At 38.1% G+C, this 70,968-nt stretch overlaps 7 protein-coding genes and 1 long non-coding RNA gene across 10 annotated transcripts; 5 read left to right on the top strand and 3 right to left on the bottom strand.

Moving 5' to 3' along the window:
* Nucleotides 1-23,781: 23,781 nt before the first annotated feature.
* On the top strand, nt 23,782-25,753 carry LOC138868627 (uncharacterized). The gene is made up of 3 exons (XM_070146190.1): nt 23,782-24,356; nt 24,784-25,334; nt 25,692-25,753. Exons 1-3 carry the CDS (start codon nt 23,782-23,784, stop codon nt 25,751-25,753), a joined length of 1,188 nt encoding a protein of 395 aa, XP_070002291.1.
* A 42-nt stretch (nt 25,754-25,795) lies between these two features.
* Nucleotides 25,796-26,880, top strand: LOC138868626 (uncharacterized). The gene is made up of 2 exons (XM_070146189.1): nt 25,796-26,302; nt 26,452-26,880. The coding sequence occupies exons 1-2, from the start codon at nt 25,796-25,798 to the stop codon at nt 26,878-26,880; spliced, it is 936 nt and encodes a 311-aa protein (XP_070002290.1).
* Nucleotides 26,881-28,039: 1,159 nt separating this feature from the next.
* LOC138868625 (uncharacterized) lies at nt 28,040-30,989 on the bottom strand. The gene is made up of 10 exons (XM_070146188.1): nt 30,966-30,989; nt 30,402-30,701; nt 30,222-30,252; nt 29,914-30,123; nt 29,223-29,647; nt 29,014-29,073; nt 28,751-28,926; nt 28,406-28,597; nt 28,156-28,307; nt 28,040-28,047 (listed from the first exon to the last, which is right to left on the bottom strand). Exons 1-10 carry the CDS (start codon nt 30,987-30,989, stop codon nt 28,040-28,042), a joined length of 1,578 nt encoding a protein of 525 aa, XP_070002289.1.
* Nucleotides 30,990-39,197: 8,208 nt separating this feature from the next.
* LOC104227369 (probable serine/threonine-protein kinase WNK11) lies at nt 39,198-42,414 on the top strand. Of its 3 annotated transcripts, none has more exons than XM_009779608.2 (3): nt 39,198-39,355; nt 40,586-41,088; nt 41,786-42,414. In XM_009779608.2, exons 2-3 carry the CDS (start codon nt 40,594-40,596, stop codon nt 42,161-42,163), a joined length of 873 nt encoding a protein of 290 aa, XP_009777910.1. In that variant the 5' UTR covers nt 39,198-39,355; nt 40,586-40,593; the 3' UTR covers nt 42,164-42,414. The 3 variants fall into 3 exon arrangements, with proteins under 3 accessions (XP_009777910.1, XP_070030148.1, XP_070030147.1); XM_070174047.1 differs by lacking the exon at nt 39,198-39,355 and adding an exon at nt 39,420-39,587; XM_070174046.1 differs by lacking the exon at nt 39,198-39,355 and having other exon boundaries at nt 39,420-41,088.
* Nucleotides 42,415-42,987: 573 nt separating this feature from the next.
* Nucleotides 42,988-44,875, top strand: LOC138891066 (uncharacterized). Its single transcript, XR_011407379.1, has 3 exons — nt 42,988-43,338; nt 43,695-43,751; nt 44,601-44,875. It is a non-coding gene; the product is annotated as an uncharacterized lncRNA (long non-coding RNA).
* A 2,392-nt stretch (nt 44,876-47,267) lies between these two features.
* Nucleotides 47,268-50,391, top strand: LOC104227350 (uncharacterized). Its single transcript, XM_009779578.2, has 4 exons — nt 47,268-47,834; nt 48,948-49,029; nt 49,651-49,809; nt 50,006-50,391. The coding sequence occupies exons 1-4, from the start codon at nt 47,631-47,633 to the stop codon at nt 50,077-50,079; spliced, it is 519 nt and encodes a 172-aa protein (XP_009777880.1). The 5' UTR covers nt 47,268-47,630; the 3' UTR covers nt 50,080-50,391.
* Nucleotides 50,392-51,588: 1,197 nt separating this feature from the next.
* On the bottom strand, nt 51,589-55,708 carry LOC104227341 (thymidylate kinase-like). Its single transcript, XM_009779567.2, has 6 exons — nt 55,505-55,708; nt 54,159-54,497; nt 53,082-53,193; nt 52,951-53,010; nt 52,606-52,710; nt 51,589-52,195 (listed from the first exon to the last, which is right to left on the bottom strand). The coding sequence occupies exons 1-6, from the start codon at nt 55,540-55,542 to the stop codon at nt 52,079-52,081; spliced, it is 771 nt and encodes a 256-aa protein (XP_009777869.1). The 5' UTR covers nt 55,543-55,708; the 3' UTR covers nt 51,589-52,078.
* Nucleotides 55,709-69,455: 13,747 nt separating this feature from the next.
* On the bottom strand, nt 69,456-70,310 carry LOC104227377 (uncharacterized). Its single transcript, XM_009779617.2, has one exon. It carries the CDS (start codon nt 70,308-70,310, stop codon nt 69,456-69,458), a length of 855 nt encoding a protein of 284 aa, XP_009777919.2.
* Nucleotides 70,311-70,968: the final 658 nt, after the last annotated feature.

Here is a 70,968-nt window from a genome sequence, read left to right as displayed (position 1 = left end):
CCGGGCTTCAGGACCGTCCGATCAAGAAACCTCGTTGGTCCTGATCTGTTGCCCATGAAACGACATCGTTTGGTTTGGGGGGAAACCGACCGGGTCAAGGCGTGGGTTTGAGCCAGGTACTGGGTAATTTCGTTTGGGCTGGGACGATGAAATTGGGTTTTGGCCCAGATTTAGGTCTTCTTTCATTTCTTTCTTTTTCTTTTTTCAATTTCAAAATTCTTTTTCAAAAATTAAAATAAAACCTAAATTAATTAATAATAATTTTTTAAACTAAATTAACCTACCCAATTAGATTAATCACTCACCATGGTATTTACAATAATTAATTAAATCCTAAATTTAAAGAAAAATTACACAATTCAAAATTAAAAATTAAAAATGCAAAATGAATTGTTTTTTTTTTTTTTGTGATTTTCATTTTTTATAAAACAAAACTAATTTACTAATTAATCTAAAAATATAAAATTAAATCCTAAATGCATATGCAACATATTTTTTTGTATTTTTCACGACTTAAATAAAATAAACGTGCACAGACAAATGCAAATAATTAACAGAAAATGCCACAAAATCCAACAAAATTGCAAACAGTGAAAGAAATTATTTTGTTTTGAATTTGTTGGAGTAATTCATATAGGGCAAAAATCACGTGCTCACAGCTGCCCCTCTTTTCCCGGAAACACGAAGAGTTTTCGTGCAAAGATAAGTGAGTGGATACGAGCGATTTTTGCCCGTTTGAATGCTCTGTGGGAAGCATTTTTGAAAGATTTGACCGCACCCTGCTTCCGAGGTTGCCTATATATCCTTGGCTACAAAGGAATCAGGTCAGTGTAGTTCAGGAATGTCTGATAGCTGGGACTACCATGGAGCTGTGATTTCACTGTTGTTGCTGCTGCTCACTGAACCCCTTATTACACTGTGCCAAAAATAAAAGAAGCTAGACTAGACTATGATCTATGTTTTACAAAATCCTATCTAGATCTTCAAACTTGATCTTGTGTTTCTTGTTGCCTTGTATTCTCTCGGTAAAATTCCTTCGTTGCCGCCTTGAATTGTAGTATGAGCTGTTTTCCCTTCTTCAGGTGGGTGCCTGACTGCTGAACTTGATATGTAATCCCATGCTATCCAGGCGGGCTCCTGACTTCGAAACATGAATATATTCCCATGCTATCCAAGCGGGCTCCTGATTTCGAAACGTGAGTGTATTCCCATGCTATCCAGGCGGGCTCCTGACTTCAGCAAAATAGACAAAAACAAAGTGAATTTTCTTCCCCAATTTGGTGGCTGGGCCCATGTGTAAGTGTAAAACGAACCACATTACCGAATGTCATTAAGAATTTCGAAAAACCAAAACTTGAATTGTACTCCCTTGTTTTCCAGGCGGGCTCCTGACTACTGAACTTGAAAGTATTCCCTGCTTTCCAGGCGGGCTCCTGACTGCTGGCTTGAAATGTATTCCCTGCTTTCCAGGCGGGCTCCTGACTTCAAAATAGATAAAACAAAGAAAATTTTCCTGCCCCAGTTTGATGGCTGGGCACAGATGTGAGTATAAAACTAAATCGTATTACCACGTATTACTAAGAATTGAAGGCTAGGTCCCATTATCCAGGGGGTCCTGAAGTTCCTAATTAAATGACAATTAAAAATCTACGTTATATCTTCTAAAGTGTGACTTCTACTAAATCTCGTTATCTAAGAGGGTCTTCAAACTACTCCACATTATCCAGGAGGGTCCTGAAAATCAAAAGTCGAGTTTTATCTTAAGAGTGACAGCTTTTATGGACAAACTATACTACCCTACAGCAAAATTTATGTTAAATGTCGCTATCTAATCGAAATTTTACAGCTAAGTCCATTATTCAGGAGGGTCTTGGAAACTTCTAATTGAATCATATCTCGAACATGCAAACTTTTAAGCTAACTTATATTCTTTTGGGATACATTTATGCTAAATTATGCCATTTCTGAACCTTAAGCTAGGTCCCATTTTCCAGGAGGGTCCTGAAAGTTTACGGTCAAACCTGTTTTGATGCTTGCTCTTTCCCTTGCGAAGAGTTTCTCCGAAGCAAACGAATTTTCTGACCCTGTTTCAATCAAAGAAAAATTTTTCAGTTTAAAGTGGTGGTTAGTTGATGGCATTCTTGCTGAAGATCTCTCCACTGCATTGTTTTCTTCTGAATGGCTTTCCCGAACTGGCCCTGAACCGCTTTGACTTTCTGACTGACTGTCAAATCCCACGACCTTTGACGAACCGAGTGTTCTATACCCGTGTTGTTGTTTCACACCTCAGGCCCCTTTATCTGAACCTTTGCATCTCCCATGATATTACCAAATCATTCCACCGATGAAACTTCCGGTGATTTCTGGTACCCCACCTTACATCATGCTATCTTTAGTATGCTCTGACCACATTGTGATTTGCAATTTTGGGAGTTGGTAGTGAGCTTTGAAACTCTTTTCCACTTACTTGGGACAAGACTGACATTAAAACCTCTTAGACAAATAAACCCAAAATAAAATGAAATGTAATGACTTTGCGGGTTAAGGATAAGAAGAATCCAAAGCCAGATAACTGCTACAAAGGGAAAAAGAAAAATAAACTTATCTGAGTGGAACAGCTGGTACCAGTGATTATGACATGCATTTCGGATTAATTGGCCCAATCTGTCCAACCAATCAACTTTCAGTTGTCGTACTTTGTCGCCTCAGAATTTCCATGACCTGATTACTTTACCAAACCATGACCTTGTTCATTCTACGGTGCCTTGAAACAGTTTTCCACCAACAGGCCTTTCTCACTTGTTGACTTTTCAATCACTTTCGCCTCAAGGTGCCCATGAGGGTTTTCACCAATAAGACTCTCTCATTTTATTTCTCTCAACTCCCGTCGTCTTACGGTGCCTGTGAAGGTTTTCACCAATAAGACTCTCTCATTTTATTTTTCCTACTTGAACCAGAGTGTTGCCCCTGACATGAATTATCTTTACCTGCTTGACTTGGCATTTCTCAAAGACTGATCAGGAGGTCTTTCTTTGGACCGTAATGTGGGCTTTTGGATAGGGTTAAAAAGAAAGGATATCAAAGGCTCAAAAACAATTCTCATGGGTTCAAAATTACAACTTTCGGAATCAGATTTCTTACAACAACCACAACTTCTGCCCCAGTTTCTTGCTTGGGGACTTTTGAATTTTTATTTTGATGGGACCGAACCGTGAGGCTGCCTACGTATCCTTAAAAGGAATCAGGTCGAACGTAGTTCATGTCATAAAAATTATTTTGTTGTTGTGATTTTTCTTTTCTTTTTCTTCTTCTCTTCTTTTTTTTCTCTTGTGCTTTTCTCTTTTTTTTCTTTTTATTGTTTTTCTTCTTCTTTTCTCTTTGCCTCTTTTCTTTTCCTTTTTTTTTCTTTCTCTCTCCTTTCTTTCTCTTTTTCTTTTCTTCCTTTTCTTATCTTTCACGCTTGTATTTCTGATATTCACTACTGATTTTGAAAGAGGGGTAAGAAAGAAAATAAATAAGGCTCAAAAGGGGTGACGAGGGATCAAGTGTTTAGATAACAGAACAAAACGCCTTCGTCATTTCAATCTTCAAAATATGTCAAATACAAACAAGTACAATCAAACAAAGGAATCATACATAGTATCTCTTGACTGCATCGGAATTGATAGCCATTTCCACGCATTTCCCTTCCACATCTGTCAAATATAGCGCGCCATTGGACAACACCCTAGTTACGACAAATGGCCCCTGCCAGTTTGGGGCAAACTTTCCTTTTGCTTCAGCCTGATGAGGCAAGATACATCTCAACACTAACTTACCCACTTCGAACTTCCGTGGATGTACCTTCTTGTTATATGCTCTCGCCATTCTCTGTTGGTACAATTAGTCGTGACATACTGTTGCCAATCTTTTTTCATCAATCAGACTTAATTGCTCCAAGCGGGTTTTGACCCATTCAATGTCATCAATTTCTGCCTCAGCGACAATCCGAAGGGATGGGATTTCAATTTCTGCGGGTATTACTGCCTCCGTGCCATACACTAACAAATAAGGAGTGGCCCCTACTGAAGTGCGAACAGTAGTGCAATAACCCAATAATGCGAAAGGTAACTTCTCATGCCATTGTCTGGACCCTTCCACCATTTTCCAAAGTATCTTCTTTATGTTCTTATTGGCTGCCTCGACTGCTCCATTCGCTTTGTGGCGATATGGGGTGGAATTGCGATGTACAATCTTAAACTGCTGACAGGTCTCCGTCATCAGATGACTATTGAGATTAGCACCATTGTCCGTGATGATTATCTTCGGAATCCCAAATCGACAGATGATATTTGAATGCACAAAATCGACCACTACTTTCTTGGTCACAGATTTGAAAGTTTTCGCTTCAACCCACTTGGTAAAATAATCAATGGCTACCAGAATAAACCTGTGTCCGTTTGATGTTGCTGGCTCAATTGGCCCAATGACATCCATGCCCCAAGCAACAAAGGGCCATGGTGCCGACATTGTATGTTATTCAGATGGTGGGGAATGAATCCAATCTCCGTGCACCTAGCACTGATGACATTTGCGCACAAAACTGATGCAATCTCGCTCCATATTGAGCCAGTAATAACCTTCTCGGAGAATCTTCTTTTCTAGAACGTACCCACTCATATGCGGTCCACAAACTCCGGAGTGTACATCAGTCATGATAAATGTGGCCTGTCTGGCATCTATGCATCTTAGCAATCCAAGATCTGGAGTTCTTTTGTATAACACCCCTCCTTTGAAGAAAAATCCACTTGCCAATCATCGAATTGTTCTTTTCTGATCACCTGTGGCTTGTACCGGATATACCCCCATCCGGAGGTATTCTTTGATATCACGGAACCATGGCTCCCCATCAAGTTCTTCTTCTACCATATTACAGTAAGCATGCTGATCACGGACCTGAATCTGCAAAGGGTCCACATAAGCCTTATCTGGATGATGTAACATTGACGTCAGAGTAGCCAAAGCATCGGCGACTTCATTATGGATCCTTGGGATATGCCTGAATTCTATTAACTGAAATCGTTGATACATGCAAACATTGTCTGTACGGTATGAGTTTCAAATCCCGTGTTTCCCATTCTCCCTGAATTTGGTGCACTAGCAGGTCCGAGTCACTCAAGACTAAGACTTCCTAGACACCCATATCCACAGCTAACCTCAAACCCAGAATACATGCCTCGTACTCGTCCATGTTGTTGGTACAGTAAAAACAAAGTTGAGTCGTAACAGGGTAGTGCTGCCCTGTTTCAGAAATAAGTACTGCTCCTATCCCCCCGTCCTTCATGTTTGCGGCTCCATCAAAGAAAATTTTCCATCCAGGCTTCTCGACTTGTTCCAACTCATCAATGTGCATCACCTCTTCATCAGGGAAATAAGTTTTCAAAGGTTCATAATCTTCATCAACCGGGTTCTCGGCCAAATGGTCCGCCAAGGCCTGTGCTTTCATTGCAGTTCGAGTCACGTAGACAATGTCAAACTCTGTGAGCAGGATCTGCCACTTTGTAAGCCTCCTTGTGGGCATAGGCTTCTGAAAGATATACTTCAATGGATCCAAGCGAGATATGAGATAGGTAGTGTAAGATGACAAATAATGTTTCAGTTTCTGTGCCACCCAAGTTAGGGCACAACATGTCCTCTCAAGCTAAGTGTACTTGACCTCATACGGCGTGAATTTCTTGCTGAGATAATAGATGGTCTGCTCCTTCCTGCCAGTGATATCATGTTGACCCAATACACAGCCGAATGAATTGTCCAAAACTGTCAAATATAGGATCAAAGGTCGCCCTGGTTCTGGCCGGACCAACACGGGTGGATTTGACAAATACCCCTTTATCTTATCAAATGCCTCCTGACATTCATCTGTCCACTTGACCGCAGCGTCTTTCTTTAACAGTTTGAAGATAGGCTCGCAAGTTGTCGTGAGCTGAGCGATGAATCTGCTGATATAATTCAATCTTCCCAACAAACTCATCACCTCGGTCTTGTTCCTCGGAGGTGGCAATTCCTGGATGGTCTTGACTTTCAATTGATCCAGTTCAATGCCCCGGTGGCTGACTACGAACACCAACAACTTTCCAGACGGCACCCCAAAAGCGCACTTTGCAGGGTTAAGCTTGAGATTGTACTTGCGAAGCCTTCGGAAGAACTTCTTCAGATCCCTGACATGGTCAGACTGCTTTCTAGACTTCACGATCGCATCATCCACGTACACCTCGATTTCCTGGTGTATCATATCATGGAATATTGTTGTCATTGCCTCATGTAGTCTGCCCCAACATTCTTCAAGCCAAATGGCATGACCCGACAGCAGTACGTTCCTCACGGAGTGATGAATGCCGTCTTTTCTGCATCCTCCTCATCCATTAAGATCTGATGATAACCCGTGTAACAATCCACAAAAGAACCAATCTCATGTTTGGCACAATTATCGATCAAGATATGGATGTTTGGCAATGGGAAATTGTCTTTTGGACTTGCCTTGTTGAGATCCCGATAGTCAATACACACCCTGGTCTTGCCATCCTTCTTCGGTACAGGCACAACATTGGCTAACCAGGTGGGATACCGGGTGACCCGAATGACTTTGGCATCGAATTGCTTGGTGACCTCTTCCTTGATCTTTACACTCATATCCATTTTGAACTTTCTCAGCTTCTGTTTGACAGGAGGGAATATCGGGTCAGTGGGCAACTTATGAACCACTAAATCAGTGCTTAGACCTGGCATGTCATCATAGGACCATGCAAAAACATCTTTGTATTCGAACAGTGCTTTAATTATCTCCTCCCTGAGTTGACGTTCCAGATGTACACTTATTTTAGTCTCACAGACATTATCTTGGTCCCCTAGATTAACTGCTCCTGTATCGTTCAAATTAGGTTTGGGTTTTTCCTCAAATGACTTAGTTCCTTACTAATTTCTTTATAGGCCTTATCATCATCAAATTCCAACTCGTCATCACACTCAATTTCTTGTATTATTATTTCAGAGTGAGATTGGCTTTTAAAACTAGGCCGAAGATTCCTCATGCATGTCATGTCATTAATATAAGCATAAAAAGAACTGTACAAAAGAAGAAAACAAAAATAAATTAGAAGAAATGAAGGCAAAGGAACAATTGCATTTCATTGAATTTAAAGATAACAGGGTTTTGACACATCCAACTGGACGGAACACAATATCTGAATTACAGACCCTGGAATAATCCAGACAACAAAAGAAAATCAAAACCTACTACCAAGACTCCCTCCGGATAGGAAGAGGAGTAGCTTCCCAGTTGTTGACTTTTGCGCGTGGTCCTACGAATTGCACATCTGCCCTGCTGGACCTTTCCCCATCCTGAACCATGTTGACCTTGGCGAACCTTTCGAACCCCTTCTCCAAGTCTCCATCGGCACCAATCAGTGGTCCAGGGACCTTTGACAACAGTTGCTTTCTAATACCCGGCCTGACGAATGACCTAGACAGACGCAGGATTGGCTTTGGCAATGCCTATGCTTTTTGTTTCATTTTTCTAGCTCTTCTCACGTCTGCAACGGTGGTCTTGAACCCCAGACCAAAAGTATCCAGATTCTTTGGAAGTGAAACTAGCTGCACAATACCTTGCAGAGATGCACCCAAACCCTTGCTCGGTACGAAACCATTTTTCAACATTTCAACAGCTACCATAACTGATGTTGCAGCCATCTTTAGGGTTGGAACGCACTTTCCTTCCGAAACTTTCTCCACCGATACTGTGTCAAAAACCTGATAAACCCATGGTTCCTTGCCATCATCAACCTCTATGAACGGAACAATGGCACCATTGGGCACACACAAATTATCTTTGCCGTGTACAATAATTTCCTATCGATCCCATTCAAACTTGACCATTTGATGCAGAGTAGACGGGACTGCTTTGGCCGCATGGATCCAGGGTCGTCCCAACAATAGATTATACGATACAACCATATCGAGCACTTGGAATTCCATAGTAAATTCAACTGGCCCTATTGTGAGCTCAAGCACTATGTCCCCGACTGAATCCTTCCCTCCACCGTCAAATCCCCGAATGCAAATACTGTTCTTGTGAATTCTGTCATCCTCCACTTTCATCTTGGTCAATGTGGAGAGAGGGCAAATGTTCGCGCTAGACCCATTGTCAACCAGTACCCAAGTAACCACGGAATCTTCGCATTTCACCGTTAGATAAAGGGCTCTATTGTGCTCGGTACCCTCCACGGGCAACTCATCATCAGAAAAAGTGACTCTGTTTACCTTAAATATCTTATTAGCTATCTTTTCCAAGTGGTTTACTGATATTTTTTTAGTAACATGGGCTTCGTTCAAAATCTTCATCAAAGCACGATGATGCTCGTCTGAATGGATCAATAATGAAAAGAGCGAGATTTGAGCTTGTGTCTTCCTTAACTGTTCCACAATGGAATAGTCTTGCGTTTTCATCTTTCTCAGAAATTCTTCTGCTTCTTCCTCAGTCACTGCTTTCTTCACCAACACTGGATTATCTTTTGAGGTCTTAGCTTTTCTCAACTCTTCGAGGGCAAAGCATCTCCCCGATCGAGTTAAACTATGAGTCTCACACACTTCTTCTCTAACCTCTTTCCCCTTGTAAGTCACGGTCACTCGTTCATAATTCCATGGGACTGCCTTGCTATTGTCTATCGGTAATTGAGTTACTGGTTTGATAACGACAGGATCTGTGGGGGCGCCCTTCACAATTACCACAGGCTTATTCATCACTCCTGGAACAAACACTTTTGCTCTTTCATGTTTTCCTGCGACGTCATTGGAGGACCCTTTCTTGACCTCTAGAGATGGTTCGTTATTTGCCCTGTTCAACTTGATCACAGACCTCTCACTTGTTGACTTTTCAAATGGTCTGGCTTCACTAGCCCGAATCATCATGACGGTTTGTGAAGGCTTCTTAAGTTCCCCTCCCTTATGCACTATCTAAATCACATTTGTTTCATGATGGGCTGGCAAGGGATTCTGTATGGAGCTTGGACCTCAATCCGATTGGTGTCAATGAGTTCTTGAATGGTTGTTTTCAATTTCCAGCATTTCTCTGTGTCATGTCCTGGGGACACTGAACAATACTCACAACTCAATGAGCGGTCAAGATTTCTGGGAGGAGGATTCGGCAATTTAGCCTCGATCGGATTCAACATACCCAACTGTCTCAGTTTGTGGAATAGACTAGCATATGATTCTCCCAATAGAGTGAAAGTATTTTGCTTCTGCAACCTCTTATTCTTAAAGGCTTGGTTGGGTCGAAAACCCGTTCCAGGAGGATTTCTGTGGGCTTTTGAGGGTGGGTAGTTATTTTGTGGAGCTTGGTATGGGTTTTGTGGAGCTGGCGCATGCCATTGTGAGTGAGCAGGCGGCTAGGTATAGGTTTGTGCGTGATGGACAGAAAAATGGGGATCTGGCGGTGGGTAATAGATTTGTGGTGGGTTATATGGAGTGTGGGGGTAAGTTTGGAGATAGGGTCGCGGCTGGTTGTAGTAACGGGGAAGGTTCCTAGATCCATCCCAAGCTCCCGACTCAATTGTCGCAACGTCCTCCTTCTTCTTCTTCCCGAGCACACCCCCAGTACCGTTTTGAATGGCCTGAGTGGTTGCCTTGATTGCTGAATAACTCATGATCTTGTTGTACTTGAGTCCCTCTTCAACTATGCCTCCCATTTTCACTACTTCATTAAAGGACTTACCTACAGCTGACACCAAGTGACCGAAATAAGTGGGTTCCAAAGCCTGCAAGAAATAATCAACCATCTCACTTTCTTTCATCGGAGGGTCCACCCTCGCTGCTTTCTCTCTCCAACGGAATCCATATTCTCAGAAGCTCTCACCGGGATTCTTCTCAAGCTTTGTCAACAACAGACGGTCTGGGATAATTTCGAGGTTGTACTGAAAATGGCAGGCAAAGGCCTGGGCCAAATCGTCCTATGTGTACCACCTGTTGTGATCTTGTCTGGTGTACTATTCTAAGGCCGATCCACTTAAACTTTGGCTGAAATATGCCATCATAAATTCATCTCTTCCACCTGCTCCTCTCATTTTGCTACAAAATCCTCTTAAGTGTGCTACTGGGTCACCATGCCCATCGTACAGATCAAACTTGGGCATTTTGAACCCTGCTGGCAACTGAACATCTGGGAACAGACATAAATCCTTATAGGCCACACTCACTTGACCTCCCAGCCCCCTCATATCTTGGAACGATTGCTCTAAGCTTTTGACCTTTCTGATCATCTCTTCATGCTCGGGATTTTTCGGCGATTTCTCAGTCTCTATCGGGATATCAAGATGAGGGGTGTAAGGATATGGTTCTGGAACTTTGAAGGTGGGTTCAGGGGGATAATACTGGTTATCATGAGTTTGGAACAGGGTTTCACTGGAAGATCGGTGTAATGTAGCATGTGGAGGTGCCACAAAAACAGGTGTAATTGGTGGAGGAGGGTATGGGACTTGTTTGGGTGGTAGATCTTGAGAAGTATGGGAAGTGGCGCCATGGAATTGTTGGTAGAGGGGAAAGGCTAGAGATGAGTTCATAGTGGGAGGCTCCGAAGGTTGGGCTAATGGTGGGATATAAGCGGGGTTGGCGGGATAAACCGGTGGTGGATGCCCATTCGCCCAGGCTTGGTACATTTCAGCCATCTGTTGCTTTAGCTTATACATTTCTTCCCTCATTGCATTAACGTCCAATTCTTCCACTTCTTTCTATGGGTCGACAATACTTGTTTCCGATTCCTGGTTGGCCATATTCAGCCTGTCTTTCTATCGGGTGTTATATGAGTGAGTTGATAGAATGCCAGTCAACTAACCACCTGCCTGGACTTAATACATCAAACAACAACCTTGTTAGCGATTAGGCTTTAATAGATTGGTAACCGCACATTGGGCATGAATGCACCTAAACAGTTAACCGTCTCTATTATGTATTTGATCGGTTGCATGCGTCATCCCGGCCTTTTCTTTCTTTTAATTGCAAACTTCCCCTTTTTCTTTTTCGTTTCCTTCCTTTCACTCTTGCTTTTGTTCTCTCTTTGTTTTCACTCTCTCTTGATTTCTTATTTTCTCTCTTTTCTTTCTTATTTTTCCGCTCTTTTTTTTCTTTACTCTCTTGTTTTTCCTCTTATCTTCTTTCTCTATTTTTTTTATTTGGTTACAGTCGAATCCTATGGAGATTGCCTACATATCACGACCCCGCATGAATCAAACCAAGCGTAGTTCTTGTAGATAAGTGCGAAATAAAACATTTTGGGGATTTTCAGTTTTCATAAAATAAAATAAAAAACAACAAATGCTTCCATTACAAACTCAAAATTAATAAATTCCAAAAGACTAACAGATTTCGATGCAAAGATGAAATACAGACTCCGAAAATAGACATCATACTCCAACAGAAGAAAATACAGACTCAAAAACAATTTGCCAGACTCTAGCAGAAAGAAGATACAAACTTAACATGACTGACAGATGCTAACAAAAGGGAAATGCAGACTTAAACGGAAAAATCATGAATACATCAATGCTCCTGGTGCCCGCGGGACATCATTCGGTATCGCCGCGGGACTATATGCAAGCTCCCTTTGAAGTCGATCCAAGTCGCTCATTATCTGTTTAACAAATGTCATTACTGCTGCAAAGAAGGTAGTGCGAGTCATATCCTCACAGATCTGGCACTTCATAACTATGTAGTCAGCAATGTTCTAATTCTCTCTCTTATGACGCCTTTTTCTTGTAACAAACGCCCAATCTGTTGGGCCCTGGCTTCCAAAGTTTGCTCAGCCGCATGATTTTGCTCCTGAAGTTGTTGCAAATCTATTTCTAATTGCGCCAATGCTGTATAACAATGTTCCCTTTCAACTTTGAAGTCTTTTGCCTATTTGATCATTTTGTTTTCCGTGGCGATGATCCTTTTCTTTAACCTTGCGACCTCATCGTCGTACCTTTCTCTCAACTGCTTAACCAGGCGTACTCGTTCCTCTGCGTTTTTAGCCAATTGCTTTCGAGCCTTGGCTAGTTCACTTTCTGCTTTGTTCAAATCAAAACTATAGTCATTTACTTTCTGCCTCAGGCTAGCGATGAGTTTTTTGTCTCTGTCGCTTCGGGCTGGATTTTCTGTCGCTACTTTCATTTTCTGAATTTGAGCTCGAAGGGCCTCATTTTCTTTGGCTATCCTTTTCTTTTCTCCTTCATCCGCCGCGACCTGCAAGCTATTCTCGAATTGAAGTTCTCTGACTTGCTTTTCCAATTTGCTTATGGTAGCCCTGTACTCGTTTTCTTTGGTCAGCCAGTCTTATTGCACTTGTGCTTCGTCGGTGAATTGTTGGACATGGGGTCGCTTTGCGGGCCTGTCGGGTTCATATTGAACTCGAGATCTTTTACCATACTAAGCAGTGTAACTAGGCTCCACCTCGCCTCTGGATAGGTCTCGTACTTGAGTATGAGGCTCTAAGAATCTGCACTGATGCCAAATCCGGCACACTTTCTCTTCTGGGAAGGCAGCTTTTGGATCTAACTCAATGACTTGCTGACTCAAATCTTCATTGTGTGGGATGGTCTGGTATCGGCCCAACTGACGCAAGACTCTGTGCGGAGCATAAGGCTGGATACTCCGAAGACCCATCAATAGCAAAAAACACACTTCAGCTGACATGTAGATTACTTCGTTGACCGAGAGCCATCTGAATGTCCATTCGATCTTATTTGCGGTCAAAGATCTCAAATGAGCATGCCACGCTTCCGTACCATCCGAAAACTCATAACCCTCTACTCGCTTTTCATGTTTTTCAATGCATTCAAGGTCAGTCATACCGCAATTCAAGTAGCCGGGATGGTGGCAAAGGTGTTCCTCCATCCATATTTGTAACAGCATATTGCACCCTTCAAAAAACTTCGCTCCTTCTCGATAGAGAGTGATAGCTCAGTAAATTTCTGCCAAGATCAGCGGCACTATAGTCCCATTTGCCTTTTTCATCATAAAGTCGGCTATCCCTACTAGCCCCATCTCAATGTTCCCGTCTTTTCTCGGGAAAACCAAGATACTAAGAACGCCACTATGAAAGCTAATCCTTTTCGCGCTTCCCACTTGTCTTGATTTCCAGCATGAGTAAGACCGGTATCTGGTGTTTCGAAGCCACGAGGATTCCCGTAACGTCGATACAGAAAGTAGAAGGTACAAAATCCTTTGGCCAGATTTCCATCTCGGATGTCTTGGTTGATGCTTAACAAATCCAAAAATTTGTGGGGGGGTCATTGTCCTTGGTGCTACCGGGTATTGACTTCTGAGATTCCCTTCGAAACCGGTATAGCCTGCTATCTCTTCTAGTGTAGGGGTTAACTCGAAATCAGCGAAGTGGAACACATTATGTGATGGGTCCCAAAACGGTATCAAGGCCTTAATCACGTCTTTTCTGGGCTTGACCTTCAAAAGCCCAATAAGACCGCCCAGTGCTTTTGTCACAACTTTCCTGTTGTCGCCCCCCAAATCATGCCACCACATATGTAGCTCCAAAGGGATCTCTTCACGGACTGAGAAAGGTTCATTTTGATTTATGCTTATCCTGCACATTTATTAAGGTGATTTTAATTAAAAGAAAACCATGCCACATTTTGACTTAAGAGAAATGACCATCGTTCAGAATTTTTACAACATCCGGCCTTGCCAACACGGCCTTTCAGCACTTCGAAAACGAAGATTTTAAGGCTGTGTCAGCTAACCAGGCAAAACCTTTAAAAGTGGTTGTTCTTGCAAAAACAGCCTTCCGATGCCCTTTTAGGGACATTCGGCTATTTCTGACAAGAATGGCATCACCCTAATTATTTTCAAATTAAAGTAAATTTTTTGTTCTTTTGGCTACTTTCGCAAAAAAGGAAGTTGGACCCGATGGGGGTTGCCTACGTATCTCACACCCTGTGAGAATCAAACTAGTGTAGTTCGGGCAAAATAAAACAAACTATATTTTATTTGAAAACAAGACTGTTTTTTTTTTCATTTCATTGGCAAATAAAACTAATTTTGAAAACACCAACTTTTGCTTTTCCTCTTTTTTGTTTTTATTTTCTAAAAAATTTGGCAGGGTTTCAACACTATTTGGACATTGGTTTTTTAGAAGAGGCGATTAACTCTCTTCAGCCCTTATACTGCTATTTTTCTTTCCTCAACTTTTTCCAATATTCATAATCCGGTCAGCCTGCAAGTCCGAAGCAAATAAATGCACAAGTAGCGAGTAGGATGCATCAGGATGGTCTTTTGTTTCGGGTGCACCTGTCCTAGACGGACCCAACCCCTGTGTTGAGTCTCCAAAGTCAAATGCACGTGATGCAAGCAAACGCTCCTACTAGGGATCCGGCATGAGGTCTTGTTATACTAGGTTCAAAACCTGGGTTTATTGTTCTAGACCTGGCTTACCCGAGCGGACAGCTCGAGCCGGGGGGGCAGCGTACCGGGAATACAGAAGCTTCACCGGCTTTGCAACGTGTCTGAACCTCGTTGTAAATTTGGGATATGACTCTAACAGAAAAGAAGTCACACGAAGTGCACACTTTTTCATGATTTAGAAGACTCAGAGAGAGGAGGGGTTTCGCAACAGTTTATATACAGTTCACGGAATATCGAAGCGATAAAAGCAATCAATTAGCACATTAGGCCCAAATCATGTAACAAAATAAAATAATGGATAAAGCCAACTATAACAATTATTCTAAGCTCGAATTCTTGAACCCTGAACCAGAGATTCTGGGTTCGATCCCCAGCAGAGTCGCCAGAGCTGTCACACCTCCTTTTTACTACAACCCGTAAAGGGCATAAATATAAGGGAGTTTTTCCGATTAAAGGACAATCGAAACGGGATTTATTTATTAAAGATTCAGAGTCGCCACTTGGGATATTTATGGTGTCCCAAGTCACCGGTTGAATCCCAAATCGAGGAAATTATGACTCTGTTTAACAGTCTGCGAACCAGAAATCCGAGTAAGGAATTCTGTTAAACCGGGAGAAGGTATTAGGCATTCCCAAGTTCCGTGGTTCTAGCACGGTCACTCAACTGTTATAATCGGCTTAATTATCTGATTTTAGAACATTTATGAATCTATGTGCAGATTTAGTTTTTAACCGCTCTTATTCAATTTTAAAAAAGATTGAACGTCGTTTAAAACACGACTTTGGATCGCGCCACATGAAATGCACCCGCAATACTAAACATATTTTATTCAACGTTTTAAGATTTGATTTGGGTCACATTAAATGCACACCCGAGTTTAAGAAGGTAATATTATTAGAACACGTGCCTAAAGAAACTAACGCATTTTCAGCTTTGCGAGGGCAATGGAAAATTCGCTAAATGGCATGCCTCGAATTCTAAGGATGAACGAGATTAATTAAGTGAGGGCCATGCAATTTGAGGTTTTGTTCAGCATGGCACCCCTCGATTTTCTATTTTAAAAGGAAATTCAAACTAAATCTCTGAGGGCCATAAGCTATCTGCGTCATCTAATTTGGCTCACCTCACAACTTTACTAATTAAAAAAAATTTTAAAAAAAAAAAAGTTGCGTGATATAATTAATTGCAGAGATTGAAAATCGTGTTAAACTAAAGCTCAAAATCGATCCCGCAAACTAGCAATTTCAATATCCATGCACTCATCTGAGGCTTATGTCTAATGAGCAACCCAATGGCCCAATGCGGCTGCAAGATAATGGAATTATAGGCTTCACGTTAAATTCTACTCAGGCCCAAAAGGAGGGCCACGCCTTGATGAAACGTACACCAAATGGAAGCCAAAGGTGTGCATTTCGAACCCATTAAAAAAAATTAAAGGAAGACATTGACAATGGCCAGATTTTGCACATGATAAATTACCAATTATGCATGGAGAATCGTCATTCAAAATAACCGCAAATAGCTTCAATCAACAGGAATTGTACTGAGCTATCTAAATCTCCATCAATCTCGGCATATGTATTCTCAAGAACACATACTTCAACTTTTATTAAGTGAATTCAGAAGTCCAACTTGGTGTGATTACTATTCTTAATTCTAACTTCAGATCTCAATTGACCTTTTTAACATCAAATCCAATCATACTATACCCAAATGACAATGAAAAAAAAATCATAACACACTCAATTGTCATGGTCAAAGGCAGACTATGGCTCTTCTTTTAACTACAACTAACTATTCATGATGCTGATAATCAGAAGAAGGAATCAACCCATTTAAATTTCCCAATCTATACCATAACCCCTTGTTTATGATTCAGCATTCTATCAAAAGCATTTCTAAAGCTAGTTATTACAAACCATGCAAGAAATTGAAAGAGAGAAAGGGGATGAGACATAAAACAGATAACAGTAATTATTGTCATATTTCCAGATCCAAGCCTCGAATTACATTTAAGTGAAGTCCATGATGTTGGCAGAATACCTGGAGATGGAGGGAAACAAGATGTGAAGAATCAGTAGATAACAGCAGAACAAGATGCACAGCAGTATCAATGCAACAGTGACCCCACAGCAGCTTGAAACCCAGAACAACCAAAAATCAAACCATCTCCCAACCCAGGTGCAAGATGTGAAAATTTCAGAGATTTTAACTAATGAGGAAGGTCAAAAATCCCCAACTGACACAAAATTATATCAGTTTTTATAAAAGAAGTACGCTGGGAATTAGTGCAATTTCAGAATTCTCAGCTGTTTTTGTTCTCTCAGAATTTTTTATCTCTTTTCAGTCTCTTAGGTCTGCCTTGAAAGGCAAGAAATGATGCCTTTATAGGCAAGAAATAGGGCAGCCTTAAGGGTTCAGCTTTTTATTTTAGTCCTTTTCTAATTTTTGTTTTTGCTTAGGGAACCTTAGTTAACTCTCAGAATTTCGAAACAGTCCCCAACCCAGCTTCTTAGGAAGCTTCCTATTCTGTTACACCAAAGATTTCCTAAGCCAGTTTCCTAAACTACCCCCCCCCCCACAACCCCTGAAATTACCTTCAGCAAATTATATGGGTCAGATTAACCCAATTTGAAGTGTTGATGGATCAAGTTTGACCCAACACTTAACATGCCCCTATGAAGGATTCAAAAACGACCCCAAAGCCCAAACAATATCAAAAGCTCATTTTGAAATTAGGAGAACAAAATTACCTGAATAAACTAAGCTCTCCTTTTAGATTAAAACAACGAGTTACAATTAGAATTAACCAGAGCCAAATATACGATTAGGAACACAAACCAGAACTGAAACAGGCAATATGCACAAGTTACAACAGAATTCATGAGAACTTCTACAAGAAAAATTGTAAAGCTTACCAAAGGAACCAATATTCACTGTTTTAATACTTCACCCCATTAGAAATTAAAGTAAAGAAAACTTAGAAGGAAATGAAAGGGTCAGGTGAACAGAAAACGGACAGAAAAGAGAAAAAACAGAAGGGTGCGAGTATACGAATAAACAGAAGATGGAGATGAAAGGGCAAAAACAGAAATACCTAGGAAATCACATGGACAGAACTTGGGCAATCTCAGGCGACTTCGACTTGACCCGAAACTGGTATTACCCGTGTGTTCTCTTTGAGAACAGATGAATAATACTAGTCTCGAGCCGCATCGTTCATAGAAAACTTGACAGCTTTGCCAGATTGTCTCCTTCTTTGTTCTCAGATTTGATTTGGACCTGGTTTGGTAAGGATTTGGGGAGAAATGGTGGTGGATTGGCGTTAAAGGAATGGTGATGGTTGTATGGCTAGATTTTGGGTGGTGTTCGAGCTCCGCCGCCGGGCAGGGGTTGGGAATTCTAGGGCGGCGGTTACGGTTTGAGGTTTCAAATTGAGATTCGAACAGTTGGGGTTCGATTTGAGGGAAAGGGGTACGAATCTGGGATGTGGAGATGGATGAGGGTATTTGGTGTAAGTTTGGGGTCGATCGGAGCACCACCGCCGGCGGAGACGATTTCCGGTCGGCAGTTCCGACGGGGATGGTGAGAGGGGTAAAAGAGATGAGAGGGGGGTAGGGGCACATTTGGACATTTAAATACTAAGTCGTTCGGGCTTCAGGACCGTCCGATCAGGAAACCTCGACGGTCCTGATCTGTTGCCCATGAAACGACATCGTTTGGTTTAGGGGGAAACCGACCGGGTCAAGGCGTGGGTTTGGGCCGGGTACTGGGTAATTTCGTTTGGGCTGAGACAATTAAGTTGGTTTTGGCCCAGATTTAGGTCTTCTTTCATTTCTTTCTTTTTATTTTTTCAATTTCAAAATTCTTTTTCAAAAATTAAAATAAAACCTAAATTAATTAATAATAATTTTTTTAACTAAATTAACCTACCAATTAGATTAATCGCTCACCATGGTATTTACAATAATTAATTAAATCTTAAATTTAAAGAAAAATTACACAATTCAAAATTAAAAAGTAAAAATGCAAAATGAATTGTTTATTTTGTGATTTTCATTTTTTATAAAACAAAACTAATTTACTAATTAATCTAAAAATATAACATTAAATCCTAAATGTAGATGCAACATATTTTTTTGTATTTTTCACGACTTAAATAAAATAAACGTGCACAGACAAATGCAAATAATTAACAAAAAATGCCACGAAATCCAACAAAATTGCAAACATTGAAAGAAATTATTTTGTTTTGAATTTGTTGGAGTAATTCATATAGGGCAAAAATCACGTGCTCACAATAATTAAGTTTAAAATGTGAAGTTTGGTAGGAATCGGAGTCCGTTTAGTATAAATCGGATCATTATTTGAGAAATAGGGAATTTTGATGTTCTTGAGATATATTATGAATTTGAGGCTTAATTCATAGTTGTTGATGTTATTTTGATGATTTGATCGTACGAACGAGTCCGTACGATATTTTTAGGTAAGGGTGCATATTTGGTTTGGAGCCCCGAGGGCTCGGGTGAGTTTTGGATAGGCCTTGGAGTGCATTTAGACTTAGAACATGACAGTTGCAGGTTCAGAGAAAATTATAGGTCTCTGAAACCAAGCTCCGCGGTCTGCGGTGGGGTCTTCACGAGCGCGGTAGGAGCTTTGCGACCGCGGTGCGATTTTTTCAAACACTCTTTCTTCCCCAAAACGCTAGTAAGTGATTTTTAACTTATTTCTTTCACTTCTTAACTTATTTTTACAAGATTTCATCCTAGGATCTAGGATTTTCATGATAGAATTGGGAATTTTGGGTAAAACCTAAGAATATGGAAATTTGGAGATTTAGACCTCAAATTGAGGTCGGATTCCAAAACCAATTATATATCCGGGCTCGCAGATGAATGGGTAATCGGGTTTTGGTCTGAATTTCGGGTTTGGATCAAGCTGGCCCGGGGTGGATTTTTGACTTTTGGGGAAATCATTGGAAAATCTATTTTCATGCATTAGAATTGACTTATTTAGCATTTACTAATATTATTAAGTAAATTGTTACTAGATATAAGCGAATTGGAAGTGGAACCAAGAGGTAAAGCGGTAGTTGAGGCTTGATTGTGTTCGTGGCTTCGAGGTAAGTGTTTGGTCTAACCTTAGCTTAAGGGATTAGGAGTCGTGTCTTATTTGCTATGTATTAATTGTTGAGTACGATGTATAGGCATGGTGACGAGTATCTATACGTTGGTGTCAAGCATGCCTGTGAGTCTTATACTATGACTAATATGACTCCGTTTCGTATTTTTCATACTTTATATGATGATTTCTATTATTGAACAAGACTTGTGGAAGTATTGTTGGTAATTGATCATTGTAGAGCATTGGCTCAAGTTGAGAAATGAGTTATGAAGAAATTGTGGAAAAGAGAAGAGGTTTATAATATTGTCTCCCTTGCCGGGATGTTATTGCTTTTGATATTATCTCCCTTGCAGGGACGTTGTTATTCATGATATTGCTTCCATTGCCGGGATATTATTGTTATGCTATTGTTCCCTTGACGGGATTTCATTGAAATATTATTGATTCCCTTGCCCAAATGGCTTTGTGATTGTTGCTTGGGTGAGGAAGAGTGTAAAGCACGAAGGGTGATGCCATGTATGATTTTTGAGAGTGTTAATGCACGAAGGGTGATGTCGTGTCGCACGTTGTACAATTCTGTACCATGATATGAGTGATAATGCATGAAGGATCATTCTGTGCCATGATCATGTGAGGTAAAAGCACGAATAGTGATGCCGTGCCGATTTTATTGATTTTTATTGTGAGGACGAGAGTAAAAGCATGAAGGGTGATGTTGTGCACTTGTCTTTTATTTCTGATTCTTGTTGATAATTTAACTATGGTGTTCTTTACATTTATCTGTTGTTTTTCTGATGATACTTGTTGTTCCCTGCAGCACGTTTCCCCCTCCTGTCCTTAGTTGTAAATTTCTGTTTTTACTTTTCCGTTGTATATGATTTAACTGCACAGGTTTATTTGGTAGTCTGGTCCTAGCCTCGTCACTACTTCGTCGAGGTTAGGCTAGGCACTTACCAGCACATAGGGTTAGTTGTACTGATACTACACTCTGCACTGTGTGCAGATCCCGGTGCTGCAGCTTTTGGACCGCAGTGAGGTTGCTGCCTTCAGTCCATTCAGCCGACCCGAGGTAGTCCTGCAGGCGTCCGCAGGCCTTGGCATCCCCTTCTATCTTTCCATACTGTTTCTTCTATGTATTTCTGAAACAGCTTGTATTTATCTTTCGGACCATTATTTGTAGTATTCTTAGACAGTCTCTGAAGTTGTGACATCAGATCTGGGTAGTTTTTAGTTTATAGATTTGTATCGGTATTAATATTAAACTGTTGCCTTTCGTTTCTTCCACTTATTTAATTCCGCTGTTTATATGATGTTGTTCACCATTGTTAAAGGATTAAAATATATGAAAAAGGTTAAGTAATTGGAATAATTGGCTTGTCTAGCTTTCACTAGTAGGCGTCATCACGACTCCCGAGGGTGAGAAGTCCAAGTCGTGACATTGCAAGATACTAGATGATTTATTACTTTACATATGTGATATTTATCATGTACTTAATAACAAATGTATGATAAACATCACCACCAAACGAAATCTCTCCCGTTTGGCCATCAACATAAGTTAGCTTTCTTATTAACAAGCCAAATATTATTGTATATGATCGAAATGTTTCAATAAGTAAAATATTTTTTTAAGAATGAAAACGTTTTACATAATACCAAATGCATACTTGACTTAAAGGTTATTTTAAATGAAAATTTTTAAATGCGTGTAGTTTTTAAAACTAAATGTATAATAATGAAATATCTTTTGGATGATATGAGAAGCAATATATTTAAAAATAATAGAGCAGACTAATTAACACTACCTTATGGCCGCCCAATCTTCCCTATATAATTTTACTTTTTACTTTTCAATTTTTAAAAAGAAGCTTTTGTATTAAGAAAATATTTAGTCCATATATTTCTGGCAAGATGCAATTATATAGAAGTATTTGCAATATTTTAAGGCTTTATTATAACCCAAATTCAAATACGTTTGACAGTTTTTCAAAGTTGATTACTTCCGTTCACATAAGTCATAACTTCCACCCAAAAAAGAGGTTATCCAAATACATAGAGCTTCTCCGTTTCCTTTTAAAATAAATCGGAACACAAGAACACATTCTCCTCATTCACTTTAATGTTTTTGTCCACCTCCCATGTACCATCCCCTCCTTTATCAATTACTAAGACTGTTAGTATGGATTTTTGAAGGTACAACTGTCAACTGCTACTAGGAATGTTTTGTTAAGTAGTTATAACTATTTGGCAAGTTTCGGAAACTCTTGTGCTCGTAACAGAACTACTTGTTGTAGTGACTTCTTATTTCTAGGACTAGGATATATATTCTGTATCTTAACACCCCTCCACCCAAAAAACAAAAAAACCATTCTCCTCATTCACTTGTCATATCTATCTTTACATACCATTCATTTCGTTTTAAAAAAGAAAACATTCACGCATATTTTTACTTATTAAGTTACCTTTTAAATTTTGACTTGTTTTATGAAAAGTGATTCAGATTATTTTTGTTAAATGGTGGGAAATAAAAATAAAAACATAGTCCCTTTTTTGTCAAATGGACCTTAAATCAAATAGTACTGATACTCGGTTTGAAGCTGTTATGGATCCAATATCCGCGACCAAATACAGAAATAGCAGATTAACATATTGATATCGATAACAAAAGAATCACACTGAAAAATAATAATAACTAAGTAACAGAAAGAAAGGGGTTGAGAAAGACAGAGCCATAGAGAAAAATAGTCGAGGAGAGAGAGATCAGAGAGGGTAAGTTTCCAGAAAATTCAGCCTACTACATTAGTGCTACTATTTGGCTATTTAACCATTTATGTGTCCTAGCTAATATTCTCATCCCATACCCAATTCAGGAACTCGGATCCCATATAAAGCCCGAAAGCCTTTGTGGTAGTCTTTTAGTTCTTATGTTTTTCCTAATTGACCAATTCTTGCATTTTCAGACGGCCCAATGCAATCCTTGAGCCCAAACTCCTCATCCATCATGACAGAAGCATAGCACAATAGGCCCATTATGTACTAGAATTAATCGTAAAAATTATACGGGGAGTCCAATTTAGTCGTTCTTTTTTAAGTTGTACCAACTTTGTTTTTGCTTTTGCATATATGTATCCGGCTTTTTGTTAAAAAGGTTATAAAAAATGATTTTTTCCTTCTTCAATAAAAGACGTTTCTCTAAGTATAGGACATTCTCTCTCTCTCTTTGCTATATTGATTGTTGTTATTCGCTAAAATCAAACGTACGTTTTTTGCTCTTGCTTCTGTTTGTTTTTTAACTGTTTCTTCTCCAACAATATTTAGTATAGTCACAGGTACGATTTTAACTGTTGCTTTTAAAAACTATTTTACAATGTCTATTGTGTATATTGACGAGCAGTTTATGATTTAATTTTTGGTATTTTTGTCGATAGTAGTGTCTATATAGGTTTAGTTGAATCCTTTCCCTTTTTAATTAGTGTTAAAATGGATTTGTAGGTTTTACTTTGAGTAATACATTAGTTTTGTAGGTTTTTACTTTGTTGATTGGTGTTTTTAGGCTTTTTTAAAAATTTGTTTGTGTTTTTGGTGAAAATAGTATATATTCTGATATATACTAATTTAAATCACTGTTTCTGGCAATGTTCCGTAGCAATGGCGACGGCCCACGATATCACCGGTTGAAATTAGGGGAAAAGACAGGACTACCTATAAAAGTGAAATTATTTACCCTCTCTTATCCATTAAAGAATTCTACTCACTAAATAATTACAACTCCTATCCATTTAATAAATAAACGACAATAACATCTACCCATCCTTTTAATGCCCTACGTATAAAAACGCAGAAGCTGCTCAAAATTTCAGAAAATTAGCGCACAAACGTGGAAAAACGCAGAAGCTCTTCAAAATTTCAGAAAATTAGCGCACAAAATTGAGATTTCCACTGATCGAAGAGCAGTAAGTGTGAAAAAACAAATCGAAGATGCTGATTCGGATTTTAATTTCGCTGTTCTCTTCAGATTTTGATTTTGTTGTTGGTTTGATTTTTATTTTGGAGCTAAACTTCTGAATTTTAGCTGAAAATTCTAATCTAGGTTTGGAGATCTGGAGATCTAGAGGTTTGATTTCGCTGTTGTTTTGTTGAAATTTCGAACACTGTTGATTTCGAACACTGTTGAAATTGCATTGTTGAGATTCAATTTTGGACATAAAAATGATTATAACTTTAGAATCATGGAAAAGATTCCAATTCTGCTGCAACATAGTGGAGAATGGGATGATAACAATAATTTCATAAATTTTCATGTTGATGCAATTCTAATAAAGACCTATTGGAAATTTGAACAACTTCTCAGAGAAAATGCAAAGCAACTGCAAAAGGACAGTAAAACAATAGTTATTCAGTATGTTATTGCTCAAGGATATCTACCAATTACAATTTGCAGCGATATGAGTGTTAGTGTTTATATGGAATTGAAAAAATCAAGTGCAGGGATGACAACACTTCCCCTGTGTGTGTCGTTTGCTAAAAACACTATAGCTGCAAGCACCTCCAGTTTCGATGTTGCTCCAATTTCACCAGAAATTGCACAATTTGAAAGCACTGATATGATTACTACGTTTGATGTGCAAGAAGGAGATGACGTCATTTTAGAACTTGATGATGCAAACATCATAACAGATCAATTTCATCAAAATGTTGAAAAAGGACAAATTTACGAAGACAAGAACCCGCTGGCTCTCGTTATGAAACAATATGTTGTTAGAGAAAAATGTCAATATCGGGTTCATAAATCATGCCCAAGAAGGTTCGTCTGCATGTTTTCAAGTAAAAAAACTATGTGATACCTATATAGTATATAAGTATGCTAAATCAGTATACTATGAGAGTATGGAATTGTATTGGTTTGTCTGTGTTTTTTATCAGTGATACTGGTATAGTATATAAGTATGCTATATCAGTATACTATGCGAGTATATAACTGTATTGGTTTGTCTTTGTTATTATCAGTAAAACATAATACCAATATAGTATATATGTATGCTAAATCAGTATACTATGTGAGTATAGAATTGTGCTGCTTTGTCTATATTTTTTATCAGCAAAATATGATACAGATACAGTGTATAAGTATACCAACAGAGTATACCATATGAGTATATAATTGTACGGATTTTTTTGTGTATTTTTTATCAATAAAACATGATACATAACTGTATTTGTATTATAAACAGGTATATCCTTGAATGCGTGGATGAAAGATGCACTTGGAGACTTAAAGCATCAAGCCTGCGAGCATCAAATCTTTTCAAAGTGACAGATTTCAATTATGTCCACAGTTGTTTAACTAATAAGAGATTTTGTTCACAAAAACAAGTTGTCTCAGCTTTTATTGCAGCTGTGGTACAAGATAAACTTGTTGACCCGAAAACCATATATACACCAACAGATATCCAGAGAGACATCCAAAAAGCATATGGTATGGACTTAAGCTACATACAAGCATGGAGATCAAAAGAAAAAGCAATACAATTATTGAGACGATCACCAAGTGAGTCATACAAGAAAATGCCAACATATCTTTATATGTTAGAGTACGCTAACCCAGGATCAGTGACACGACTACACACTGAAGGAGATGGGAGCTTCTTGTATGCATTTATAACTATATATGCATCGATTAGAGGATGGGTCTATTGTAGGCCAACAGTTGTAGTTGATGGAAGTTTTTTAAAGTCAACATATAGAGGGACCATACTCACGGCTTCCACGCAAGACGCAGAGGGTAAGAATACAATCTAATTACATTCAGTTAAAGAAACAAAAAATATTTTCAAATATTTATGATACAAGTATACCAACAGAGTATATAGTTGTTTTGCTACACACCTGCACGTACCTTAACTATACTACTATATGAAATACTAAATTAATATTTTGTGTACAATCCAATTACATTCAGTTAAAGAAACAAAAAAAATATTTTCAAATATTATATGATACCAGTATGGTATACAAGTATATCAACAGAGTATATAGTTGTTTTACTACACACCTGCACCTACCTATGACTATACTACTATATGTAATGCTAAATTAATATAGTGTGTTGTAATTAATATTTTGTTCTTTGGGTTTACAGGACAAATTCTACCCCTCGCATATGCAATTGTTGATTCGGAAAATGATGCATCGTGGGAATAGTTCTTCGTGCAGTTGAGAGAAACCTATGGACAAAGAGAGGGAATGTACATTGTATCATACAGGCATGATGCTATATGGAAAGCAACTTCAATTGTCTATCCAGAAGTCCCTCATTGTGCATGTATGTTCCATCTGTGGAACAGCAATAAGACAAACTTCAGGAAGAGCCAAAAACAAATCAAAGAAGTATATTTTGCTTTAGCAAGAGCATACACTGTTGAAGAATTCAACAGGCATATGGCAGAGTTAGAAGCTATTGATAGTAGAGTGAAAATATACCTGATGGATATTGGATATGATAAATGGTCCCGGGCGCATTCCAAGGAAAATAGAACCATGACCATGACATCGAATATTGCGGAATCAGTAAATGCAGCAAACAAGCACGCAAGAGACCTCCCAGTTGTGAATTTGCTTGACTTTATGACAACATTGATTCAAAAATGGAATTACACCAATCGGAAGGATGCAGTGGAATCATTTATGAAGATTGGTGCAAAGTATGAAAAAATATTAGTAGATAATACTATCTTATCACAGACGATGACGGTATGCATTTTCAAAATCATAAAAACACTGCATGTACTGTATTTTTACTTTTTTACCTTAGTGATTTCACTAAACAACTGAATATTGTTATTTAAAAAATACTATTACTTCATATAGCTAATGACTTTTCTTAATTAAAATTATACTAGGTGTTGTCATCAACTGAATTCTTACATTTAGTAATTGATGGCCAAACAAGAAATGTGGTGCGCCTACATGAAAGAAACTGCACTTGTGGGAGGTTTCAGCTAGACGATATTCCATGTCCACATGCAATGGCAGTTATACAAAAATTCCATATGGATTCATACAAGTATTGCTCGGATTACTACAGCATAGACTACTTGCTGAAAACATATGAGATATCAGTAAATTCATTGCCTGATGAAATAACGTGGCAAATTCCAGAACATGTCTCTTCGCAGGTGGTACTGCCACCAAAAGGAAAAATCAAACAAGAAAGACCTAAAAAGAAGAGAGGCATAGTAGGCTGGGAAGGAAATACAGTTACATGTGCACTATACGGGAGAAAAGGACACAACCGGAGAACATGCCGAAATATTCCAAAGAGAGATTGATATAATGCTTCAATGTTTTTATACAACTCATCTATTGTAGAATCATAGCATTTGAATAGCAAAAAATAAAATGCATTTCTTGCACTGGACATATATTTGGTATGATGATTCTTTGTTAAATTACTTTTTGGCAACAAATTTGTATGGCTACTTGTATTTTCAATAAGAATATGTTTATTTTCTATTTTAGTATATAAAAGTGGGATGCATTTACATCTAGTTGCTGCAGGAAAAAAGATGCTTAAATATATCTGTGATACCCAAGTGGTATATCTGTATACCTTATTGGTATATCTGTATACCTTATTAGTATCAAAATATGTGCAGAAATAGAAGTAGTGCACGCTTTGCAGCTCATGTCTGTATTGAACTATAACAAATTGGAAGCCATTTACATGCAGTTATTTGTGCATCATCAGGTACATTAGTACAAGGTGATACCCAATGTTATATTTGTATACCTCGCTGGTATATAGTGGTATTGCACTAATATGGCTAAAACAAAATATACGCAGAAATATAAATGGTGCACCAGATACAACGTGATACCTAAAATGCGCACACTTTGCAACTCATGTCAGTACTTACATCTAGTTGCTGCAGGAAAAAAGATGAGTCAAATACAACGTGATACCCAAATGGTATATAATTATACCTGATTGGTATATAGTTCTACTACACTAATACACCATCTATGCTAAAACTACAGATGAACATTAAAGCTTAGACCATCATCACATTCGAAAGCAGATCATTTAACTTCTGTCACAACTACTTTGTATGTTGTTGGAAGTGTTCACTTCATCTGCCCCTAATTTTCACTTGCTGAATCCATTAAACCTTACCCTCTGGCAAAGAAATGGACCTCGGCATCCTAATAAACCAACAACTTTATGGAAGAAGCCTACGAAAAGCCTAATAAAACAAGCTGAAATCAGAAACAAAATCAGCAAATTTTCAGCATCAAGAGACATAACTATACTGATAACCCCCATGTACTTGAAGAAATCTATTACCACATATTTTGAACCAGAATAATTAAATATGACAAAAGAAACATTAGCAGCTGGAAATATTTTATAAAGGCACAAGTTTCCTACAGTCTTGAATCAGCAGAAGGTCATTTACTACTAATAATACCATACTTCACCAAAAACTATTAAAATCCTGCAAAGTTTTCATGATACAATTAACTAAAACCAAAAAGAGACCTATACTACTTCTTGTGTTTCTTTCCACGAGTCTTTTTAGGTACTACTGGAGCCTCAAATTTACTTGATTCGCCATGCAACTGTTTGTTCCTCCCATAGTGCCACAACAGTATACCAAACCTAGCTCGAAGACCATCCACATCAAAATTGGCAACAGGAATTGGAAGATCTTCAATAATATACTCTGCAAAGCAAGCAACATATATTACACAATCTCTGAAATAAAACAAATGAATAGAATATAAAAATCAATTAGAAGTGAAAATGTTAATATGAATGAGGAAAACAAAGTAAAAAAAAGTAACTATTCTTACGAATTTTGTTGTGTTGGCAGATTTGTAATCAGTTCAATATCAAAAGGATCAGTTAACTTCTTTCCCATGTGCAGACCATTTTCTACTACAATGTCACTTCTTTGGTTATAAAATTCAATACTAACTAGAAATAGGGGGACCAACACAGCATAAGCCTCTGCCACTTTCTGAATAGCTTTTTTGTGCTTTCGACTATGTAGCGAGTCATATACATAAAAACATCTCTTGTGGAATGACACACACCCCAATATCCAATGCCAAATTTCTACCAAATTAATTGAAAAAAGGACATGATCAACCTGGTGTCATGGAGTGTTGCAATGCATCCTAAATCCTTTCATGTACTCCATGATATCGTCTGATCTATCAATCAAATGATCTTGTTTCCCACCTTTTACAAATTCTATGAAAACCCTTTGAATGATATTATTAAAAAGAGTATCTGTAGTTGTGACTTTGATTGGCATATTAATTTCATATTTCGCCTTCTTCCTAAGATAGTAGAATATAATATTCAAGTGCTGCAAAAAGAGAGGAAGAAAACATGACTACCACTAACAATATGAATGAACTACTACAACAACAAAAATAAAAAGCAGTACACATACCGAACTAGAGAGCGGCCTGCCAGAATAGTTTAAGGTATGGAAAAACGTCTTATCATCAATCTGTTCAACTTTCAAAGTCAAAACAAGGCTCTAGCTTTTGATCACCAGGTAAATACACTTCCCTATTTCGTATAAAAGAAGATATGGATAAGAAATATAACAACAAACATTAAGAAAAAATGAAAACAAAAGTACATGGAAATGAATACGCACTCTCCCAATTGCATATTTGCTTCAACAAAGTTTGAGAATGCAGTCGTAAGCTTAAAATCAACCGTCTCTGAAATGTCATTTACAAATGAAAATCTTCCTTTGATAACCTTCGAGGATCCCCCAACTGCACTAACACCAGATTGCCAGTCATTCATATACGGTGACTGTTTTACAGCTGTGGGGCGCCTTTTCCGTGTTAAAACTGCAGGAGTAGTTTCAACATCTGTTTGTATCTGAACAATATTTCTTGATACTGAATGATCAGGTTTAGACTTATTTACAGCACGAGTTGTTAGATCATTTCCAGATTGATTTACATTACGTCTCCCTCCTTGTGTAATGGCAGCAATTAGATCAAGTTGAGAATCAGTATATTCAAAATCAGAATCCAAGTGAAGATCAACCCCGTGTCGACATGGAGCTTAAATTAGAAAATGCTAGTGAATAAATAAATATACAAAGTTAAGAAATTTAGAAAAAAAAAGAATGAAAAGTTAGATATAGAAGACATTACCAGAAGGCAAATTCACATTACTTCAACCAACATCCACTTGACCAACACCATCAACCCGACATGCTAAACACATAAAAGCATTATCAGCATCACTACTTAAATAAAAAATAAAAAACTATCAAGAACCTATCATTTACATACTAACTACAGAATTAGTAACATCAACATCGTACCTTGTGGAGCAGTATTAGACTCAATAACAACATCTGCTCGTGTCTGTACAGGGATTCCTAATGGCAGCGGAGCAGGACCCGACTTTTTAACATCATGAGATGACTGCTTATATGTTGCTTGTTGTGTAATAGCGGTGATTTGATCAATTGCAGATGCAGATAGTTCAAAGTTAGAATCCAAGCCAAAATCATGCTCATTTACGAAGGTGGCTGAAAAAAGTTTTTTAACAAAAAGGTTAGTCAATGCACAAATACATAGAGTTAAATAAATAAAAAAATAATCAAAAATTACATATACAACATTTTACCAGAACGCAAATCATCATCCTGTTGCTTGTGCTGAAAATGAGAAACTAACAATTTTAGTCTTATGTATATTACAAGAATACTATGTGCACTAAAAGTAAAGAATGGAATAGTATCCTATAAGCATATATTGCATCTTTGAACAATATACTATAGCATTATATTATATAAAAGATGAATACCGCTGAATTTCCCTCTGGTTTCACTGACTGCCTACCAATAGCTGCAAGCACCTCCTCAAACTTGTTCTCTACAAAAAGCTTCAAAGCTTGTAACTCCTTCATTACCTCAGCATTGGTAGGTTGGGAATCACCTCCGGTACTTTCAGGCATACTTTGTGTCTTTGGTAATTGAGTGTCAAAAACCTGAAAGCTATCGGGCTGGCTGGGTTGGCTGTCAGTGCACTCAACTTCAATTTCAAAACTTAGACCACGCACATCAAATTGTTTCTTCTCATCATCAGTTGGGGTGATGTTCTTTAGCTGCAATTATTAAGCACACTAGTTAGAAATAGAAATGATAATAAAATATGAAAGAAAAAAGATCCATATTACCATATGATACCAATATAGTATACATGTATACCAACAGAGTATATCACTGAACTGGGATATAGTATACATGATACCAATATAGTATACATGTATACCAACAGAGTATATCACTAAACTGGGATATTGCTACAACTGTGACTAAACTAGTGTACCAAAACATTAAGAGAGGCAATAAAACTATGAGAAAATTACCTGCTTGCGTTGCAAGCTACACATTTACAAAGCAACTCGCTCATTCGGGATTTGACCCATGACTACCCATTTCAAAATTCGTGGAAGTTTGTTGTTTCCAAGATGATCAGCAAAGTGACCATCCAAACTTGGGCAGCATTCATACAACCAAGTCTGTAAAGCCAACGGGAAGCCACCAAGTCTATAAAAAGAAGGCTTATCTTGAAACTTGTTGGAACACGAGTCAATTGTAGCTTTATAACATCTATACCCCAGGGATAATTATTAAAATCACCAGACTCAACCAAGTCAATGTAAGACCGTGAAATAGCCTTTGTTTTGAGTTGAGAAAATAAGAAGTTGTTGACAAAATACAGAACTGCTATCTTCAACGCATCATCATCCGTTTCCCATTTCTTCTTCTTAAAACAGTCTGCTAGTTGGGCAAATGTCATGGATGCAGTCCCAAAATATTTTGAAATCAACCTATTCTCTGCTATGCTCTCTATACTTATATCACCCTTACATTTCAACCCAGTAACAAGTGCAAATTTACCCAAGCCAAACCGCAACCTAGAATCATTCACTACAAACTGCATCTCATTTTTAACCTCATGATGTACTTCTCTCATAAGCAAATGGTGCATAACACGAATCTGCACAATCACTAGTGGCAGATCCAAAAAATAGCCAAAGCATGTTTTCTTAAACAGTCGAAGTTGCCGCTTTGATAAATTCGTTTTCAATTGATGAATAACATGGCAATTGATATCCCAATCAACCTTTGGTTTATAATCTAAGTCAATAGGCACAAGGAAATCCCAACACTACAAAACATGTTCATATAAAATAATTTCAGAAATAGAATTCACTTAAAATGCAACTAAACCAACTAAAAATATCACAACTACCATACGATACCAACACGACATATAATTATACCAGCAGGGTATACAATTATACTGACTAATTTCCGCAACTACAAATGACTATAATACTATTACATAACAGATAGGAATAAAGAGAAAAGCAAAAAGGAATGCAGCTATAAAGTATTTTCAAGATACTGTACGATACTACTATTATTAAAGGAAAAACAAATAGCGAAGACAGCTAAAAAAAGATTCAGAAGCATATGATAGTATATAGCTATACTAACAGGGTAAATAGTTGTACGGGGTTGCTCCAACAATTGTCTATAACTATTAAAACTATCACATAACACACATACACTATGTCTATAGGCACAAAACTTCTATGGGAAACATCATGCATGTCATTGCCACTGCAACAAAACACCAGTTATGCGACAATCGGATAAAGAACATAAATGCAATTTTTTAGAAGAACTATGTCAAATAGCATTGCCTCCCCCTTCCAGACTCAAGTACTATGTCAATCATGTAACTGAGTACCTGGCATCTTTTTTGTATACTACTTAGCACCAATTCAACAAATCATTTTCATTAGAAAATAAGTCAATCATGTCCTAACTTATTACTTAAGGTTAAGGGATTCTTCAGATGTTTCAAAAGGGACAATGGGTGTTATTCGGAAAATGACCCATACATGATCACTCTACCCCAATGCCTGCCTATAATCAATGCCAGTGGTGGTCACCAGCCAAGGCCGTGGGGCTTCTGCACATTGACCCCATCCACACCATGCCACCTATAAAGAAAAGCTCATTCTGCACACATAACTTACATGGTCTCATTCCTTCCATACTTGCTTCTCCCCACCACTATCAACTGGCCTAAACACTAGATCACGTACAAAATCATCTAATGCAAAGCTGAAAAACAGAAATCACACAGAGCAGCTCTGGCTTCAATAAATTTGGTTGACAACAACAGCTACTGATTGACAGCACTAGTGAATCAGCGACCATTTTTTTAAACCTCAAGCAGAACATTAATTTAATCGGTCTATTTAATTCAAAAAATTAACACAACTGACTATAACTATAATATAATACAAAAGCATAACAAGAAATCAAAAATAACAATGTACTATACATTAAAAATCGCAAAGATCATAATTGTAAGAAAATTACCTTCTTGGGTGCGACACCAATTTTTCTCTTCTTTAACTGAGAATCATCGCTACAATCAACATCTACTGGTTGAGTCTCTGTTTCAGGCACGGATTCACGTCGGCTTCCCCTAACTCAGAATCCTCAACAACTTTACCTTTTCCCTTATCAGTCACAGGAACATCTCCTATGACTGGTTCGAAATTTGTGTCGGGTAATGACAGGTAGAGAGTTTCATCGACTAATGCGGCATTAATATTTTTGCCTTTTCCACCCTCTAATTCTACATTTTCAGTTGTGTTTTCAACATGACTACTGCTAGGGTTACGACTAAGTGGAGACTGAGAATCAGAAAATAAGGAAAAACTAGGCCCAGACATGGCTGAGGCAACGAATTCAGCAGCTACTTCTTTTGAAGAATGATATTGTCCAAAGCGCCACCATCTACGCGCACAACTCTTCCGACCCATAGAGAAAACAACAACCCATAGACAATGATTCACAAAAGTACAAAGGAAAACATAAAAATCCTATGATTTTGAAAACCCACTTTCACTAAAATGTACTTTCAGAAGCAAAAAATTCACCCAAAGCAAAAATGTCACCCAAAATTAGGTACTAGACGAAGAGATAGAACGGAATCGGAAGAAAAAAATTACAACTCGAATGTGTTTCACTTTTGCGTTCTCATCGGTTGGCTATGGAGTTATGGAAAGTGTACTCTGTTAACTGATAGAGAAAGAAGGAAAACGTGGGAATAATGGGCAGAATGGGCTGGATCGAAGATAAGGGAGAGATGGGTAGATTGGGTCGGGGCCGGGTAAATAGATTGGGCCGACTGGGTAGGCAGGGTAAATAGTTTGGGGATGGGTATTAAAAGGTAAATAGTTTGGGCCTAATAGGTATAAAGTGAGATTTTCTCTTGAAATTATTGTATCCTAACGTTCTAGGTTTTGAGGGAATTTCAACTTCGGATATAATTCACCGTTGACTATGTGACAAGAAAAAAAAAATAATCTATATGTGCAATCCTCATTAGCAGCAATTTAATAAACTACAAGCTATGATTTATCATGTGACAGAAGGTTATTGCGTAAAGAACCTAACTCACTATCAGCTGAACTGCTTCCGACTTCTTCATTCAGTTTGTAGCCATACCGTATAGAGTGAAAAATTCCTTTTAATGGGAGTGGCTATATTCAAGCAAGCATTCCAGCGAAATGATCCTTTGACAATAGGCTCTGCCCAACACTGGGACTAACTTTATACAGAGAGAGAAAAATCAGCAAAAAAAACTCTTTTTGAATCGGATATTGGATAGGCTAAGCTAGGTGTAGCCCGCTCTCTCTACGGTTTTGCTTGAACTTGTCAAGCCCGGGTGACTATGTGATTATTAAGGCAGGGTGCTATTGTACCAGTGGTAGAGTGTCTTGAATCAAATCGTTTGTCTAGAGAGGGTGTAGCGATACTAGAAAGTTAAGATGTTGTATAGGCAACTGGCCTTAGAGTAGTGTATCGAACTAAAGGACACGAGTGACCCATAATCATTGACGAAGAGGAAGGCTTGGAAAGGGATCAAAAATATTGAGGAGGAGCTTTCACAAAGGCCAATAACCGATAGCTGATGTCACTAGCCTTAACTTCTTTATCTATTTGAAAGCTGATGGGAGTACGGCTTTCTTCAAGGAAGTGTCTCATATGATATTATATTAGTAAAGAACCCTTGATCTTAGATAAGTAAGCAGATATACCTATGGCTGGAAAGATAGCGAGCGTTATTCTCAACTTAGTCTCTCAGAGGCCAGCTCATTGTAACCCTAAAACACGACATTAGCGGGGTTGGGCTCCCCATGCAGAATACAATAAACATGGGACAGCCGGGAACGATGACCCTTCTCAAGCCTGAGGCCTAATTTGGACTTTCTCTTTCTACTACTTGCCATTCCGAAGTTTAGGATTTAGTTTCGAACCGATGGGATTTTTCGAATGGTAATAAAGCTTGCCATTCTATTTGTTTGGTCGAATCCGACTCTGGGTCTGCCCTTTTGCTAGCTTTTCATTATGCTGGTTCAACTACTGCTTATGCTTGAAATATCTAAACACCTGAAATCCACTCTCAATATACGCTACCCCTTAAACAGTGTGAAAGGGTGGTAGGTAGAACTAAGGGAACAAATCTTTTTTGGTTCGATAATGGAATCAATAGCTTTCCCGAACAGGGATATAGGAAGAAGCCAATAGCCTACAGGCTTGCCAGCGGACTTGCTTGACCTATTGAAATGTCAATATAGACTTCTAGCACATGGTCGGCTAGCGAAAGGTCAGCTTTGGTTCTAGGCAAAGATCCGCTAGTAGCAGTTCCTATCCCAGCTCCCATTCAATATTCATTCAAAGTATTCTACCCATGCTTCAACCAGCTGCTTTGCGGACTGCTCTTGCTCTTACTGCTCTTTCCTATGCTTCCTCCTTCTGACTACTTGCCTTTCCCTCACTGTCATTGCCTTGCCGCTTGATATCTCGTTTTTTTTATCTTGTGCAATTAAAGGGAACGAGACTGGAAAGCCCAAACTGATCTCGACGGGGGAATGCTTATCGATATTGAAGCCGTTCCGCTCATCCCTCTTTCCTTTCGAGGAAGGACTTCTCTTCACTCTCTTTGAAGAAACCAAGTTTGTAGTTACGTAGATGATAATCGGCTTATACAAAGGTTTGTTTGTTGGAATCTTCTTCTGTCAAAATCTTTTGGGACGCCTTGGTGGTTTCATATTATTTAAAATAGTTTAGAAAGTTATTCCTACAATGAAAGGCCTCCTTTCTTTCATCTAAATGCGGAAGAAATTCAAAAATATCCAGATTTACAACTAGTCGTTCAAAAATAGCCCTTTCAAAAGTAATCGAAATTTTGCCCCTTTTCATGTAAAGATAAATCTGAGCGAAATCACTGTTCAAAACCCAAAAAATACGCTAGTATATTATGTTGGAGTTCCAGCATAAGTATACTTGAACCCCAGCATATTATAATGGAGTTCCAGGATAAGCATGCTGGAACTCGAGCATAATATGATGGAGTTCCAGCATAAGTACACTAGAACTCCAGCATAATATACTAGAGTTCCAGCAAGTATATCGGTCCAGCATAATATACTGGAGTTTGGAGCACCGGTGCTCCAGTCTCTAGTATATTATACTGGAGCCAGCAAAGTCTACCGGTCCAGCATAATATGCTGGAGTTCATACACAGGTGCACCGAACTCTAGTATATTATGCTGGACCTGTCGCTGTTGCAGCAAAATAGTGGATATTTTTCATTGACTTGGTAAACGCTGGCTATTTTCGAATGACCGGTCGAAAACTGGCTATACCGTGCTATTTTTACTCTAAATGTTGGCTGGTCTCTTTTCATATTCAAAAAAGGAAGGTGCTGCTTTAAAGCAAGTCGCTTAGGTTCTTAAGAAAGATTTTTAGTTTTGTAAAGCGGAATTCTCCTTTGACTCGATCTTTAATTGAAGTATAGCATTATGAAAACTCTTTCAAAAATTCAATAAGTTTCTCAAGGATTTTGAGAAAATCCGACTTAAGACTCGACTTTGATTTTTTCTTTTTATATTTCTTTTCTTGTTTTTTTATTAAATTACATGAGTAAATCATCCATGTCTTTCTTGTTCCACTAGCTAGGAGATAATTTGAAAATGTCCCCTTTGTTATTACTTATTTCTTTATGTCAAAGACGAGAAGCGGGAAACATCATTTTTTTATTCTTTTCTTATGAGGTCGTGTACAACAACCTTAACTGCATAAGCCTGGGCTAGGCCTACTTCCATCCCTAGAGGTGCCGTATGAGGCGGAAGCTCCACGTACAGTTTTGAAGTCGAGCCTTTCCAGTAATAGGGCCTAGGGACCGATATGATGATTGGTTTAGGTAGGGCGACCGGCCTACTACAGGCACTTGTAGGGATTAGTGTGTGAGACCGCGATCCACAAACTGACGCATGGGACTCAACTTTTACTTGGGAATAGAGAGGATAAACATAGCATGTCACAAGAGCGAGGCGAGGGTTGGAACCCTACTGCAGGAGGGACGCCTCGCGAGCCTGGCTTTTAGACATGGGGCCTTTTGGCGAAGCCAAGTCAATTTCGGGCCACCAAACCCTGCAACTGATGAGAAGGCCCTATGGAGTAAAGGGAAGCGTGTACGTTGTCACACTCTCTGCCTTCTAAAGGTGCCTAGAGGACGGGCCAAATGCAGCAGAGCAACGATCGGGGAGCGGGTTCCCCACTAGAAGGGGGACAGGAGACGACCATCTCAAGGCACATCACGACCTACAGGCAACATCGGCGAGACCTGAGAAGGCAACCCGATTGGGTGTCAGAGGATCCATAGTACTTGCAGCCTCCCAGACTTCATATTCATCATTTTTTAAAGCGAGGAGAAGGGATCTCTTTTCTGCAACGGAAAAAACGGAGCAGATTTGACTCGGCACAACCTAACGAAACATCCAATACCAATGATCTGTGCCTAGAATGTGTTGTTAGATCTCTGCTCTAGAAAGCTATACAAGCAACAACGAACGTAGCTTTGACCCCCGGCTTCCCTTTCATTACTTCTTTTAGAAAAGATCATCAGAAAGGAGACAACCCGCTCAAAAGACCCCAATTTTCCGACCAAGACAATCAAAGATAGTTGGCAGGGGCGCGACTTATGTCCGTGGCCCTATGCCCGACCATGCCGAGGTGTGATACCAAGAGAGCCATCGCAACCACTGATCTACCTATTGGCCTAGAAGAGTGTGCTCCTCTATCTCTCGTTCACCATCGAACACCAGCTCGTCTGGAAAGAGCCCTATCTCCTTAGGCTTTAATGCCCTTCGAAAAAGAGAATCGATCATTTTCGCCTTCAAATAGGGATTGAGAGGCTTTCCCCTACCCAACCTGAATTCTAAGGGTAATCAATGTGAACCATAGGATTTAGAAGCAGCCGCTTTCAATCGTTCCCAATGTCTAGATTGAGTAGACATCAAAGGGAAGAGAAGACGATAGTCTGCACCAGCTAAGCGTTATAGAACAGACATTGAAATGATGTATACCCGCTAACTGACATTGTAACGAGGATTTTAATTGTACGATTTCAACTTCGGATATAATTCACCGTTGACTATATGACAGGAAATAATAATAATAATAATAATAATAATAATAATAATAATAATAATAATAATAATAATAATAATAATAATAATAATAATAATAATAATAATCTATATGTAATAGTATTATGAAAAAATATTTTCACACCATTCATTGAACAATTAACAAATTCAATTGATTGATGAATGAAACGACGCCGACACGTGGCATGAGTGCGTAGAAGACTACCGGTTTACGTTTTTTTTCTTCGAACTCTTGGTTTACTTGCAGACTTGCAGTGTTTATAAATAGGATTAGGGACGTTCGTGCTTCGGTTTGGATCGGTTTTTTCCTTAAAAAAAATCAAATCAAATAAGTCAGTTTTTCAAATATTAGAACCAAACCAAATCAATTAAGTCGGTTTTTTCTCGATTCGGTTTATGTCGGTTTTTCGGTTTTTTCGGTTATTTATCGGTTTTTTCTTAAATATAAGACATACACTACCAAACACACATTTCGGCGACCTCATTTTCAACGTAACACTATATTAATTGCCCTTTGAGAAATCTATTATTTACCAAGATATATTGATGATAATTGAATCAAATAGTGATGAATAATTTAAGGACTCAATTAAAAATATATTATTTTAACATGAAATAGATTCTTACACTTAACAAAAGAAAACTACCAATAAAACTAGAATGTAAAGGTAAAGAATTGTACTAAAAGTGCAAACGATTAATATTTACTATAAAAATTTTAAAAATTTGTATAAAAGTATAAATATATATAGGTGTAATAATAAATTTAAAATAGATACTCTTATATTCGGTTTGGTTCGGTTTTTTTAATTAAAACCAAAACCAAATCAAATTTGATCGGTTTTTAAATTTTAAAATCAAAATCAAACCAAACCAAAAAATATCGATTTTTTTGGTCGGTTTAATTTGGTTTTCGGTTTGGTTTGGGTTTTCGGATTTTTATGAACACCCCTAAATAGGATTGTTACATTTAATATTCTTGTTTAGGCGGCTAGGCCTTCCTCTTTAATTTCTCTTTGCCATAACTAAATCACACTTGCTTCCCTTTACCCTGCATGGTTCCCTCTTTCTTTATATTACCACCATATATTCTTGTTTTACTTCCAATTTCCCTTTCCTTTCTTCAATCTATATAAGTGTAGATTTTAAATAACAAATTCATCAGCGTGCGGAATATTAACTTTACCCACTACTCATTGTGAAAATAGGTAAATACATTACTATTTCTTTTTGTAAAAAATCTCTTCCTTCTGCCTACCCTACTCATTGTTTAATTTTACGTTGTGTATACCATCATTCTAAATTTCTGCTTTCTTTCTTGATTCTTGTTGTTCTCTCTTGGAAAGTTTAGATTTTTGTTTAACTAGCTGGGTTGATCATATTCAAAGGACACCCACTAAGGAATATGCTTTAAAGATTATCAAGAAAAGGATTATCAGAGTAATTTATGATCAAATTTGAGTTTCAGCAGTAACTTTTGGTGGAAGAAATCTTTTCTTGTGGGATTGAAAATTGGATTTTAAAGGAGAGATTATGAAACTCTGCCTTTTGGAATTAGGAAATTTATCATTACAAGAGGGTCCATATAATTGAAAAGAAGTTTTCTTTATTTATGGTTTTACAGAAATTTTGATCATAAATAGGGATTTTGACCTGAATATGTTAGGCTGTATTAATGTATTAGATGAATTCAAGGGTTTGGTTCTGCTTTCACTACTATAATTCCATCGTAATTAGTGTGTATGAGTTTTTCTTTTCCGGTACAATATTTATCTGTCGATTAAATTGGCACTTCTTGATCTTTTTGCTGTTAAAATTTTGCTGTATATTCATACTTATGAATTTCATCCAACCAAGTCGGAAGCTTTTGAATCTTTGAGTTCAATTTGTTGAAAAAGGATAAGTGATTTTGAGGGTAATAATTGTTGCAAACAGTGACAATGGAGTATGGTGAACGGGTCCAATTGAATCCCCCCTTGGCCGAAAATTTGTTCTGTGTATAGGATATAAAAAAATTCTTTTGGTATATATAACTTTTTGAATCCCCTTTATATAAGGAAAACTTTTAGTGTAGTGTTTGTTTGAATCCCCTTGTTAGAATTTCTGATTCTGCGGCTGAGCAGAGAGTGCCACATTATGCCCTATACACTTTATGATAATAGATGCAGACTTAGGATACCTACATATTTAAGAAGTTTTTCAACTTTATGTGCAACAGTTTGAATTGAAAGCAACGGGTGGTCCCCCAGTTTATATTTGTCCAAGTTTTTCCTGTTTATATACAATAATTTGAACCAAAAGTAATGGATTAGCCTGCGATTTCCCCGAGCTCACATCTCTGTTTCGAATTTAGGTCTTATTATGGCAATAGATATTGTACGATTGTTTCCTCTGAAGAATCTTCTAAATGCTTAGGCTTCTTCTGTTTACTCTTATAGAACTCAGAATGCCGACTGCAAATCCTGATCAAGAAAATGAATTATTTGCTGAGGTTGATCCATCCGGGAGGTTTGGACGGTACGAGGAGCTTCTAGGCCGTGGTGCAGAGAAGATGGTGTATAGGGCGTTTGATATTGCGGAAGGCAGAGAAGTCGCCTGGAATCAGATTAAATTGAGCAGATTCCATGGCGACTCTTTCATCATCAATAAGATATATTCTGAGATCAAGTTGCTGAAGAACTTGAAGAATGACAACATCATAGTCATGTACCATTTCTGGAAGGACTGTGAGAAGAACATTCTGAATTTCATAACTGAGGCATGTGCGTCTGGTAATTTGAGGGAATACAGGAAGAAGCATCGTCATGTTTCGATAAAGGCCTTGAAGAAGTGGTCGAGACAGATACTAAAAGGCTTGGATTATCTCCATACTCATGACCCTTGTGTCATTCATAGAGACCTCAATTGCAGTAATATCTTTATCAATGGTAATGTTGGAAAGGTATGAACTCAGTCTCAACTGACTTCAGCTGTCCGTTTATAGGTATTGAACACTGGCTTAATGTTTCTATGATCTAGACATAACTATGCGACACTACATGGTACGAAACATAATGTCAGATACTCCGTAGCTCTACTTTATGTCAGAAATACAATGTAATGATGCCTAGTCCTAATGAACTAGTTCCTCTCTCTTTCAGATGATCTAACGCTGCAAAATTCATGCCATTTACTTTCTTGATATATTCATGGAAATGTGAGGTTCTGTTTCTCTTACATATCCTTAAGTCTCCGGGAAGACAACTTGTGCTAGTATTATTAGAGATAGCTTATGGAACTTAAATCCTAAATTTGACTGAGTGGGTATTGGAGTACACACGCTTCAGGCTGCTGGGGGCACATTACCTCTACACCTACTGTCACGATGGATTAGCGGGTGAAGTTATAATCTATAGCCACTTAACTTAAAATCGCGAATCTACATCTGTGTGTTATTCTTGTCACTTTGTATAAAAGCGGGAGTCTAAGATCACCTTACGATATAAAATGTACCCTTGCATAGTGAAGTACATTTGGAAGTGTTTGGTTAATTTAAGGGCGGGCTTCAAAAGTATTCACTCGTGATCGTCAGTGTAAATTTAATCAGATACAAGACTCTTGATCAACCTTAACATCCTAACAATATCATGTTTACGCAGGTAAAGATTGGTGATCTTGGTCTGGCAACAATTGTAGGGAAGAACCATGCAGCACATACTCTACTAGGAACACCAGAGTATATGGCACCAGAGCTTTACGAGGAGGACTACACCGAGTTAGTGGACATCTACTCATTTGCAATGTGCTTGATTGAAATGGCTACTATTGAGATACCTTACAGTGAATGTGACGGTATAGCAAAACTATACAAGATGGTAACTGCTGGAACAAAGCCTCAAGCTCTTAACAGGGTGAGCGATCCTGAGTTGAAGGCCTTCATTTTAAGGTGCATCGGGCAGCCAAGAGCAAGACCCCCAGCCGCTGAACTGTTGAAGGATCCATTCCTTTCTGATGTTGTCAGTTATGATGAGAATTAATGATCTTTGATAGCTGATTCATTTTGTTGAAATTTTGTTAGTTATTGAGTAATATTCCTCATTGTAGCTCAATATTATTTTTGGAATAAATCTGTTCTTGATCATGCAATATACAAAAGACAGTCTCAGTATCCCACCTTTTCTGCTCAATAGAAGTTAGAAAGTGTTGCATAGAGATCCATTGAGATGTATAGTTTGAACGGAAATTAGTTGACTATAGTTGATATAATATTCACTTTCTAGATTTTTGCATTATGAGTTTTTGTAACATTTAGTTCATTGATACTAAGTTTGTAGGTTAAAGAAAGTACCAGTAGCAATAAGTGTACTCAACATATTTCATTGCAAGGGGAGCAAAACAATAAAATAAAACGGGAGAAATTCAAAAATAGTTAGATTTACAACTGGTCGTTCAAAAATAGCTCAGTTTCAAAAGTAATCAAAATTTAGCCACGTTTCATGTAAAGATAAATCTGAGCGAAAACACTGTTCAAAACCCGGAAAATACGCCAGTATATTATACTGGAGTTCCAGCATAAGTGTTACACCTTGTGTATTCGGCGTTATCATGCTGTAAATGGGCTAATTCGATAGGAAGATAATTTATATGAAATATTTAAATGATGTGATAGTTATACATTAAGATTGGAAGTCATTTGAGTTGTGACTAAAAATTCGACAAAGATCGCGCGCAAGTTACGGGTTTAAATTTTACTGGAATTTGGATAAAATGTTGATGAGCGTTTCTCTCAATATACTGGGAGTTATGGTGTGTTCTACCTACCGAATCGAAGGTCTATGAGTCTAGTTTCCAACTCAACAAACCGTTCATTAATACGACTTCGGAGTAGAGAGATATTAACATTTTCGTACAGGGGTGCACACTGTTACGGGAACAGTGTGCCTAGTCGGGTTTAGTCAAAATTTCCTTATTTAAGTCAATTTTTAAAACAGAACCCCTGCGTTTTATCCTCTCCAAAACAGAACCAAAAACCTAGGGATTTTCTCTCAAACTTCTCCCATCCATCTAGCCAAGCATAACAACAATTTAGTCATCCTCAAGATGGAGAACACCATGGTAGCTTCGGAATCGTGAATTCTTCGGTGTTTCACTTTTCATAGCAAGACTCCGCCTTGAAGTAATTTCGAATTTTGAGTAATTCTGGTCACGTAAGGTATGATTTAACTTCTCTTTGATCTTTGTAAACTTCTACCATAAGAATTCTTAAGAAATAGTTGAAACCTCTATAGAAATATTCTTGATTTTTCTTAAGAAACCTCTATTAATATGGCTTGATTGTTGGGGCTGTTCTATATGGTTTTATTGTGTTGTTTTGATCTGTGAAGACATGGATGGAATTCTGTTGATGAGGAGATGTAGTAAAGAAAAATTTGGTGGTGTGTTGGGGGGAAATTAATCTACAAAAGAGTCTACAAATTCATGGCCACAAGTTGTTCGCGTAAATGTCTAAATGAAGAATTATTTAAGCTATGAGCTTGAATTTGATTTTGAATGGTTTGTATTATGTAGGAAATCATTCCTAAGGCTTTTGAGGTCTTGGAAACAGTATATAACCCCATCGACAAGGTATGTAGGGCTTTCGCTATACTTTTCGGCATGACTAGAATTCGAATAAACGTTTATCGAATTGTCTCGTCGGATTCGAGTTATTTCACCTTCAGCTTATAAAGATGCTTAGACCTAATCTTTTCTCATAGATTGCTTACTCTAGAGGATATCTATGAATTCTCGGATTTCCTTGTTCCTTGCTTAAAAAGAACTAGAGCCTTTTTACTCGTTCTCATTTCGACATTCATATAAATCATGAATAAGGAACACTTACTTCAAAGGTATTCATAATACATAACTCTCATGTTCTTAGTACTTGTTGGCTCGTAGTTGAAAAATTATATATTTTAGCAACAACCATGATAGTTGAGGAATAATGATGATAGGCCACTTCGACTCTTCTTAGAATACGTCTTTTAAGGTTGGTTTCGCATTGCACCTATATAATTCATGATTTAGTACATGTATGTATTTACTTTCATTACCGAGCCGCACTATAGACGGCCGGGTATGACACATATTGTGTAACCACTGATCAGTTGGGATTACCGAGCTCCACGTGGCCGGGTACGATTCTACCGAGCCTTTATTATGGCCGGGTATGTTATGGATATTATAGCCCCACAGAGGGATTTATTATTATATAATGTGATATATTATAAGTAGCGATAGTGAACGACGGTGTCACGAGCATACATTTATATCCATGTTGAATTTTAGTTTCCTACCGAGGCTAGTTTCAGAATTCAAATTATCTCTATGTCTCTTCTATTGTTAATTACATTTTTCATGTTACACTTGTCGCCCTACATATTCAGTACATATTTCGTACTGACGCATTTTTATGCGCTGTGTTCATGCCCACAGGTTCGAATAGACAGAGTGGCGTGCCTCCTCAGTAGGACCCCCAGGATCAGCGTTGGGTTTCGCACTCCACTTCTTCGGAGTTGCTGACTTTGAGTCCATAGGTACTATTACAGATGTATATGTGTGGTTTTGGGCATGTCGGGGGCTTTGTCCCGCCCTGTTGAGATTGTCTTACACTCTTAGAGGCTTGCAGACTAGCGGTCATTGTATATATATATTTTTCGTATCGCCCTATCGACCTTCTGGATAGCTGTTATACTGTTGTTACAGCCTTGTTGGCCTAGTTTTTATATATATATATGTCGTGTTGGGCTCTTCTGCCTGCAGGTTATTATATTTCAGATCATATCTCATGGTTGGTTCACTCGGGCCTTCGGGCATCGGGTGCCAGCCACACCTCCCAAGGTTGGGGTGTGACAATAAGTATGCTTTAACTCCAGCATATTATACTAGAGTTCCAGGATAAGTATGCTGGAACTCCAGTATAATATGATGAAGTTCCAGCATAAGTACACTAGAACTCCAGCATAATATATTGGAGTTCCAGCATAAGTACACTAGAACTCCAGCATAATATATTGGAGTTCCAGCAAGTATAATTGTCCAGTATAATATACTGAATTTTGGATCGGTGCTCCAGTCTCCAGTATATTATACTGGAGTCAGCAAAGTATACCGGTCCAACATAATATGTTGGAGTTCATACACAGGTGCACCGAACTCCAGTATATTATGTTGGACCGGTCTCTGTTGCAACAAAATAGTGGTTATTTTTCATTGACTTCGTAAACGCTGGCTATTTTTGAATGATCAGTCCGAAAACTGGCTATACCGTGCTATTTTTACAAATAAAACCTGTAAAATTCAAAGAAAAGTGAAGTGAGAACAAAATTTCAAATTTGAGGAAAAATCTTATATAGTATATAATATTATTATGCAGTAGTATGTGGCTATTGCCCCCACCATATCTCTTTAGTTGGGAATACCGAAATGAATTATTGGTTCACATATAGGTTAAGTAAACTGTAAAACAACATATTTATTACTGTATTATTGTGTCATAAATTAAATAAACGAATTTCTAAAAGGGATAGCTCAGTAACTACGAGGTCATAATTCTACTTTCAAGCAGGTTATGCTAGTAGAGATCTAAGAAGTGGAGTAAAGTAGAGTGTCACCAGCTAGTAGAGAAGATCACTACAAATATTCAAGTATTTTATGCTAAACTACTTTCATATGCAGGTAGATTGCAAGTGATCAATGCAGTGTTGTTTGCAATATACAACTTTTGGGGGGTTGTCTTTATACTCTCTCAAAGTGTTATAAGAGCAATTGATAGGAAGTGCAGGGAGTATCTATGGGGCACTATAGAAGGACACAGGAAGATGGCATTGGTATCATGGGAGGTATTATGCAGGCCAAAGAAATATGGAGGGCTGAACATTAAGGGATGTAAAAATTGGAACATAGCTTCTGTTGGAAAACTACTATGGCAATTAGTGACAAACAAGGAGGTACTGTGGGTGATATGGGTACATGGGGTGTATATGAAATCTTGTAAAAGCATATGGGAGCATAATCCACCCTCTGACTGTAGTTGGTATTGGAAGAAGATAAACAGTTTAAAGCATAATATGGCACAATGGTATAATGGAAGAACTTATAGGCTGACAAGCAATGGAGATTATTCGGTATCTAGCAGTTACAATGTAATGCTAGGACAAATGTCAAGGTGTAGGGAAATGGATTTGATATGGAGTAGGGTAATGCTACCAAGACACAGATTTGTATTGTGGCTGGCATACCAACAAAAAATGCAAACAAAAAGCAGACTAGTACAGTTGAACATTCCTATCACAGGTGATGCTGAATCTTGCATGTGTGAGCTGGGAGTGATAGAGACACAATAGCATCTGTTTGGGGATTGCTGTTGGGTTAAAAACATGAGAGATACTCTAACTAGATGGGCAGCAGTTAGTTTACCAAACATGGCAATACCAGAGATGATACAGTGGATTAACAAAAGGCACTGGAAGCAATTAAGGAAGGAGGTTGCAACAGCAATTATAGGAGCAATTGTATACCACACTTGGCAAGCGAGGAACTGGAGAATTTTCAGACAAATTAGCCTAAATCTGGAGTTTTGTGTATGGCAAATTAAGAAGGAGATGGTGGACAGAATAGGCATGTTTGTAGAGTCTAAAAGAGCAAAGCAATGTCCACCGATGATACAAAGATTCTGTAACTAAGAAGTGTCTGTAGGTAGGATTCTTGTAGTTTATTAATTCTAAAGTCATAGAATTTTGTACTTAGAAGAGGTGTTTTTTGTTCGAGGTCTTGATGTACTAGAAGAGCTAGTACACTTGATGCTCATACGATGTAAAGAAATTGATTGTTATGGTAATATTCACATTTATTACCAAAAAAAAAATCAACTCTAAATAACTACTATTGTCTTTATCTATTCATTTATAAATATCATATCAATTAACATCACCTCCAGATTAATTTACATGAGCTAGATGATCGATTAATATTCTTTAAAATTAAGCTAACTCTTTCATCATACACTTATATTGTGATTCTTCCCCTAGATTAAATTAGAACACTTCGATCTTCAACTAGTTGGAGTTGGCTCCATGAATCTTTGAATTCTTGGTAATACTTGTATTTATTTTACCACAATCTTCGCAATCTATTCAGGTTTAGAATCAGTTACACACTCTCTCATTTTATACGGGACATTTAAATATTTCAAAGAATATTAATTTTTAAACTTTTCATTTTACAAAAATTTGTTCTTTCTCTAACTTCTACCGATCCCATTTCGAATATTATTTGTGAAACCTAGAGTTATCACTTAAACGTACAAAATTAAATTAATGTTTTTTATAAATTTTCCTGAAAGAAGAACAAACGTACAAAATTTGTTCTCATTTTTATTCATGTTACTTATCTGAAAGAAGAAATCAAAATTAAATTTTGTGGGTGGCCAGGAAACCAATTGTAACCACAAAAGAAAAGAGGCAAATGATATCGAGCTGTGTGTTAGGGAATGCCGCAAAATCAATAGTAGGAACAAGAAGAGATGAAGTATACGTAGCAGCTGTGCCGTTGAGAGCCACAAAAGGGCCAGCCCAGTTGCTCATGTCCACTGCTTACTCTTTCAATTTATGGGATTTGCAGCATTTCATGGTCATCATCAACCCCAATTCCTCCTCTCTCCCCTCTCAGGTTTCTCTTGCATTTTGTCCTCCAAATATAGATTCTTGCAGGCCCAAATTCCAAGATTATTCTTTTCAATCAGAAGGTTTTCGATTTGGGTTAGTTTGGTTGATTGTATAGTCCCAACTAGGGGCAGCAAAATGGTTAAAAGAAAATATTTAATCACCCATATTATCCATTAAAAAATTGGTTGGATAATGAACTTTTTAAAAATATATCAAATATGGGTAATAACCATATTATCCATTTAGAAAATGAATAACCAATGAGTCTAATTTTCGCATTTGTAAAGCCTCAAATTGGGGTTCCTCAAGTTAGGGAGACTAAAAATTTTATCAAAAGTGATCTTATGCAAGAAGTCAATCCGCCGGTTAACCCGTATTTTATCCATATTAAATATGAGTCGGGTCGGATAATTTATCCGTTTTTTTATTACACGTCTTCGAGCAGAACCATATCCGGCCCGACCCGCCCGTTCGTCACTCCTAGTCCCAACATAAAATCCCTTATAAGGCAATACAGTTCTAGTTGGCTGCATAAGTAAAAATAATTTCCCCATAAGTAATGCATCATTTGGTTGGCGGTATTAAATAATACCTGTATTAAGTTATGCAGGAATTTATGTATTATTTTATACATGATAAAACTTGAAATAAGATTACGTGTATTAGCAATGCAGGGATTAAACAATTTAAAGAAAAAAAATTATGCCCTTTTGAAGTAAGTAATTCATGTATAATAATCTCTTCGTTGTTACTATTTGCATGAACAATCCAACAACAACAACCCAGTATAATTTCACAAGTGGGGTCTGGGGAGGGTAGTGTGTACGCAGACCTTACCCCTACCCTAGGGTAGAGAGGCTGTTTACAATAGACCCTCGGCATCCTTCCCTCCAAGAATTTCCCACCTTGCTCTTGGGGTGACTCGAACTCACAACCTCTTGATTGGAAGTGGAGGGTGCTTACCATCAGAGCAACCCATTCATTATAAATTACCTTACTAGGTGGGCACGAATCTGGATTAATCAAGCTAGGGAGTTTCAGATAACCAATGATTAAACTGAAAAAGAAAATATAAAAGAACAGTAAGTATTAACAGGTTACTACTTATCTGTTGTAGGCATTAGTGTATGATTTCCAACCTCAAGATCCTGAAAGCATAGCTGTTGCTGTTGCAGCGCTATCCGGCAGAAATGTACCAGGTGAAACCTTTTAGCACTTAGAACTTTTCTGTGGCTCTGGCCTCCATCCAGCTTACTCTAAAAATATATGCTACACCATATAAGATGCTTAGACAACTGTTCTCTAAAATGCAGTGGAAATGGCTGGAAATTTTTTAATCCTAACTTTGCAGCTTATCTGAATGATAAACAAGTTCAAACTTTTAATCCTTTTGGACATTGAATCAGCATTATGTTCAAACTCTATCTCTCTTCGGAACTGACCATCATAGGGATCAATTTCTAGTCACACTTCATATTAAGTCTGCGAAGCTTCTGCATGTACTCTACTTCAGATTGAGCCTACATCCATATTTTTCAAGGTAGGGGTAAGGACTGCATACAAATTACCTTCCCCAGACTCTACATGTGAGATTTCATTGGGTGGTGGTTGTTGTTGTTGTTGAGCCGACATCCATATGGTCATCATTCAATAGGAAATGAGCACTTTAAACTTTTATCACCAATGTTTTATGGAAGTAAAACAAGCTTTTGCCGTCTCTTAACCATTATAAGTTCATATATCTGTGGTTTTAAGTTTGATTGGTAGTTGTCAACATCATCTCCTACGTAATTCATGTCTCCAAGTTTATACCATGTCAGGAGTTGTTCGTATGAGGACTCTGAAGAAGCTGCCAACAAGGAAGTGCTGGTTTGCTGGCTACTCCAAGAGTGATGCAATAGATGCGGCAAACAAATTCAACAAAGGGTGGGAAACTGACTTGAGGATAAAACATCATGACTGCCGAAACTATGCAAATGGTAATTCTACTCACTAAAAGAAATGCAATTCTCAATAATATTTGCCTTTGTTTATAACCAAATTGGAAACAAATACTTTAGTTTTTGCCCTATACATGCAAAATGCATATTTCTTTGTAGTCATTATTTATAGTACATGTCGCTGAGTAAAACTTCCTTTTCATACTTTATTCTTTGCTGATTGACTACTTCAAAGGACTAGTGGAATATCTCACTGGAACGAAAGCAGTGCTGGAGCACCTAAGAAGCAGCAGCGTAGGCAAGAATTGACATGCCATTACCCAGAAAGGACTAAAGCATCGTACTACCATATGTCATAGATGTGTAGATTAAGTCATCAAGTAAACCTTTTGACACTTTGCCAGCCAATAGAAGTTCTGCAAATATATGCTCACAGGCTTTATTTACCGTAGTCTGTAAATCACTTCTATTCTTCCTTACACATTTCTTGAATGAGTCTAGTCCTCATAGTAACATGATAGTAATTGTTCAATTTGTTGTATATCATTTTCTGAACTGTAGAGCTGTTGTGTATAAATCTCCAAATGCTTAAGAGCAAAAATTGTCTGACACTGTGATACAGATGCGTAATTGTGACATGTAGGTTATGTAATCAAGGCTACACGCCGTTTATGTCCACTCTATAAACTGCTCTTCCCCTATATGTACACTGGCCGGGAGCACATCGTGCACAGGATAAGCCCTTTTAACAGCACGAGTTATCCATCTTGACTCATGAGAGCAGGGGCGGATTTAGGGGGGCGGAAGGGGTTCACGCGAACCCCCTTCGTTGAAAAATTACACTGTATATATAAGGCAAAATCTGATTTTTTTTACCTCTATATATTAAGTTTTGAACATCCTTAACAGAGTTCAAAAGTGTAGCTTAGTGGTCAAGGGGGGTCAAAACCTTCCTAAGGTCGTAGGTTCAATTCCCGTTAGCTAAAAAAAATTTAACTTTTTTTTTTGAACCCCCTTCGTGGAGATCGTGCTTCCACCACTGCATGAAAGTACTTGGTTCATGAAGAAACAAGAGTTACTTCCGGTTGGAAAGAGGACGGGAAAACTGTGATGTGAATATAGTTTGAAGGGAAAAAGCATATGGTAATTTGACGGATTGTGCGACTGATAATTGATAATGATCACTGGTTCCAACAAATGTCTGGCTTCTACTAAATGTTGTTTCTGTATAATCTGGGGTGAGGCAATGTACCTCCTTAAACACGTAATAGGGATGTATGCACATAGGTCCTCGCTGTTTTTCCTTCGTCACTGCTCATAGAATAATGTTCTTCACAAAAAGCAAACTGAGATTGTTCTTTCTTGAATCAAGTAGTGAAACACATTCATCTGGATGCTTTTTGTGATCTTTACTGTTACAGCCCTTTTCCCAGACCCTTTCAAAGAGCAGAATAAACAGTTTAGTAATGTGATTAGAGAAAATGTAGTAGTTTGAAAGACGAGCAATGCAAGTTCACCACGCCTTGTGCACATTGATTCAGTAGCCTGCACGGTGCTATTGTCATCCCCTAGAAGATGAAAATTTGGCGTTCCTTTTCCGAGAAAGATTCTCTCCGGACTAGAAGTATTTGTTCTTTCACCTGTATTTACTGAATCCTTTTTCTTCTTTTTTTAAATTATCGTCCACCCTATCCTAGGAAGCTCAAAAGTGCTACTGACCTTCCACCTGACTGGAACTCGAACCTACCGATTAATGATGGAAATATTCTACTAGCAGGCAAACCTCACTCGTCAAGTGTAAGTTATACCACTAACCAGTGAAGTTTCAAATAATATATTATACGTTCATGTCAATGTTTCCCAACTGTTATAAAAACATAATTACAGAGACCAGTGCTAAACAACTAAGCTCATGAACACCCTTTCTTTCTTTTTACCAAAAGCAACAGGCAAGAAGACTAGGGCCGTTTGGAATACCAGGGAAAATGCAGTTTCCAGAAAATCAGCACCTCTCCAAGCAACATCATCAAGAAAGAAATTTTGGCTTCAACATCATCAACGCATGCAAATTTGAATCGACAGAAGAAGGTGACTCCATGATATCACGACTTAATCCAGATACACACTCTCCAAAAAATGTGGAGAAAATTCAACTCACAGCAAGCTGGTATGCAGGGATCTATAAGACAAAGTGCTTCCACAGTAACAAGGGAATGGCTGAGAAGATAAATAAATGCCAAACTCAAACTAAAAGGAGACATGTTACAGAGGGACTTGCATATTCATGCCGATATTCAGCACACTTGACCTACGATGGCCATAATTGAGACAATGGTTTCCCTTTTTGGCATATCGTCATAGAGTCTAATACAATTTCTCTGAGCTTTTCCTCTATATCTTCAACAGGAAGGGTTGCATCAATAACCTACAAAACAGCAAAGACATAACATTAAAAAAGCAGTTATTGCCTAGGCTTTGGATGTGATGCTTGTAGGAGCAGCTATACAAGGCTAATCTGTTATCTTGTAAACAAAAGTAATTAATGTATCAAAAGCTTCAAAGTATATAAGACGAGAGTCTTAACTAATACTAGGATATAATCAATTTAGATAGCTTAATTTAATAAGGTGTAATATAATGCTTTTATATTAACCTTAATTACCATACTCATGTAATGGATACAAAAAAATTGATAGGAAACGTCCAAACAAACTCAAAGAGTACTAAAGTAAAACTAAAAAGTTAGTATTCCAGTGAATATTACATCACTTGCTGCATAACCTTCTATTAAACCATCATTTGTTGATGCACCTAGAAAAAGAAAAGGAAAACTACCTTCCACGAGGAATCATGAAGAGTCAAATAAGAATTGGCGACCTTTTTCTGAAACTCAAGCTGTTCATATCTCTCACCTCCATAACCTCCTCTCTCTGCGGCTTTCTGGTAATTTTCAAGACCAAATCATCAATATCCACAATCAAATCACTACAGCAGCATGTCTTTCATATAAGAAAATGACTGATGAAAATGAATATATATTTAACAAGTAAAGAAATGGGTAACTGGCAAACAACTAGAAATATAAAATGAAATAGCAAAGCTTTATCCTGGATAACAAATGAGCATATCTGACAGGACCAAAGATTGCTTAAGAAATCAAGACTAGATAATGAAAACTACCTCAGGTGATATGTCAAGGTATACAACCAGATCTGGAGCTAACAACCCTATCTCGGGAGCCTGCGGTAAAAGATCTCGTTGCTAAAACTGATTTGAGAAACTAAATAGCAATGTTGAGGACTCGATGTTACCTTACACCATTCAGTATCAAGTCCCTTGGCAGATGAGAATGCTACTCCAGAATAAGAATAGCGATCAACAACGAGAGTAGTTCCACTCCTCAGCTTTTCCTCCATCAACATTCTGCCGAATTGGACAGAATAATTAGAACTATCTGAATGCACCAGCTTAACAATACTGAGCTGATTCGCCTGAAAATTCTTACAGAAAGAGTTGGACATGGAAGTAAAAGTGTTCGCTACCATAACAGGTAAAACTTTCAGTTAAATGACAATAAAATTCATTGCAATATTGTTAAAGAAAATGAAGACTGGTACTTAATTACATACCAAGATAATAAGTTTTATTGTTTTGATTGGTGCCTTATGTTGAAGGCAAGACTATTGGCAGGGAATAGATAAAAAAGCAGGCAAAAGATCATTAACACTTCCATTTTGGTAAGAAGATCATACCATATTCAAGAAAAGGTACATGATTAATTGCGGGAGAAGGAAATTCAAAGAAAATCTTTCAATAATCTAAGGGAGCTTTTTCCCTCCGCTGCGGGTTCTAGCCAGATTCCAGCTGGCACACAGGTTGCAAACTCGGGGGAGTATGAACTTGCCCCTTACCCTCCTCCCAACTTAAATACCAAGTTTTATCCTCACCGGAGTTAAAACATGACATGCACCTAACCCACATATCACTTGTTGCATCTTTTTTACTAAACCAAAACCCTAGAGCAACAATCTAAGATAGTTGAAGAACACAAATGCATATTATACATGCTCTCAGTCTGTCAATGCCATACTTTCCTGGAAAAAATGATAATCTATGCAGAGAGCTTGTCAAGTAGCTATTTAAATAGATAGTAGCAGAGAGAACGTCAACACCACTTAGTTCATCTTTCAATGTTATACAGAGATAATTTTAGCTCTCTGTCAAAAACTGAAACATCTGCTTATTAGTTCGAAACTAGCACGGTGAGAACAATTAACGAGCAGCTGGCCTGCATTTCCACACATGTTCTCTAGTGACATCACAATTTGAGCCTGTCAAATTTCTAAATGATTTACTGCGGTTCAAAATCGCCAAACTAATAGGCACACCTCTTCTCCCAACGATTTGCACTGAATAGAAGATGGATCGCATGGTCATCCAAATGCGCCTGGTTAGCAAGATAAGAAGAAATCATTTGCCCAACACCTGTATTCCTGTCAGGAAATCTCCATGATTCAACTGAATATCCTTGCTCATCAAGGTACTTGTATAGTCTACTAGATTGTGAAGTCTTCCCACAGCGGTCAAGCCCTTCTAAAACAATTAAGGCACCTCGTGAACTGCTGTTTTCTTTGTTTTCCATATGAATATTTCTTGAAGGCTTGAAAGGTAACTTCAAATTCAAACTAGACTTCAATGAACCCTGAGCCGCTACTACACCAAATTTTCTGGGGAAAAACAGAAACTGTATTAGCACAAAGCTTTCGCAACCAAACAAGTTTACTCCACTTCTTTACAAATAAAAAATATGATATACTACATAAATTAAGCCTAATGACATATAGGGAAAAATTGTGAAGTTCCCATCATTTAGCTTAATCTCATTAATCTACAACTCTAACATGTAGACTTATACATAGTATAGGAAAACATGCAGATACTATTGTAATATGCTCTAGCATTTAGCTTAATTCATTAAAACTACAACTCTAACATGGAGACACATAGTATAGGAAAACATGCAGATAATAATGTAATATGCTCTTAGTGGGTCTATTTATGATGATTGATTATAGTGTCCAGGTCAGCTTGCGCACATCTCGACTATTCCATTGGGTACCTACTCTTTGTGGAATTCTTTCAAGCAAACTATGTGTTGCATCCATTACATGAATTTCCGTCTAGATAAAGACATAAATGTATGTATGATTATACGTTGCTTATTAGAATCTCGTACTTCTCGCTATGAAGTTCATTTACACATTAATACTACTCCTTCTGTGCCATATAATGTTGCATTGTTCTACATTTTTAAAACTTGTGGTCTAAAACAAGCCCTATATATTTGTGTGACTATAAATCATCTCATTAAGGGTAAAATGAGAATTTTGAAGCTCAATTATTTTTAAATATAGAAATGAGTAGGGTAAAATGAGAATTTTAAAGTTCAATTATTTTTAAATATAGAAATGAGTTTTTTTTTTTTGGGGCAGATTAAAAAGAAAAGCGGCCACATAATTTGAGACAGTGTTAGTAATAGTAAAGTAGCTAAATGGCAATTGGTAAATAAATTTTGAAATGGACAAAGGACAAAGACAAGTCATCAAACAAATCAAAGAAAAACCTGCAGCGGATCATACAGTTTCTACGGACCAAACAAAACTGGGATCGATCAATGAACATCCAGGTATAAAATGTTCACTGAGTTAAGAAATTGAGCGTTGAGGAAACTTACAAAGCCTTGCTGATGGTGAAATTGCAGGCATATCTCATCTCATCATTAAACCTATTATTCAATTTTGCCAAAATTATCGCTCCTCGTGTTTTCGTCGCCGAAATTTCCCGCGCAACGTCTCAATTTGTTCGCGCGTCTAGGGTTTTTATATGAAGGGTCAATTGTAGCCTTCCCTCCAATTTATGAAACTTGTAATTTGCAAATGTCTCCTCCATAGTGAGATTAAGAATCATATTTATACCCTTCAAACTTTTGAGTGTTTTCATTCCAAACTTTTTAGTCCTAGAATTTTCTCACCTGATTTTTATGCCAAAGTCCAAATCATATTAATTAGTTAGCTTTGTTATGAAATAAATTGAGATAGGAACATGTATCTATCTATATTTATATTCATATTATATTAGAAGTATGAAGGTTTTACTGAAATAGTTCGCATTTTTTATCTTTTAAAAATATGTTTCGTACTGAATAAAACTATTATTATAATTTAATTATTTTTCTAATATTAATGACTTTTAAATCAACTAAATCTTTAGTTATTAAATCTTTTCTTATTGAATTGTATTAAATCCCTAATATTTAGGAACTTAATCCATCTAAAGATTTTATATCGTTAAAATTCCTAATTCTAAATATAGAATATCCAAGTTAGTCTAATAGTTTTACCAATATATAAAATGTATGATTCATTTAATAATCAATTACAGCTAATGATTCTAAAGACACAAAGTTCTAAAAGTGAATTTCATATCAATCTTATTACGCTTTGATAATATAATTCTTATTGGATAAAATTGTAATTACACTTAAATATTTAAACTTACGGATGACCTAATATGAAGAATTTAAATCAACAAAAAAATAGACTATTTCCTTTCATGTTGACAATAAATAATTAAGTGTTTAAATTAACTAATTAGCAGAAGAAATTAATTTAATTAATTTCAGTGATACCAGATTTAAGGATGATATATATTTTCGTACTTGGTTATTAGACTTAGCCTTATCTATGATATTATTGAACATGTTTACACTTATTATATTTATGTTAGTGGCTTTATTTAAGGATTTGGGATTATTGGTTCGCCTAGCATGTATATTAGTGTCGTCACGATCGTTGGTGGTTTTAGGTTGCGACAGTCAGAGGACGTATGTGTTTGCAACAAATTTTCGTAAGACGAAAATAAACGGCAACAAAAATAATATAAAGAAAAAAAGAGATTTTATTGATAAATATTTGTGAGTACAATTCTATGTACCTCTTGATTCTTCTCTCTAAATTCTCTTTGATTCGAGGGCTTGAGAAGCGTCTTTCTCGAATGTAGGATGATGCAGACCTCCTTATGATGTATTTAATTGTCAACAACGCCGAGTAGCACTTTGTTGTTACGGGTTGATCTCCGGGAAGAACTTCATTGATCACTCCTTTGTCAAAGAACTAAACACTTGATGATTGATCTCTCTGTCTGTAGATGCCTTCACCAATTGCGGAGTGTTCTTCTCCAACTCTGAATGTCCTCTGAGACTAATGTAACCCCTCTATTTATAGTTGTAGAGAGTGGACAGTCTAGCTACATATAAACTCTCTTGCTTGATTCTGATTGGCTCATGTCATTTTAGCCACTTGGCGATCCGTGGTTGGTTCTTGCTTTTTGACTTGGATTGCCACATCATTTAACACGCGGCGTCATCTTGTTGGCTTGCAGTTTGACTAGATATGCCATGTCATTTGACACATGGTACGAGTCTGGGCCTTAAGATGAAGAGAACCTTGATCTCGAAAATAATAAAATGGACTAATTTAACTTGTAAAGCTCAAATTAATTATTTAACCCAATCGAATTTAAACCAAATTTTGTATGGATTAAACCTAATAAATTTTATATGTCTACGGATGCCCCTACTTCAAGTCTTGTCGGCGCGTAAACTTGATTTGAAGTGAAGACAAATACTTGAAGTATCGGTGAAGCATCAAACCTAGGCCTCGAGTTAAGTTAGAGCTTCCGAAGGAAATATCCCCCGATTAATTTGAACTTCATAAACTTGGCAACATGTCTTGGAGACATTAATGGTACTTCATAGTTGAACAAGAATAAAGCTAAACCATAATGATGAAGCTTGTATTTGTAATCCCATCATATTCATTATTGACGTAAAATTACTGTCCAACATGAATTTGGTTGGCAATTTACATTCTTTGCAAAAGTAAACTTCTTTGCTACTGATAAGGATACATCGAAGTCCTTCAGATGACAGCCACGCATATACTTGATTTCTTCTCCATATTGGAAACGAATTGATGTTGCCGCCTTACCGGTAAATTCTTCTATCCCACACCGTGAATAATTCTTGTGGACAGCCAATATAAGCTGCTATATATACCACGATGTTCTTCAATTGCGAACCTAAACTTGCAACATTTACAAGTTGCTTCAAGTCAGCCTTTGACGATTAGAAAATACTAGAAGGTAATTTCTTCTTCTGCGTATTTTTTAGTTTTTTTTTTCAGTTTTTTTTCTGTAGGCTCGGAGATGATATACATGGCGAATTCTCCAATATTCATCAAGAGAAGAAGGGGATGATCACCCCTCCCCTTTTGTAGGTTCATTAAGCGTATGATCCATCGAGGATTTGACGGAGAAGTGCACGTCATAATGTTTACCCTTCGCATTGAAGCGTCGTGTCACAATGCTCACCATTCGCATTGAAGGTGTCACACTGATATTTGCTGCTGAATCAAAGCTTTTTGTCATTGGCACCAATCAATCATGTGGGATCTACAGCTTCGTATCACTGGCATCGCGTCTGTAGAAGCAAAAACATCGTGCTATGGCACCGATATCCATTAATCGAGCTTATCGTCGTGCTACTCGCACCGTATCTGCAAAAACGTCATCTTGTTGGCACCAAGGGCTCCAAAATCTTTTCTTATTTTTGCAGGTTTTCAAGAGAGTACAACAACAACTTGGTACATCCTTTCTTGCAGCTTGACGAGAGACGTATTCCTATGTGAGCTTGATCGACGAGCCATATCCCTACTTTGCAACATGCGAGCGAGAACATGGTGCATCTCAGCCTTGCGATTTGGCAAGAAAGAGGCTTGGAGCTCGAGCGACCATATTTCATCCTTGGCGAGCGAGTGCTTGGCAAACCTTTGCAAAATTATTAATTCCTTGATGTAGGAGCGATGAAATCTGAAGCTTCTTGCTTTCAAAGAATCAAAACTTGAAAAGTTACATCCTTTAAAGAATTTACGGATAAAATCCTTGAGAATTAGTCGGAGTCGACTTTTGAAGCTGGTATACATAACTGACATTTTGACTTTACAGCATTGCATGTTGTCATCAAAACATATATATTTCAAGCTAGGAATGTCCAAATCGCGAGCCGTCTGCGCCATTGGAAAGAAGACTCAGAGATAATGAAATCCTCAAGATATCATAGAAGAATTCATAGCAGATTGTCCGCAGCAACTTTCTGAACTTGACCCATCTATCCGCGAAATTGCTTTTCAGCTTTGCGCGCTTTGGTGGAAAATTCATATCTCGAGTTAGGAGACTCCAAATTGGGATCCGCTTGCGCCATTAGAAAGTATACTCATAGAACTGCAAATACGTATGAGTTTCACGGCAGAACTTCTATCGAGCTGGAAACAGAAAATTCTCAAAGTCCACCTAGCTGCAGTAACTTTCAGATTCGTGTAGTTCCGACAACAAAAATCGTATCTTGAGCTAGGAGCCTCCGAATCGCAAACGGATTGTGTTGCTGGAGACTAGACATCCAAATCTACAACATATAAAATGTTTGGGGTAGAACGTCTTCCAGATGGACCACAATAATTTTCCAAAGTTGATCTCGTCCTCCGTTGAGCTCGCTTCCCATCTCTATGCTCTCTGAGTTGTCCTATGAATGTTGTTGTTTTCTTGAAATTGACTTTACAGTCTTGAATATAGTAACTTTAGCTATTGTGCTTCACAAATCTTATCTCTTTATTTATTTCTTTTGCAGACTTGCAAAGAAGTTCAACGAGTCCAGATATCAGTCTGAGATGTCATACAAGATGCAGAGTCCCCTTTACCAACTGTTGCACTTGATTTGTTGACGGTTTTGAAGTTTATCAATGGCGGCTCCCATGGTGATTGAAGGTTTTTCAAGAGAGATGACTTCTCAAATATGGGACCTTCAACCAACACTTGGACAAGATAAGCAAACTATCATGCTCGAGGCATAACAACGAGATACGCGGTCAAGAGATCATCACAACTACTAAGCGAGAGACATACATCGAGAATGACATTAAATGTGTAGACGTCATATAGACTTGGAAAAACATTCAAGACGCGTCAGCAACAAAGCCTAGTTTACGATCATTTTCATCACTTAGGCTTTGTATAGGATAATGTCCAATTTCTTTCGTCTCCACATCTTTGGGTGTATCAACTTTTGTATCATTGAAGCAATAAAATATCTTTTACACTTCAGCACAAATTGTCTTCTTTCTCGTATTTATATATGCCTCTGTACTTGAAAGATTTAATGTGATGATCCCATAAGCCAAACTTTTTCTTTTTTAAACTCATGCAACTGAACTTAGAATGAAACTCTAAGCTGGCTACGTACCTCGGTGAAGAGGATCAAGTCATAACGTAGTTCAGAGGGATGAGTTTTTTTTTGGTCACTTTTGCCTAGGCCGCCTCTTTCGAGGTTTTCAACCTAGCAGATCTTTCTTTTTTCTTTTTTTTTGTTGCCATACACAGTTTAGGCTCATGCGGGCCAGGAGTGTGGCAACGTGCAGTTTAGGCTCATGCATCAAGGAGCGTCATGACTTGCAGTTTAGGCTCGTATGTCGAGGAGTGTTGATGACTTTCATGGGAAGTACTGTGAACACCTAATTTTTGACCGCACTCAAATTTTATACTAGTTTAGTGTAAATATTTCTTTTAGGTCTAAGCTTAATATTTAAAAAAAATTATCTTACTTTTAATATGTTTTACTTTAGAAAAAAGGGGTGCCAAGAAAAGTTAAAATAAAATAAATAATAAACTAACGGAAGAACAAGAATCAGTAAATTAAGAAAGATACAAAATAATATCTCTTTTACCCATGATCTCCTCAACCGCCCCACGATTTCTCCCCCTAACTCCCATTTTTCCACTTCCTCATGTTAGTGACTTTCCCACTTCCTCATATTAGTGAATTTTCCACTTTCTCATATTAGTGACTTCCCCACTTCCTCATGTTAGTGGTCATGTCCCAATCCCCACTTCCTCATGTTAGTGCTCACTCCCTCACGTCTCACATCATGCGCACACATACAATCACTGGCACACACACACGATCTTACACAAAAAACACACATACACATCTATATAATACACTTCACAAATAAAAAGAAAAAAGAGAGAGAAAAAATAATTCAAGTAAGAAGAAACGAGAGGAGAAGTTCAAAACACAGACTAAAAAAAAGGGATGGCTTCTTCTTAAAGGAGACAAGGGGTATACACTTGATATACAGTTACTATACATTTTATATACACTAGAGATACTCTCGATATACACTGGATATACACGGGCAGCCATTGAAAAATACAAGGTCATGAACCCCACCTCAGACGACCACTATTTCGTCTTCTTCGTCCTCACTGTTGGAAACAGATACACACACACACAACAAAAGAAAGAACAGGAATTCGTGGACTTCAGTTAGTTCGAGAAACTCCGGCGACCTCCATTAACGCCGACGAAATCGCATTTTTGTCTCTCCACTGTTCTCCTCTCATTTTTCAGTTATTTTAGTGACTTTGTTCTACAAAATCAGATCCGACTGTTTTTTAAAAAAAAAATCCGACGAGGTTCCGTCGAGGTCCGAGCTCCCGTCCGTTTGAGTTCCTATCATGGCTGCGGTGTCGATTTTGTTTGTGTAATTGCTGAATGCTTTGAGGAATTGAAACTTCATTTTTCAGGTGCAATTCTTACTTCTTCTTATGTTTCTCTAATGGTAATGGTGTGGATTCATTTTGAGTTTATTTTGCAAGTATTATTTTCTGTTTGATTTACAACAAAGTAAGGAAACATGATTAATTTGGTTATAAGGAGAAGAAAACGGTACTGCCCGTCATTTTGATAATAGAAAACCATCCAATTTTCAGTTAAGGATTATATTCATTAATTCATATAAAGTAATTGTTAATATATACATTTTGTAATATTGTAATAAGTGTCATTTGGAAGACGTATACATATTGTAATGACACTTATTTGTGACCTTTTTGATTAATGATATACGCAGGAGACAAGAATTTTTCCCAACAGAAAGCTCTTTCTTTTCTATAATGTTTAGCATCTTTCCATCCTTCAAGTGCTTTAAGAAGTGCAATATGTGATTTTTACACTGTTTCATCTTCACAAAAGGAATTCTATAATAATCTTCCACGAGTTATGTTTTGATAATTACTTGGACTGGAGGATATGTAGTTTCTGTAATTTATTAGTCATTGCAGTTGAATTAGCAATTATCGTGATTGTGTACACGTTCGCGTGACATGATCATGATTCTAATAATCAATTCGGAGTATGCCTTCGCGCAACTTCGATCAAACTTTTGTTAATAATAAAAATGGGTTTCCATGGGCTATTAATTAATTTTAGTTTATATAGATTGAGGTGTGCCATTCGCAATTTTATCATTTGTGGCCCCCGTATTAACTTCACGACTTAGATATAAAATGACAAATGTTTGTAGCATGCCTTAGGCATGATTAATAAATAAACCATCGTGATTGTGTACACGTTCGCGTGATATAATTATGATTCTAAAATAAATTGAGGTATGTGTTCGCGCAACTTCGGCAAAACTTTCTTAATAATTAATATAGCGTGATTAATTGTTAAAATAAAAACGCAACTTTCTTTTGTTAAAATAAGTGAGGTGTGTCATGCCAAACAAAATTTATAATTCATGGCACTCGTAAGATTAGATTAAGAACTAACACTTATAGAAAATGTTTGATGTGTGCCATAAATAAATTAAATCATCCATGGCCCTCACAAACATTGCTTTTAAAAATTTGAACAATCGTAATTTGCTTTAGGCCCGATTTAGATTAGTATTGTGATTATATATACTTTCGCGTAATATGATTGCAAATTTAACTCTTAAAAGACTCGAGGGATGCGTTCGTGCACCTTCAACCAAATTTTCCTAATGAATCAACGAAGCGTTATTAATTGTGGACACGTTCGCGTGACATGATTTTTGACGTGCCAAAGGAAAAGAGTATACGTACGCGTAACTCAATTCTTTAATTACGACTAAATCAAGTGATTTAAATGTGGTAAAAAGATAATTGCACATAGGTTCTAAAATAAGTAATTAGACAATTTAAGTCGAGTATAAATTGGTAAGCGACCGTGCTAGAACCACGAAACCCGGGAATGCCTAACACCTTCTCCCGGGAACAGAATTCCTTACTTAGAATTTCTGGTTCTCAGACTTCAAAAAGGAAAGTCGAAATTTCCTCGATTTGGGATTTAAAATAAACCGGTGACTTGGGACACCATTTAAAATATTCCAAGTGACGACTCTAGAATTAAATAAATAATCTCATTTCGAATAAAAACTTAAATTGAAAAAACTCCCTTATACCCCTCAGGTGTGTAAAAAGGAGGTGTGACAAGTACTGTTTCAGAAATTTTCTGTTGATCGGACCAACTCTAAGACCATCCTTATCGATAATTTTGTATGCGCCACTTGAATAGGCTTCCTTCACAACATATGGCCCATCCTATTTTGAGGTAAACTTATCGCATATGCGTTTGTTGAGGATTATGGTTCATCGAACATCTAGGACTAAGTCTCCCACTTGGAATGATCGTGGCCGCACTTTTTTGTTGAAAGCTCTAGCTAGTCGATCTTGATAGCACTCCAATTTTTGTTACGCTTCCAATCTTTTCTCATCCAATGCCTCTAACTCTGCTAGGCGAAGTTGAGCATTCTCCTCATATGTGAGTCCTTTTTGGATTACAATCCGATGATAGAATTTGTTGCTCCAACGGAAGGACTGCTTCCACGCCATATACCAAAGAGTAAGGAGTTGTTTGTGTAGCAGTTCTGAAGGTTGTCCGGTATGCCCACAAAGCTTCACTGATTTTCTCATGACAATCTCTCTTGTTCTGTGCAACAACTTTCTTCAAAAGGTTACCAAGCGTCTTGTTAAAAGCTTCAGCGAGGCTGTTGGCGGGTGCATTATAAATTGAAGACTTATGTTGTTTGAAATTGAACTTCTCGCATAGACTCTTCACGATCTTGTTGTCAAATGGCGTTCCATTATCAGTGATTATGTATCTTGGTATGCCATACCTAAAAATTATATATGACTTGATAAAATCGGCAACGGTTTCCTTTTTTACCTCCTTGAGTGGAACAACTTCAGCCTATTTAGAGAAGTAGTCTGTAGCGGCCAATATGTACATCTGTCCCTTTGATGACTTTGGAAGTGGTCCAACAATGTCAAGTCCCCATGTATCAAAAGTCCATGAAGCTACAGTTGGGTGAAGAGGCTTTGGAGGTTGGTGGATGTAGTTGGCATGAAATTGACACGCTTGACATCTTTTGGCATGATCCATGCAATCCTTCACCATTGTCGCCCAGTAGTAGCCCATCCTCTTGATGCGAAAATGGAGCTTGGGACCAGATTGGTGTACTCCACATGAGTCAGAATGTGCTTTCTCCATCGCTTAGCGGGCTTCTTCTTTGTCAAGACATCGCAAGAATAGCCCTTCAAAAGAGCGGCGAAACAATGTCCCCTTATAGAAGATGAATCGTGGTGCTCTTCGTTTGATGTCTGTTCTTTGTCATAGATCTTCAGGTAACATTCCATGTTCAAGGTACTCTATCAGTGGTTGCCTCCAATATTCTTCTTCAATCACTCGAACAGACGTGTGATGGCTTTCGTTGATTTGAAGATCTAGAAGTCTAGGAATAACCCATTGATGACACACGTATACCTTTGTCGACTCATTCTCTCCAAATGCCATCGTCATAGCCAAGTTAGCCAAAGCATCAGCCTTGCGATTTTCTTCTCTTGGGACGTGGTTTAAGAACACTTGGTTGAATTTTTCAATTAAACCAGAAACATATTGATGGTATGGCAATTGATCTTCCTTCTTTACCTCGTAATTCCCCAAAAAATTGTTGATGATTAGCTTAGAGTTGTCGTAGATCTCCAATTGTAGAATCTTCATTTCTAATGCCATTTCGAGACCGATGATCAAAGTTTGGTACTCTGCGGCATTGTTGGAGCATGTTTCACCTAAAACAAAGGAGAACGGCAAGACTTGTCTTTCTGGAGAGATCAACACAAAACATGTCCCTACACCATTACGACATGCGTATCCATCAAAGAATATTGTCCATGGTGGAAATTCTTCGATGAACAACACGTCTTCACCTGGAAACTCATCTGAAAGCTCCCATTCTGCCGGAAGAGGGTGATCAGCCAGAAAATTGGCTAGAGCTTGTCCTTTCACAACTTTTTGAGGTGTGTATGTGATCTCATATTGGTTAAACAATATGGACCATCTTGATAGGCGTCCAGAAAGAACAGCTCGAGTCATCACAAACTTCACGGGATCTGCTCGAGAGATGAGTTTGATGGTGTATGCTTCAAAATAATGCCTTAGCTTCTTTATTGCATAAAGTAACGCTAAGCATATTTTCTCAACAGGCGTATAGTTCAACTCAGCCCCTATCAAAGTTCGACTAAGGTAGTACAAGGCTTGTTCCTTTCCTTCCTCATTCTCTTGAGCAAGTAGTGCTCTAAGTAAACGTTCTTATGCCGCGATGTAGAGTATCAATGGCTTCCCAAGCATTGGCGCCCCTAACACAGGTGGATTTAGCAGGTATGTTTTAATGCTTTCAAAAGCATTTTGACATGACTGATCCCAATGAAAAGGGATATCCTTCCTCAATTGATGATTGAAGGGTTGACACCGTCCGGCTAGATTAGAGATGAACCTCCGGATGAATGCTAAGTTGCCTTAGAGACTTCGAAGCTCCCTTAAGTTCTTTGGCTCGGGCATTTTCTGAATGGCGTCAATCTTTGCAGGATCAACTTCAATTCAACGATGACGCACAATGAAGCCAAAAAACTTTCCTGAGGTACCTCCAAATGCACACTTGAGTGGATTCATCTTCAGGTCGAATTTTCTTAACCTTTAAAAACAATTCGAATGTCTTCAAGGTGGTAACGCCTACTCTTCGTCTTCACCACTAAGTCATCGACGTAGCATTCAACCCTTTTATGAAACATGTCATCAAAGATGTTTTGAACCGCGCGTTGGTAGGTGGCACCAGCATTCTTCAGACCGAAGGGCATCACTTTGTAGCAATATATCCCTTTCGGAGATCAAAAAGCAGTACACTCTTCATCTTTTGGAGACATTCTGATTTGATTGTATCTGAAAGACCCATCTATGAATGGCATAGCTTCATACCCTGTTGTAGCATCAACCATGAGTTCAATAGTTGGTAGCGGGAAGTCATCTTTTGGACATGCCTTGTTTAGGTCTCGAAAGTCAACACAAACACGTATTTAACCATTCTTCTTCTTGACAGGTACAATATTAGATATCCATGATGGGTACCTCACCTCTCGAATAAATCCCGCCTCGATGAGCTTGTTGACTTTGGCTTCAATTTGTGATACAAGCTCGGGTTGAAACATGCGTTGTGATTGCTTCACAGGGCGTGCTCCACTTTTGATCCCTAAATAATGAACAACTACCTTAGGACTAAGACCATACATTTCTTTATATGACCAAGCGAAGACATCTTTGTATTCGGTCAACAACTTAGAGTATTCCTCCTCATCTTGAGGCGTAAGCAGCGCACTAATGAAGGTGAGGCGTGGATCTTTCGGAGTACCTAAATTGAGTTCCTTAAGATCATCCACAGTTGATTGCCCGCCATCTTCTAGTTGAGGGGGAGCCTCATGTACTTCATCATCAACGTTAAGGCATGGGCTATCTTCCACAGTTATGTAATAGGATGTTTCCACAAATTCTGACTTTTCTCTTTGACTTCCTTGGATGGTCGGCATGACTTCTTTCTCTTTCTTTGCTTCTTTACGAGGCTGGCAAGTATAAATAATGGTTCTCCTTTGCACCTTCAGTAGACCATCTATGGATATTGACAAAATAGACTCCTCTTCATACGTGATGGGAAAGCACTACAAATTTCTTTGTCAGCAACAACTTCAAAATGATCCTGCTCCTCGTGGACTTGCTCCTTATGTTTTGACAGTATATTTCTAGATGTCGACTTCCTTGTGGTTCTTATGCGACAAAAGATAGAGGTATTTGAGGTAGTGGAAACTTCTTTTAGATGTTTGGAAGCTACATGTTCACCTTTGTGACTTAGCCTTTCAAACACCGAGACCGGAGGGGTTGAGCCTCCCATGCGATCAAATACCAAAGCCCGTTGTTTTATTTTCTTGCCCTTAATTTCCTTTATCTCCTCTACCAAGGTGTATTGTTATGAAGCTATCTCTTTGCTTATCTTTGATGAAATTCGAAGAGGCTCTGCCAAACTGAACCCCAACCCAAACTTTGGAGTGGCGACGTAGTGCCCTTGCTTTCTCAACTTCATTTGGGACTCATTGAGCCCATGTATCTTTTCACCAGTGACTTCGTCTTTGAGTTCTCCTAGTTGAGATGGATTAGAGAAGTCATAACCAGACTTTTCAAGCAGTATAAAGGCCCTAGGATCATAGTGCCCTTTTATTTTATCAGCTTGGAGATTGCCTTTAGCAGACTCACCAATCACGGATGGGATTTGTGCAACTAGGACAGTCATATGCTCCTTCAAATGTTGGATATCTTTGTGACTCATTTGCTTCTTTGGAGTACATTCCTGTAGCAAAGGTTGCCCTTTCTTTCGACGCTCATGTGGGACAAAGCGAAAAACCAGATGCTCCTCAGTCTTTGTCTGTATGTCACCTTCAGATGATGATATCTTAATGGAAACTTATTCCGTTCCCTTCGTAGGCAGCTTGGTGGTAGTCCATTGAGCCTCATTTTCCTCTTCTGACTTAACACCAGCTTTGTCACCTGATGATGGTTTCTCCACTTTCGGTTTACAAGAATCTAGGTAGAATTTTGTGTCTGCAAAGTATGACTCCGTCTCAATGAAAGGCTTGATGTCTGCATCAATTTTGACTATCTCACCATCTCTTCTATACTTTCAGACATTGATGCAAAGTAGATGATACCACCCCATTCTCATGAATCCAAGGACGTCCAAGCAAAGAGTTGTATGATGTTTTAGCATCTATGACGTGAATCATGGTATTTGAATTCATCTCACCAATGGATAATCCTACGCGGATCATACCTATGGCTCGTTGTCCTCCTTGGTTGAAACCTTGGATTGTTAGGCTACTTTTGGATAGCTCATCGATAGAGATCCTAAGATTTTTTAGCACCATCTTTGGCATGATGTTGACAGCCGAACCATCATCAACAAGTATGCGATTGAGATGTTGTTCCCGAATGGACCCTACAACAAACAAAGGTTTGTTATGTAGCTTAGACCCCAACAACAAGTCATCATCTGTGAATGAAATTGTTGTACAACATGTGACAACTTTTCCGTTATCATGATGTTCATGTGTTTTCATTGGAGCAAGCTCATCGTTGCTTTCCTTTGTTTCATTGGTACTAGAAACTACATGAGTTGCACTAACGTGACCTCTATGAAGGAATTTTCTCGGAAAGAATTCATGCAATATGATGGGCTTTCGGAACTTCGGCGATAAGGCACTGTTAATCTTCTTGCTAGTAGAAGATTTGATATTTCTTGGTGATTATAGCCTATCTGCATTGCTCATCATCGCTCTTGAATTAGGAATTTGTAGCCTCAAAACTGCCTGATGTTTTTGCTTCTTGTGAGTGACTAGAATCCAAACCTCATCATCTTTGTCTTTGGAATGATTGTCTAGATCTAGTGAACATTCCAGAGTTTTCCTTGGAAGATCAACTTCAACGGGCTCGAAACTTCCAAATTGTAAGAAGGCAGTGCTTGACACGTTATGCAACTTTGAACATTTCTTTTCCTTGAGCGCGATACTTGCATGATTTGCTTCTGCTGTTTCATCAATGCCTATGATGATTTTTCCTTCACTTACAAGAGCCATGATTTTCTCCTTCAAGACGAAGCATTTCTCTATAGGGTGGCTAATGACGCGATGAAACTTGTAGTTTTCGGATCACCAACTTTGCCAATTTCCTCTGGCCTTTTTGATTCAGGGAGATCGATGACTTTCTTGTCCAGCAGTTCATCAAGGATTGTGGGTACATCTGAATCTGGAAATGGATAAACCTTCGCCTCTAATTCCTTCAAGGTTGGACGACGCTTCTCCTCTTTGGGATATTGACTCGGGGTCTTATCCTCCTTCACATTTTGATTAGTAGTGACCTTCACAAAAGTTACTTTCACCGCCATTGATTCAGGGAGATCGATGACTTTCTTGTCCAGCAGTTCATCAAGGATTGTGGGTACGTCTGAATCTGGAAATGGATAAACCTTCGCCTCTAATTCCTTCAAGGTTGGACGACGCTTCTCCTCTTTGGGATATTGACTCGGGGTCTTATCCTCCTTCACATTTTGCTTAGTAGTGACCTTCACAGAAGTTGCTTTCACCGCCATTGATTCTTTGGTTTGGTTCTTTGATGCAACATTTTTCTTGAACTCCTTTTGATCAGCAAATGGAGATGCCTTTCCATGACTTGTGATGCTTAAATCCATGTCGTGCGCTCGTGTTGCAAGTTCTTCAAAAGTTCGCGGTTTGATCCTTTGTAGAATGTACAAAAGGCCTCAGTGCATTCCTTGAATGCACATCTCCATAACAGATATCTCTAAAAGGCGATCTTTGCAGTCCAAACTTAACGCCCTCTAACGATTAATGTAATCCACCACAAGCTCGTCCTTACTTTGCTTGGTGCCTGTCAACTCTATCATGCTTACAGTCCTTCGGTTACTGTAAAAACGATTGAGGAATTCCTTCTCAAGTTGATCCCAGCTATCAATGGACTCGGGATCCAAGTCAATATACCAGTCAAATGCGTTCCCTTTCAGAGAACGAACAAATTGTTTTACCAAAAGGTCACCATGCATTCCAGCATTGCTACAAATCTTAACAAAGTGGCCAATATGTTGCCTTGGGTTCCTTTTGCCATCAAATTGATGCAGCTTTGGTGGTTGATAATTGGTGGGCATGGTTAAACAATCAATCCTCTTAGTATAAGGCTTAGAGTAGTACAACGAACTTTGCGATGGTCCGCCATATTGAGCTCTGATGGTGTTTGTTATCATGTCTTGCAATTGTTGGACGTATAACGCCGCAACTGAAGTAGATTGCTTTTCCTTTTGAATGTTTAACTTTGCAAATGATTCCTCAACAGTTGTTTTTTGGGAGGTGAAGATAGGTGTATGAGGAGGGACATGGCTCGACTCTCCAGGTGCATAGGCCTCCAATTTGTTCATGAGTTGAGCGATTTGAAGGTCTTTGTCCTCAATAGATTTCTTCAAGACCTCTATAGTTTGTTCCATCATGGCAAAATTTCTGTCCACGCTAGTTGCGTCAGTCATCAAGGCATTGACTTTCGTTGAAACTGAAGAATCTACCAAATCCTCAAATCTGCCAAGGTTTGAGGCTGTTTGAGAAAGTTCGTCAAACACCGAGAATGGGGTGTTGCCCCCAAGGATTGCGGTTGCGAACGTCATATGAGATCTGCTTTTCTTTGCCATCTCCAAGGAGGCGAAGTATTCAGATCCATCCAAGCCACTAGCCTTGAACTTGCTTCGAGTGATTGAGCCAATATGACTGAGCTCAGTGGATGCGGCAATAATAGCATCTTTTCATGAAATATCACACTTGTGGAAGGCCATTATAGCAGTAGATCTAAAGTTTGTAGTTTTCAACTTGCAAGAAGGAGAGATGAAGGGCAGAATTGGTCCCACTGGTCGTGCCAAAATTTATTTGCAATAAATTTTCGTAAGACGAAAAATAAACTACAACAAAAATAATATAAAGAAAAAAAGAGATTTTATTGATAAATATTTGTGAGTACAATTTTATGTATCCCTTGATTCTCCTCTCTAAAATTCTCTGTGATTCGAGGGCTTGAGAAACGTCTTTCTCGAATGTAGGATGATGCGAACCTCCTTGTGATGTATTTAATCGCCAAGAACGTCGAGCATCACTTTGTTGTTACGGGTTGATCTTCGGGAAGATCTCCGTTGATCACTCCTTTGTCGAAGAACTAAGTACTTGATATGATTGATCTCACTATTTGTTGATGCCTTCACCAATTGCGGAGTGTTCTTCTCCAACTCTGTAAACCCTCTATTTATAGTTGTAGAGAGTGGATAGTCTAGCTACATATGAACTCTCTTGCTTGATTCT

This window comes from Nicotiana sylvestris, chromosome 5, assembly GCF_000393655.2.
Source record: "Nicotiana sylvestris chromosome 5, ASM39365v2, whole genome shotgun sequence".
NCBI classification, from domain to species: domain Eukaryota; kingdom Viridiplantae; phylum Streptophyta; class Magnoliopsida; order Solanales; family Solanaceae; genus Nicotiana; species Nicotiana sylvestris.
This window is presented reverse-complemented; position numbering and strand designations above follow the sequence as displayed.

Bases quoted from the DNA above. Each gene is read 5' to 3' on its own strand.
- LOC104227369 (XM_070174046.1), top strand. From the start codon at position 40,555: ATGCTTAGGCTTCTTCTGTTTACTCTTATAGAACTCAGAATGCCGACT. The intron at 41,089-41,785 runs GTATGAACTCAG...ATGTTTACGCAG, and splicing joins TCAATGGTAATGTTGGAAAG to GTAAAGATTGGTGATCTTGG.
- LOC104227350 (XM_009779578.2), top strand. From the start codon at position 47,631: ATGATATCGAGCTGTGTGTTAGGGAATGCCGCAAAATCAATAGTAGGA. The intron at 47,835-48,947 runs GTTTCTCTTGCA...TATCTGTTGTAG, and splicing joins CCTCCTCTCTCCCCTCTCAG to GCATTAGTGTATGATTTCCA. The intron at 49,030-49,650 runs GTGAAACCTTTT...ATACCATGTCAG, and splicing joins ATCCGGCAGAAATGTACCAG to GAGTTGTTCGTATGAGGACT.
- LOC138868625 (XM_070146188.1), bottom strand. From the start codon at position 30,989: ATGTGTAGCTTGCAACGCAAGCAG. The intron at 30,702-30,965 runs GTAATTTTCTCA...TAATAATTGCAG, and splicing joins GTAGCTTGCAACGCAAGCAG to CTAAAGAACATCACCCCAAC. The intron at 30,124-30,221 runs GTAAAATGTTGT...AACTTTTTTCAG, and splicing joins GGATGATGATTTGCGTTCTG to CCACCTTCGTAAATGAGCAT.
- LOC104227377 (XM_009779617.2), bottom strand. From the start codon at position 70,310: ATGGCAAAGAAAAGCAGATCTCATATGACGTTCGCAACCGCAATCCTT.
- LOC138868627 (XM_070146190.1), top strand. From the start codon at position 23,782: ATGGAAAAGATTCCAATTCTGCTGCAACATAGTGGAGAATGGGATGAT. The intron at 24,357-24,783 runs GTTCGTCTGCAT...TATTATAAACAG, and splicing joins CATAAATCATGCCCAAGAAG to GTATATCCTTGAATGCGTGG. The intron at 25,335-25,691 runs GTAAGAATACAA...TTGGGTTTACAG, and splicing joins TTCCACGCAAGACGCAGAGG to GACAAATTCTACCCCTCGCA.
- LOC104227341 (XM_009779567.2), bottom strand. From the start codon at position 55,542: ATGAGATATGCCTGCAATTTCACCATCAGCAAGGCTTT. The intron at 54,498-55,504 runs GTAAGTTTCCTC...GTTTTTCCCCAG, and splicing joins TTCACCATCAGCAAGGCTTT to AAAATTTGGTGTAGTAGCGG. The intron at 52,196-52,605 runs GTAGTTTTCCTT...GCTGTTTTGTAG, and splicing joins TTCATGATTCCTCGTGGAAG to GTTATTGATGCAACCCTTCC.
- LOC138868626 (XM_070146189.1), top strand. From the start codon at position 25,796: ATGTACATTGTATCATACAGGCATGATGCTATATGGAAAGCAACTTCA. The intron at 26,303-26,451 runs GTATGCATTTTC...AAATTATACTAG, and splicing joins TCTTATCACAGACGATGACG to GTGTTGTCATCAACTGAATT.